Source organism: Mesoplodon mirus (genome assembly GCF_964341445.2).
Source record: "Mesoplodon mirus genome assembly, chromosome: 15".
NCBI classification, from domain to species: Eukaryota; Metazoa; Chordata; class Mammalia; order Artiodactyla; family Ziphiidae; genus Mesoplodon; species Mesoplodon mirus.
Window position 1 is genome coordinate 36,829,661 of NC_138991.1, and position 69,302 is coordinate 36,898,962.

The 69,302-nt window shown below is 55.3% G+C and overlaps 2 protein-coding genes across 3 annotated transcripts in view; both read left to right on the forward strand.

Moving 5' to 3' along the window:
* Positions 1 to 24,455: 24,455 nt before the first annotated feature.
* ELN (elastin) lies at positions 24,456 to 57,000 on the forward strand. Of its 2 annotated transcripts, XM_082644040.1 has the most exons (36): positions 24,456 to 24,846; positions 30,869 to 30,919; positions 31,907 to 31,936; positions 32,776 to 32,808; positions 34,943 to 34,972; positions 36,778 to 36,873; positions 37,119 to 37,172; positions 37,263 to 37,325; positions 38,235 to 38,282; positions 39,276 to 39,347; positions 39,627 to 39,656; positions 40,149 to 40,220; positions 40,882 to 40,923; positions 41,336 to 41,395; positions 41,956 to 42,012; positions 43,322 to 43,414; positions 43,500 to 43,547; positions 44,116 to 44,328; positions 45,524 to 45,577; positions 46,162 to 46,272; positions 46,486 to 46,524; positions 46,925 to 46,996; positions 47,843 to 47,899; positions 48,875 to 48,952; positions 49,036 to 49,095; positions 49,649 to 49,753; positions 50,435 to 50,473; positions 51,852 to 51,923; positions 52,009 to 52,068; positions 52,348 to 52,431; positions 52,964 to 53,002; positions 53,215 to 53,268; positions 53,663 to 53,707; positions 54,093 to 54,122; positions 54,774 to 54,824; positions 55,975 to 57,000. In XM_082644040.1, the coding sequence occupies exons 1-36, from the start codon at positions 24,765 to 24,767 to the stop codon at positions 56,016 to 56,018; spliced, it is 2,268 nt and encodes a 755-aa protein (XP_082500166.1). In that variant the 5' UTR covers positions 24,456 to 24,764; the 3' UTR covers positions 56,019 to 57,000. The 2 variants fall into 2 exon arrangements, with proteins under 2 accessions (XP_082500166.1, XP_082500167.1); XM_082644041.1 differs by lacking the exon at positions 34,943 to 34,972.
* A 10,954-nt stretch (positions 57,001 to 67,954) lies between these two features.
* LIMK1 (LIM domain kinase 1) overlaps positions 67,955 to 69,302 on the forward strand; it is a 25,183-nt gene continuing 23,835 nt past the window's right edge. The window contains exon 1 of the mRNA XM_082643790.1: positions 67,955 to 68,181. Coding sequence (XP_082499916.1) covers positions 68,127 to 68,181 — 55 coding nt within the window. The 5' untranslated portion in view covers positions 67,955 to 68,126. The remainder of the gene's footprint in view (positions 68,182 to 69,302) is intronic.

The following is a 69,302-nucleotide window of genomic DNA, read 5'->3' on the forward strand; positions in this document are numbered from 1 at the left end:
CACTTGCCTGCCCGATATTAGCACATACAACAAAGCCTTTGGGAGGAAAACAATATGGTGTGGGTGCAAGGACAAACACATGGGGGATGGAACAGATCAGCAAACTCAAGGACAGAGGTTAACCCACCACAGGTCCACTGGGAAAGGATGGAGCGCTTAATAGGGTTGAAATGGGCTCATTTTACAGAGAAAAATTACAACCGGATCCCTACTTGGTATCTTGTAAAAAGGTGACTCCAGATGGTTTAAAGACCTCAATGTAAAAAACAAGGCTGAATTTGCTAGAATGAACTGTTGGAGAATAGCTTTGTAACAGAGGAGTGGGGAAGGACTTAAAACAAAACCCCCAAAGCACAAACCAGAAGGCAAAAACGGCGGGCCTGCCGCCTTATCCAGAGGAAGTGGCATTTCCTCCCGGATGCCAGCCTCGGCCCTGCCCACCTAGTGAGTCACGGGCGCTCTCGAGGCTGGCAGCCTGGCCCGCCCTTCCCGTCGGTCCCCAGGAGGGAGCAGTGTGCAATGCCCGTCTTATCTCGCCCTCGCCCAGGCCCTGCAGACATGAGGTCAGGGCCAGGGATGTGATGGGGGGGTGGTGTGGTGGGCAGGGGACAGCGGGGGGACAGGCAGAGGTCAGGGGTCGCTGGCAAAGCTGCCACTGCCCTTTCAAGGTGGGAGTGGAAAACAAAGCAGGCCTGAGGGATCCCGACAGCCTCTGGGGCTAGGGACAGTGCAAGGCTCATGTCATCAGGGGGTGGCAGGGGTGAGGGGAACAGGGACACATGTGGCAGCCTAGTGGAGCAGAGGGCCCTAGATTCGGATCCCCAGTCTGGGGATCTCTCTGCACCACCACCCTCACCTCCTAGCATCTCCTCCGGTTTCTCCAACGGCTCTTTGGGACCAGCTCTTCCAGCCAAGACTCAGCCAGACTGAGAACAAGCAAGGGTGTGTCTCCCTCCTTCCATGTGTGTCTGTGCTCCACCTGGGCATCTTCCTGGGGCACTTTGTGTATCTGTGTCTCACCCTCTGGTCTTCCAGCACCAGCACCAGCCCTGTCCCCAAGGCACTCTGAGGCCAGGGTGGGCTGAGTCCCCTCTCAGCAGCAGGATAAACATACATCTGGGTGCCCATGTCCAAGCCTGTGCATGCGGGTCCATGTGTGTCTGTGACCATGTGTGTGCAAATGTCCAGCCATCTCTCCCCCTTCCTTTGTCCGTGAGTCTATGCCGGCTGTGTCGACCACTCTTTATCCCAGCAGGTCCCTGATAAGTGAGACAAGATGGTGTGTCATCCACCTGCCTCTGGGCATCCTGACCGTTACTGCGCAGCAGTCTGCAAGCTGGGCAGTCAGTGGATCAACAAATATTTATTCAGGGGTGTATAGGTAAGACATGAGGGGCTTACAGCTTGGTCTGCCTCCGTCTGCCAGCTTACAGGGACTGGAAGGGGGATGTAGTTGTCTGCTCTGGCCAGCACTGCTGTTTGTCTCTGCAGCTCGAGGGCCCCCTGGGACCCCTTCCCCTTCTGGGGGAGGGATGCCAGATCTGGAGTCTCTGTCCAGGGTGAGCAGGGGAGGGGAGACCTGGTCCACAGTCCTTACCTCCCTCCACCCACCTCCCTGCAGGGAACCCAATGTGCATAGAGAAAAAGTATTATCCAAGTTTTCCCAAATACACATAGCTAAACAATGATAGATAGATAGATAGATAAATAGATGATAAATAGTAGATAGATAAACAGACATTAGATTTGTATGTACACACACATATATACATACATGTATATTAAAATACTGTGATTAATTTTTGAACTCTTTAATCACAGTATTATTTATATAGAAAAGCACAAAAATCATATGTGAACTCTCATCAAACCAAATGTGAATTTTCACAAACTGAACACCTTTGTGTTGACAGCAGATTGACCAGATCAATATATAGACCTTTGCTGGGTCCCCCAAAAGCCGCCTTACACCCACTTCCAGTCACGACTCACCTCCCCAGGATAACCGCTCTACTGGCCTCTCTCACCATAGATGAGTATTGCCTGTTTCTGAACTTGATGTAACTGGAATCCTGGAATATGTCCTCTTTTACGTCTGAGGTCCGTCAAAGCTGTCACGTGTAGCTGCCAGTGTATTTTTTGCGTGTTTGTTTGATGCGGGCAATGGTCTGTGCCCCCCTGCATTCTGCCCTCACCCCCACCTGAGCTCTCAGGAGCCCATACCTGTGAGGAAGATCCCAGAAGGAGCCTTTTCAAGAGAACAAACAACACCTCAGGACCCCTGAAACTGTTGTCCTCCCAGAGATGGGGGTGGCCTTGGGGGCGTCCACCCAGCTGCCCAGACCAGTGCCCCTGATGCTGGGCAGTAGGGACTGAGAGACCAGATGAATGGCCCCAAGCCGTTCCTGGCCCTTTCCAGAAACGTGCAGTGGGAAAGCAAGCCGGGGTGGATAGAGGCACATCCTAGGCACAGCAGGAGACCCCAGCCATTCGCTGCCTCTCTCCAAGAAAGGATGTGCTTGTGGGCCATTCAACCAACAGTGTTCCCTCCCAGAGCCCTGTGTCTGTCCCAGGCACAGGGTCACAAGTGTGGGTCAGATGCACTCTCCAGATGCCCCTCCTCTCCTTCTCCTCGAGGCCCAGACTGAGTGACACCTCCTCTCTGAAGCTACCTTGACCCACTGTTGGGGCCCCTGCTGGACCCCACACCGCTTTCCTTGGTACCAATGGGTGGTGTTCTGCACATAGGATGCGATGCCCTGAGGGTCATTCTAGGAAGCAAATCTGGTCATGTGACCCTTCTGCTTTGAGCATCCTATGGCTCCCACTTACCTCTATAAAAGCGTTCAAACTCCTCCATCAGGCATTTCATGCCTGGAGAGATCCAGTCCCACTGACCTCCCCACCTTTTTCTTTCCACTGTCCACTCTCAAAACCCAGCCTTGGATTTCTGGCTTGTGTGCTTTCTGAATTGTGGTTATCCTAATTGCAATGCCCCTGTCTCCCTTTAAACTAGCAAACTTCTCCTTGTCCTGGAAGACTTGGCTGAAATATCCCCTCCTCCAGGAAGCCGTCTCTGACTGCTGAGGCAGGGTTAGTGTCTCCTCTGGGCTCCCACAGCCTCATGCTCCCCTCAGAGTACCCCATTCCTCTGATGCAATATTATCAGTCCACATGACTTGGTGCATCTGGCAGTGGGAAGATGTCAGGGGGTCTTGGCCAGGCAGCCCAAGTGAGAAACACCTCCCCAGGGATGAGCTGGCCTCTCCTCCAAGGTGGCTCGGCAGCAGAGAAGGCGGTGTGACCCTTTGGTCACAGAAGCCAGTCTTGGACAGCACCTCTGATTTAGGCCTCTTGTGACTCCCCCAGTTGCCCCCCAGGATCCCACAGTCCCCTAACAGGACTCTCCACCTGCCCCAGCTAGTTCTCCACAAGGCAGCCAAAGGGCACCTGCCCACATCCAGATCTGACCATGATGCTCCATGTCTCAAACCCTCCATGGCTCTCCAGTGCCTTAGTGGAAAGTCTTGGCCTGATTCCCATGGTCTGTCACCCACACCTCATCCCCAGCACTTCAGTCCATCAGCTAGGCCATGGGCAGGTCCCCAAGCTCTTCCCCCAAGCCTTTGCCCACCACGCTGCCTCTGCCCAGAGCACTCTTTCCACACCCCATCCTGGTCCCAGGTATTCTATAAATGGATCCTGTTATTTCCAGAGAGGACTGACCGCTCTGCCTTTTTCTCCCTGCGCTCCCCATACCATCTGCTCTAGATCTTGAGGCGCTTTGGGGAACTCCTCTGTATTTGTCTATCATCCCCTCTAGACTGTAGCCTTGAGGCCAAGGCACTGCTTGGTGTATCTCCATGCCTGGGGCCTGGCATGCAGTAAATGTTTGTTGAATGAAGGAGTGAATGCACCCATTTTATAGACAAGGGGCTTGAAGCCCGGTAGAGCAGTGACAGGGGCTCTGATGCATTGTGGCATGCAGACATAGGCCTCTGAGTTTCTTTTCTTTTTTTTTTTTTAAATTAATTTATTATTTATTTAGGCTGCGCTGGGTCTTAGTTGTGGCACGCAGGATCTTCGTTGAGGCATGTGGGATATTTTAGTTGTGGCATGCGGGAGCTAGTTCCCCAACCAGGGATCGAACCCAGGCCCCCTGCATTGGGAGTGCAGAGTCTTACCCACTGGACCACCAGGGAAGTCCTGGCCTCTGAGTTTCTAAGAAGGTGTGGGCCGGTTTCCAGCCTCTAGGATCTGTCTGCTCCCCGTCCCACCCCAGATCAGTCCCCTGCAGAGAACAGCAGGCTTGACCAGCCCTCCAGGCGCCAGGAAAACGGGGGTCCCCTGAAGCAGTCTTTGGAGAATTTTGGGGATGCGTACTGAGAACCAGATCACCAGGACATCTGTTCCGCAGAGCTGGGAGCTCTGGGCAGGTCCTAGGCTCACCTCTGGGCCCTCCTCTGCCTCCCCTGCTGGGTGGGACTCAGGGCAGGGCAGGCAGCAGGGGAGGGTGTGGCAGGGGCAGGGAGGTGTTGGGGAGAAGCAGACCTGATTTATGAGACAAGCAGCGATGGGACCACTTGGTGAGGTGGGCATGCACGAGAGACCCTTGGAGATAAGAGCCCAGAAGTATGTGAGCAAGGTAGACAGCGGGGTGCAGGCACCCCAGCTCCCCCGTACCAGCTGGAGACACCGAGACTGGGGCAGGTCAAGGTCATCTTGGATGGAAGGAGGCGTCAGGACCTTCCAGGGCTGGACCCACCTTTCCCCATGAGCCCGCCTGGACCTCTCGTTCTTCGGGGCTCCACACATCACTTTATTCTCTCTCAAAGCAAACCTGCTCCAGAATTTTCCCTGATTTCTCCAAGCTTTCTTTCATCATTGTCCCCTGGTCAGGTCAGTCTCTCCTCCTTCACGGCTCATCATGGCCCTTTTCAAACTCAGCCTTCCCGACTTCCTACACTTCCTGGGTGTGCCTCACACTTCTTGCCACCTCGGCACCTTTGCACACATGATGCCTTGACTATAAAGTCCTCCATGCTGATCTGCTGGCAAACTCCTACTCAACCTTCAAAACCAGTCCCATAGGTCCCCTTCTTCAGAGTCATTCTTGCCTCCCTAAGGTAGGATAGGGGCTACCCTCAGCTTCCACAACCCCCAACCCCTTCCCAGTCCTCTTGGTCACAGTACTCAGTACTCTTGCCAATCTGCTCTTCCTTTGATGGGGCTCTTTAAGGCAGAGGCCTCATGCATGACTTCTCTGGGTCCCTGACCTCCTTCTTGGGCTGTTGAGGACTCAGAATCTCCAAGGTCAAGGCTAGAGGCTCCCTCCTTTTATAAAGAGGCCAAAAGGATGAGGCCCCAGCATAATGCCCCCTCATACCCACCCACACTCTCTCTGTTGTTCCCCCCAACCTAGTCCTGGGCCAGAGACCAAGAGTGTTCTGGCCATTGCCTCTTATCCTGACCACAGTGGTCATGTGAAGGGAATGATGAGATCCCTTTAAAGAGGAGGAAACTGAGGCTAGGGGCTGGGGGCACATCCTTATCCAAGCTGCACTTGAACCAGCCCAAGCAGATTGACTGAAATGGCCATTTGTCCAGAGCAGGTTGAAGACACACCTACTCCAGGTACAGGGCAGGGGACGCACAGCTGGTACTCGGGCAGGACCCCACAGATGGGGCAAAGCCAGTGGGTGCAAGGGCAGAGGCTGCCCCGGCTGCCGGCTCAGGGCTGAGGACTCACGTGGGCAGGGTCATATGGGTGACCCACGTGGGGCAGGGAGATGTACCAGCTGAGTGCCGGGGGCAGGACACAGAACAGGGAGTGAGCTGCGTGACACGGCTGGTGTCTTCTGGCTGCCTGCACGAGCAGGGCCACAGCTGCCTGCCCACGGCTCAGCCACCCGGCGGCAGACACCCTTGGCTGTGGGCACGGCCCTGGGACCCACGTCTGCAGACAGGACTGCGTGCCTCAGCAGAGGCCCCACTCTTGCCGCCAGCCGAGACCCCTCCTCACAGCCCTCCCACAGGAATGCGTGACTTTGAATGGAGACTATGTCATCCAAGAAACATTCCATGTTTTCCTTGGTGTGTGCTCTGGGAACGTGGCAAGAACGGCTGTCCACACTGCCGTCCACATACTTGGGCAGCTGCCGGAAAGCTGGGCTGCCCGGGGCCAGCTCTGTCTTCAGCCCCAAGAGGATGGGCCCCTGAGAGGCCACCCCTACCCCGCACCTGCCTGGAGACCAGGTGGGAATATCCCTGGGGCTGGGATCTGGGTCGGGGGGAGGAAGGGGAGGTGGCAGGGAACGGAGGTCCACTGCCCCCCACCCAGGCCCTGGGCTCTGCTGGCCAAGCACTCTCTTTGAGTCTGGGAGACAGAAACGTGGATGCCAGTTCCCTTACTGCCACAACCATGTGACTTTGGGCAAGCCACACCCCTCTCTGAGCCTCAGTCTTACCCTCCAGACAGTGGGCTCCCTCAAGGCCCTCTCAACTCTGAGGGGTCTGAAGTTAGAACCTGGGTCTTGGCCTGGACCACTCACACCAAGAAGATAGAAAGGGGCTCACTAGAATCCCCACACCCCACGACAGCAGGGACATACCAGCCTTTGGTCCTGCGGACATCCTACCTGCAAAAGCATCCCTCCCTCTTCCTACTTTGAGCACAGAGGCCAGCCAGCCACAGGGTCCTCTAGTCTCACACTGGTCCCTGCCCTTGTGCTGCGAGTAACAAAGCAAAGCGGGGGTGACGGGGGGCGTGCTGTCTGCCTTCCTCCCCTCTCGAATGGAGAACCCAGGCCCAGCCCTCAGGTGGCTCTGAAACATCTCTGGGGTAGGTACACTACCCTGGGGAACCCAAGGTGGCAGGAGAAAGTGTCAGGGACCCAGAAGTCCTCCCTCACCCCCACCTTCCCTCAGAAAGGCCTCCCACTGAGGCAGTGGGTCCAGCGGGTCACTGGGCCCAGAGCGTGAGGTTGGATGGCATGGAGCGGCCACCTGCCAGCTAGTCCTGAATGTGCCAGCGATGGAGCCTGCAGCAGAGATGTGCACCTGGACCCCAGCCCACAGCCCCAGGCCTGTCACCGGCTCTGCTGGAGTTAACAGCAGCGCTCCAGCCCCTTCTGCTTTCAATTCGGATGTGGTGGACAGAGCTTAAGGATTTGCACGTTTCCTTAAACATTTCTGAGCTGGGGCCCAGGGCAGGGACTGAGGACAGAGACTTCAGGGAGAAGCAGTAGGCACAACCTGCCCCTCCCGAAGGCCACATCAGCACAGCAGACCTGATGTTGTCCTGGCCCACTGGCTCACAGGGCACTGGGGTCCCATGGGTGATGGACGAGGCAGCTGAGGCCCGCAGGGCACAGGCACGGAGCCCGAGGCCTCTGCCTCCTCAGCCTTGGGCTGAGCAGCCTCTGAGGTGTGTCTGCTGGGACCCAGAGACCCAGGTTGGAAGGGTCTCTCCATCTGAACTGGGCCTCGGGCCCTCACATGGGGGGTACAGGTATATGTCCACGTGAGGGGTGTCAAGGCTATGCCCTAGGAGGCCTGGCCCTCTCTGACTGGCGGTCTGATTTGGGGGATTCTGGGTGTGTAAAATGACCTTTCCAGGCCGAGTGACCAACCCTGCAGCTCAGGGCCTCAGCTGGGACCCCTGGAACTGAGAACCAGGCGTAGGTCAACCTTTGGATCCCTTTACCTGCCAGGCCTTTCCTCCCTGCCTGCCCCCTGCCCATCTGGCGTTTGCCTTGGCATGCCTCTCACCAGCCCCAGGGAGGCCCAAGCGCCTGGAGTTCGGTCACATCCGGCCCAGCCGTCTAAACAGGTCTGAGGCCCCAGAGCCCGCCGGGCCCAAGGGGAGCCCAAAATAACATCTGAGTCAGCATCCCTGCAGACGCCCCCACCCACCTGGGCCCACAGGGAGGCGGCCCAGACAGGGGACTGGGCCAGGTCAAGCGGCCACCTGCTGCAGTGGGGACCCAGGCAGTGACAGGCACAGCCCAGAGGGCAGCAAGACCATTAGGGTCAAGAGGGAGAGGCTGGGGAGTAGAAGGGAGAGGGGGCCCTGCACTGGGGCTCCTGTCTGAGGGAGACAGTATCTGCAGAGGAAGGCAGTCCAGTGTGGTCATGGTCCCAGAAGAGGGAGAAGTAGGGGGCTGAGGAAACAGAAGGGAGCCCTCAACCCAGCCCAGGGTCAGAGAAGGCTCCCAGAGGCAAGCAAGCCCTGAGGGATGAGTTGGATCTGGACAGGACAGGAAGCGGGGAAACACACTGAAGACAGGGGGGTAAGATGAGCAGAAGCCCCGGGCACTGGGGGACTCATCCCAGAGCAAGTGGGGTACCTCCACCCCTCAGCAGGCAGACGCAGGCACCCCAAGACAGCTCCTGCCCCGGCCCTCTAACCAGGATCTGCCCCTCACACCATGACCCAGCAGGCACGGCAGGGCCATCGATCCCACACTATCCCAGCTGAGCACAAAGGCGGCCCCAGCAGAAGGGACTGTCTGCCCTGAGCTGCCCACATCCTCCTACACCTTCCTCCAGCTGGGCCCGAACCCCAGGAGACTTAGAAGAGGTGAGATCCCAAGTCCGGGGTAGGGTTCAGCCTGGGATCGGGGACAGGAGCTAGGCCGCTGTCATCCAGGGTCCAGCCTGGCGTGGGGTGAGGCCTCAGCCTGGGCTGGAGGAGAGGGGCTCCAGGCTGTGAGACCCGGGCCTGTTGGGGGAAGAGGGGCAGGAGACATCTGGCCTTGGCGCCTCTTTGAAGGTGGTTCCTGAGCAAGCCAGTCTAGGGGGAATTCTGTCCCCATGTCCCTGGGAGGGGGGCAGCTGTGAGGTCATCCTGCCCCTCATCTCCAAGCTGGGACAAGAGGCGGGTACCTGAGTCCCCGCTGGCCTGCAGCTTAATCCCCCAGCTTTCCTGAGAACAGCTCTGCTGTTCTTGGCCAAGTGCCTCTGCTGAGCCTGGCACGGCCCCGGCTTGGCCCTCACCAGCGAGTGAGGGCTTGGCGGGGGCCCAGCCAGGGCGGTGGACATGATGAAAGCACAGAACATGGGGCCTGGGCGGGCGGCAGGGGCCCAGCTGGGCTCTGGTCAGCAGCTCCGCCGCAGGGTTGGGTCTCACCTCCTGGGACCCCTCTTGTCCGGTGGAGGCTGCAGTGGTCATTTCCCAGCTTACCTGGTACAGAAGACAGACAGACTCTGTTCCTTCTTGCCTCTGAAACAAATTAGAGCTTCCCTAGAGGGAAAGAACCAGAAGATGGAGAGCAAATCCCTGATCTTCCCTTCCTCCCTCCCTCCTGTAACTGGCCTTGATTGAATCTCTACCATGTTCCCAGCTCACTGCCAAACTCTGCGTGGGGGGCACAGGGATGAATTTGCTACAGAGCCCCGAGGGCCGGGCCACGCCCCTCCTCACTGCCCCAGTTTCTCGGAATAGCCCTGAGCCAGGGATCTGAGCGGGGCTTGGGGCAGCGCTCCAGCGAACATTTGTTGAACAGCTACCCAATGCCTGACATGTGCAATGAGCTCCTTGACATCTCACCACCACCCTCTCTAATAGATGGGGACACTGAGGCCCTGGAGGCTAACCTGCCCAAGGTCAAATAGTTCAAAGTGGGATAATGGGAACTTGAACCTGAGATATGGGAGCCCAGAACCTTGTGGGGCAGAGAATGTGTGTCTATGCATACATTTATATATATGTCCCCGTGTGTGTCTGTGTGTCCCTCTGTGTGTGTGTGTCCTTGTGTTGTGTGTGTGTCTGCGTATATGTCTAGGCGTGTGTGTGTACATCTGGGGAAGAGTGGAGAGCCCTGAGGCTGGCTCAGAGGGAGAAAGGTGGTCCAGCAGGGCAGGACTAGGGGATTTGTCATAGAATGCTGCCCAGGCAGTCCCTGAGGACCGTTTTAGAATCCCCAAAGTCCCTCTGGTCCATTTTGTTAGCAATTTCACATCCTTTTGTTACAGGTCTCGTCTGTAGATCACTTTCCTGAAAGCTATCTGGAGAGAAGCACTTCAACTGTGGAACCCCAAGTATCCACCAAGTTCCATTTTAAAAAAAATTGTACTGTGATCCCACCCTGGGGACTGGGGGGCTGGAGGGTGAAAGAGTGAGCAGTTGTGGGCTCGCTGGATGGCAGATGACCATCACATGAGACCCCTGATTCATTAATTCTGTATGTTGAATATTGGCATCAAGGAAATCATGGAACTAAGGATATATCAGACTAGGGCTTATTCATCATTTTATCCTCAATGCCCAGTACAGGACCTGAAATATAGTAGGTGCTCAGTCAATATTTGCTAAATAAATGAGAAAAGGCCTCTTTGCTGAATGGGTAATACCTGAGCTTCCAAACCATCTTTATTAGTTAAGAGTTCAGTGCCCCTGAATGAGTCGTTTAAACTCTACTTTTGACTAACCCTAGTTAGAGCCTTAGACTAGATCAGAGGCATTAAAGACACAACGTGTAGGGCACAGCACCCTTCTCTCACTCCCAGGCAGACGTTACCAAGCAAATGTATGATTCTCACCTGCTGAAACTGGATATCCTCAGAATCCTTTTTAACACCATTTCAGGCAGCCATTGCCTGTCAAATGCGGTTGGCGATGGAACTTATTTGCTGTCCTGGGACAGGACAAGCTCCTCCAGCCCATAAATCTATGAACAAGTGGAGAGAAGCTTCTGGGAAAGCCCAGGCTGTGGGGTGGGTTTAGGGAAGAATAAGGAAGGATCAGGTAAGGAGGCTCCTCCCTGGAGATTCCTTATCCCAGTCTGGGGACTTCCAGAGTTGTAGAAACTGGTGAGCTTATCACACACCAGGTAGAAATAGACATGCACATGGAGAGGGGATGGGGGACCCCACTTGCTGCCTGAATCCTGACAGAGGTTGGAAGCAGTCTTCAGCCTAAAAACCGCAGGCAGCTCAGAGCTTTTATTAAATCCAGGGCCTGGGGGAAGGTTAGGGGTTAGTGAAAAAGGCAGTGCAGCCGGCAACTGAGGAGGGAAGGAGTTCTCCCAAATGCTGGGGCCACCAAGCCTGGGGAGGGATTGGGTAGGCAGGCTGAGGCCTGGCCCTGCTGAGACTTAAAATGCTCTGTGTCAAAGTAGATCAGAGACCTAAAAGTGAAAGGTAAAAGTATAAAGTTTCTAAAAGAAAACATAGGAGAATATCTTTAAGACTTTTGAGTAGACAAAGATTTCTTAAACAGGAGAGCAAAAGCACTGACCACTAGAGAAAAGATTGATAAATGTGCTTTCACTAAAATCAAGGACTTCTGTTCATCAAAAGACAACATTAAAAGAAAGGCAAGCCACAGAGTGGGAGAAGATGTTTCTAACACGTATAACTAATACTAATACGTATTCTAATACGTATCTTTCTAATACATATAACTAACCACAGAACTGTATCAGCATATATAAAGAATTCCTACAAATCAATAGGAAAATATCAAACAACTCAATTTTAAAAAGTGAACAGAAGTCTTAAATAGGCACTTCACAAACAAGGATATTCAAAGGCCCAAAAGTCATATGATAAAGTGCTCACCATCATTACTCATCACGGAGATGAAAGTTAAAACCATAATGAGATACCCCGATACACCCACCAGAATGGCTAAAATTTAAAGACTGACAATTCTAAGTTTTGACAGGATGAGGAGCAACTGGAATTCTCCTAGACTGCTGGTAGGAATGTAAAATGGTACTACTTTAAAAAATGGTCCAGAAATTCTTCAAATAATTAAACATATACTTACCAGAGAAGCCAGCAATTCCACTCCTGGCTCTACACCTATGAGAAATGGGCACATATTTCTACAAAAGATGGGGATGTTCCTAGCAGCATTATTCATAATACCAAAAAAATGGAAGCAACCCAAAAGTACATTAACATAACCATAGGTGAACACACTGTGGTATATTTCTCAAATGGAATACTACATAGCAATGAAAAAGAATGAGCCCTAGCTATACACAACAACAAGGATAAATCTCCTAGTCACAATATGAGCAAAAGAAACCAAATGCAAAAAAGTACACACTGTGGGATTCCATTTATATGAAGTTTGTATTAGCTTCCTGAGACTGCCATAATAAATTACCACACACTTGGTATGAAAACAACAGAAATTTATTCTCTCACAATTCTGGAGGCTAGAAGTCCAAACTCAAGGTGTTGAAAGGGCCATGCTCCTTCTGAAGGCTCTAGGGAAGAATGCTTCTATGCCTCTTTCTAGTTTCTGATGGTTGACAGCCATCCTTGGAGTTCCTTGGCTTGTAGGTGATTCATTCCGATCTCTGCCTCCATCTTCACATGGCCATCTTCTCCCTGTGGGTCTCTGTGTCCCTGCATCGTCACATGACCTTCTTATGAAGACACTAGTCACTGGATGTAGGACCCATCCTAACCCAATAGGACTTCATCTTAATTTGATTACATCTGCAAAGACTCTATTACCAAATACAGTCATGCTCACAGGTACCATGGATTAGGTCTTGAACATGTCTTTGGGGGGACACACTTCAGCCCACTGCAAAGTTCAAGAACAGGCAAAACTAATCTGTGGTGAGAGACATCAGCCAAATGGTTATCTCTAGTGGGTACTGACTGGGAAGGGACACAGAGGAAGCTGCTGGGCTGGAAGTGCTCTACATGTTGATGTGGGTGGTGGTGACATGGGTATGTACCCAAGCTACCCACCTACCCTCTGTGCACTTGACTCTGTATGTGTTATTCTCACTTTAAAATGCCTTTGTGGAGCTGAATTAACTGTTAGGTGAGTGAGCAGATGTCATTATGTAGGTTAGTATGACAACACACACACACACACGCACGCACAACGCTACACAACCACAGACAGGCAGACACAGAGACACACATACAGACCCACTCATCCTCACTGATACCTACCCCAAGGCCTCAGTCTCCTCGTCTGTCATCAGCAGGGGTTGGCAGGAGTGTGGAGCTCAAGGTGGAGAAGGATGCTTCTCCCCCAGAGCTGAAAGCCAAAACCCATTCTGGGGGTCACAGTGACCACCCCACCAGGCATCATTCTGGGGCCTGGAAGGTGAGTTCAGGCGGCCAGGTCTGCTCAGGATAAACAACTTAATGCAAACCCAGGGACCTGAGAGCCTCAGGTCCAGTAAGAGTAAACCCCTGAGAAGCAGAGAAAGATGCAGGCAGGAACATGTAGAAACCAGGAGAAAGAGAGAGACACACGGAGAAAGAGGCGGAGACACACAGAGAGAGTGAGACAGAGACACAGAAGGAGCGGGATGGAGAGAAGGGGGCATTCATCCAGTCACTTCTTTCCCACCCAGCCACCCCCAGCATGTGTTCTGGGCCAGGCCATAATGGGTGCTGGGGACACAGAGGGCAAGACATAGCACTACCCACAAGGAGCTCCTGGCTGTGAAATAGAGACTCCAGCTGATCAAAGGGAGTGGGGAAGGCTTTAGGGCAGGTCTGCCTCCTTCTTTTCCCAAGGGAGTTTGTGTCCCATCCTCCTCCCTCCACCCCTTGTTCAAGAGTCCAGAGAGGGGACGGAGCCCAGAGAGCAGTGGAAGTGATGGGCCAGCCTGGATAGGGCCACAGGCTCAGCAGGGACAGAACCCCACTGCAAAGGGCCAGCTCCAGGAGATGTGTCTCAGCCCCCTCTGCATCCACACTCTTCTTCCTCCCCACTTCCTCCCAGGCCTGCTCTGTCTAAGGACAGGGGCCAGGGACAGATGCTGGGCTTGAAATAAGATTCAAAGCCCAACTGCTATTATTGGCTTTGGGACCTTGGGTGAGTCATTTAATTTCTCTGGGCTTCAGTTTAGTCATTTGAAAAATGGGAAGAGAATGTTTTAAAATATAAGTTCTGTTATTATTCAGATATGGTGAGGCCAACAGATCAGGAGACCACTGTCATTGAAGAGGTAGTTTGAAATGGATGGCTAATGGGAAGCTGCTGCATAGCACCGGGAGATCAGCTCGATGCTTTGTGATGACTTAGAGCGGTGGGAAAGGGAGGGTGGGAGGGAGGCTCAAGAGGGAGGGGATTTGGGGATATTGTATGCATATGGCTGATTCACTTTGTTGTACAGCAGACATTAACACAACACTGTAAAACAATTATACTCCAATAAAGATATTTTAAAAAAAGAAAGAAAACGTAGTTTGTAATACTCAGAGATCCCAAGAGAAGAAGACATGCCATTCAGGGCCACACAGGGAAGCACCAGGGCCGGTCAGAGGGCAGAGGGAGGGGGACCCATGAGCAATAGCCTTTGTTGTGGTTTTTGTGGGAAGGAAGAGGGGAGGCAGGGTGAGCAGGGTTAGGGTTGGCTACTTTGAATAATTTCAGCAGGCTCTGGGGCATAGGGCTGTCCCTGGTTGTCTGATACCTCGCGTGAGGTGATGAGGGTCGGTGGGTAGTAGCCCTGAGTGTGAAAGCTCCATAAGGGAGGTGGTCGAGGTGTGAACTCTGGATTGGTTGGTTTATATATGAAAGGCCCTCTCCCAGGCAACTTGTTTATTACCTCTAGAAATTGGCTAACCCTGGGAGGGGTGGTCCCTCCAGAGTCAGCAAGGTCCCAAGATGGCAAAGCATCAAAAATACAGAATAAGGGCTTCCCTGGTGGTGCAGTTGTTGAGAGTCCGCCTGCCGATGCAGGGGACGTGGGCTCGTGCCCCGGTCCGGGGATACCACATGCCGCGGAGCGGCTGGGCCCGTGAGCCATGGCCGCTGAGCCTGCGCGTCCGGAGCCTGTGCTCCGCAACGGGAGAGGCCACAACAGTGAGAGGCCCACGTACCGAAAAAAAAAAAAAGAAGAACACAGTACAGGCTGGAATCCAAAGCCACATCTCTCCTCCCCTGAGAAGCCTTCCCGAGCCGACCACACCTGGTATCTCTTCTGCTTCATGGCCCCCAGTTCCCCATTAGTGTCATCAGATTTTTTTTTCTATACCAGTGAATTCTACACACACATGGTTCTGGGGGACCAGGGTTCTCACCAGTCTGGGTTGATGGGGAAAGAGTGGGCAGCTCAGCCTGAATCCAAGGATATCTTAAAAGAAATGGATGAGAAGAATCATACAACCGCCTGGATACTCGACTATCTGGTAACACAGTGTGACCAGGAAAGACCCTTTGGAGAAGTCAGTACAGGAGAGGGGACTTCCCTCCTATATGGGACATTTTGAATGTTGTGTCAGGAGGTACACACACTTCCTCAAACCCAGGCAAGAATCAGAACCAGAAGTTCTGCTCTCAGGAGAGGGTGCAATGAACATGTTGATGCAGTGAGCATCTGGAGGTCTTAGCTCCAGAATGTTCCTTCACTTTACGTGGGACCTGGGAGGAAGAAGGTGGCCCCCTCACCGGCTCCCACAAGTCCTTTGTTATGGACTGATTTGTGTCCCCAACCCCAAAGTCTTATGATGAAGCTCTGATCCCCAGGACCTCAGAAGGTGACTGTATTTGGAGACAGGGTCTTTAAAGAGGTAATTAAGTTAAAATGAGGTCATTAGGGTGGGCCCTAATCCAGTATGACTGGTGTCCTTATGTGAAAAGATTAGGACACAGACACACAGAGGAAAGACCACGCGAGGACACGGGGAGAAGACGGCCTACAAACCAAGGAAAGAGGAAAAACCAACTCTGCCCACACCTTGATCATGGACTTCCAGCCTCCAGAAATGTGAGAAAATAAATCCCTTTTGTTGAAGTCATCTGGTCTGTGGTACTTTGTCAGGGTAGCCTGAGAAAACCCATAGAAACCTCTGGTGGCTCTGCCTTCTTTCCAGAAGCAGAAGCTGTGGTTGGGAGACAGGTGACCCTTTTTGCAGAGGACTCTGATGGTCAAGATTAGGCCAGTGGTTCTCACAATTGAATGTGCATCAGCATCACCTTGTGGGCTTGGTAAAGCTCAGATCACTGGTCCCACCCACAGAGTTTCTGAGTCGGTAGATCTGGGGCGGGGCCTGAGAATCTGCATTTCCAACAAGTTTGTTCTCATGTGGTGCTGCTGGTTCAGGGACCACATTTTGTTCTTGTTTTTGTTTTTTAATTTATCTATCTATCTATCCGGCCATGTCTTATTTGCAGCATGCGAACTCCTAGTTGCGGCATGTGGGATCTAGTTGCCTCACCAGCGATTGAACCCAGGCCCCTGCCTTGGGAGTGTAGAGTTTTATCCACTGGACCACCAGGGAAGTCCCAGGGACCACACTTTGAGAACCAATGATTATGATGCTCATTAAACTCTGAGAACCACTGGCCTGACAGCCGGAGTCCCCCGTGGGAAGGTCACTTTTAGAGATGGGCCACTTAGCCCAGTGTTTCTCGAAGTCTGCTGTGCATTGGAAACACCTGAGAGGTTTTAAAAATACCAACACCTGCACACTTCCCCCAGAGATTCCAGTCTGGGGTATACAGCCTGGGCAGTGGAATTTAGAAACTCCCAGGATTCTAATGCGCAGCCAGGGTTGAGAGGCGCTGCTCCAGTCTACACGCCCACTGTTCTGCACCCCTGCACCCTCAGGCCCAGAGCAGGGAGAAGTCACCCAGGATAGCACAGCGATTGGGGCAGGTCAGAGAGTGAAACGCCAGTCTCCTGGGGACCCTGCCTTCCCACCAGAGTGGTGGCTTTCATGATTTTTCAAGCCCCAGAAGCCTTTCTTCAAGTGAAATGTTACTCAGAACCTTAGTATATAAACCAAACACAACTAGGTCTGCCTTGGTTGGAACCAGCTGGGTGGGCCTGAAGCCCTGCCACCCCCACCCCCCAGCAGCCCCACCTCTGTCCTCAGGTTCTGAAGAACACACCCTAAGATCGCTGAGCTCTCCAAGGTGTCCTCTTGGGGACCTCTGGGGAGTCTGGAGGGCTTTGGAGCCAGAAGCAAGCATAGCACCCCCCTGAGAACAATGGTGACCCAAGCTTGGGGGCCAAGACCTCAGCTCTTTTTTTAAAAATTAATTAATTAATTAATTAATTTTTGGCTGCATTGGGTCTTCGTTGCGGTGCGCGGGCTTCTTCATTGCGGTGGCTTCTTTTGTTGCAGAGCACGGGGCTCTAGAGCGCAGGCTCAGTAGCTGTGGCGCACGGGCTTAGTTGCTCCGCAGCATGTGGGATCTTCCCAGACCAGGGATCGAACCCATGTCCCCTGCACTGGCAGGCGGATTCTTAACCACTGTGCCACCAGGGAAATCCCAAGACCTCCGTTCTTATCAGCTTAGCAGGAGCCTAACCTGTGGCCAGACAAGGGGGTCAGGGAGGTGTGTAGGAATGGAGGTCTTACTCCCCACCGTTCACTTGTCCACCCGGACATCACTCAGCCACATCGTGGGTGCCTCCTTCCCACGAGCAGGAGGACGGCCCCCAGCACAGAGTGTGAGGACGATTTGTAAACACTCATGGTAACAGTGTCTCTCAGACTTTCTGACTGTGACATGCAAGAAAAAAGTTCATCTTCATCTAGTACTCCCATGCAAACACGTGAAACTCAGACAAAAGATTTAGGACACAAGGTTGATTTGGTCACATGTATTACACTTGCATCTCTTCTATTCTCTCATTTTTAAATTCTGTTCCTGACCCACTAAATCAATTTCATGCCCCACCAACAGGTCACAGCCTGCAATTTGAAAAGTGCTGGTAGAGTGTGAAAGGCTGAGCAGGAAGGGCCAGCGTCCTCGCGGAGTCAGTTACTGGTGGCTTGAAGCAGGGCAGGGCAAGCTGGGATCTGTGCTTTCGGAAGCTCTCCTCCCCGTGCCCCCACTGCAGGCAGGTAGGCAGGCAGGCAGGCAGGCAGGCGTCCTGTGGGTGTGCTGAAAGTTACAGGCCTTGGTCAGGGCTTTCAGCCTTCCTGCTTTTGCAGGTGCCACCCAGAGCGCATCTCCCTTTGAGAGAAGGGTACAGGATGCAGCTCTGGCGTCATCTCCTCCAGGAAGTCTTTCATGGACTTGCAGCCTCCAGATCGCTCCTCTTTCCCAGGATTGCTGGTGCTAGTGTCCTGTGTGTCCCCCACTCCCGAGGCTTGATGCTCAGCCAGAGCAGGCAGCTCGGGAATGTGGAGGACAGAGTGAACGAGGGAGTAATAACCCAGGCCCAGCAGGAGCCCCTGGCCTGCTCACGCCTGCCTCCTACCCTGCGTCCTGGCAGCTGCCCTGGCCGCCCCGTGGGACCCTCCCGGAGCCACAGGGATCAGCCCAGCTGAGGGCTCCGGGCATGGGTGGAGGGGTCTGCCTAGGGCAGGGAGTGGCCACTGGCAGAGCCCAGGAGGAAGAGAACTCCCTGCCTGGCAGTGTTCCTGGGTCAGGCTCTTGGAAGGACTTCTGGGCATGGAGGGCTGGGGGAGGTGAGGCAATGAGGGCGCGTGCAGGAGCGAGCACTGCTGTGAGCCAGGCAGAGGCAGCACGGAGGAGGGCGGGGGCGGGGGGGCTGGACAGCTCTGCGCACCAGCTCCCGGAGCCCTGTGGGAACCCCTGGGGGCAGGCAGCTCGGCCCCAGGCCCTACTCTGTGCCCAGCCCAGGGAAGAGAAGGCCCTGCTCTCCAGTTGCTGAGTGTACCCCAAAGCTGCGGCCATCACCCCATCAGAGAATGGTGTGGCTGGTGGAGTGAAATACCCTGAAGGCCTCAGCCCCAGGCCACAATGTTTTGGGGTGACCTTGGGCCAGGGGTGTGCTTCCTCAAGACTCAGTTTCCCCACCTGGGGAGCAGGATAGTTTATTCGGTCGTGGATACCTGGTGTGTCAGTCCTGTATCCCTCCCTTCCTGCAGCTCACCATGCTGCCAGCCAAAGCAGACTGAAGTCATCTTCTCTCTGAGTCAGAATCCCATAGGAGCAGGAGACCCAGAGGAAAGGTGTCCTGCTCTGGGATTGGGACAGTCCCCTGTGAGTCCCATGAGTGGATCACCCCTTGCAGGTATCCCCAGAGGCGGCCCAGGCCCCAGGCTCCCCAGCTTCAGCACAGTGTCAGGGTGCACAAAGGCACAGAGGCTCCCACAAGGGAGTTATTGAGGCCAGGACTTAGAGGAGACTCCTGGATTTTGGCTGGGGACGGACTGTGGAGGCCGAGAGACCCAGTAACTGGGATGGAATTTACTGCCCCCGCCCATGTGACAGGGGCTCTGAGTTAAAATTAAATAGATCTAAAGGAGATAGGAGTGCTCTTTCTGGTGGCCCGAGTTCGTAGACAGGGCTCCTAACCCCTGTGTTTATAAGCTTGGCTAATAATATCTCCGATTGAAAATGGAGATGTGCTTTGTAAACTGTCAAGTGTCAAAGCAATGAGAGGCGTGTTCTGCACTCCTCTGTCCTGGGTCCCCTGGGGAGGGGTGCACAAAACACCTGGCTCACAATGCTCTCCCCAGACCGCAGCAGACAGCCCGTGAGGCAATGTGGGAACAGCACGGGGCAGAACGGCCCGTCTGGGACACCCACCCTCCCAGCTTGCACGGGCCAAGGACCCAGACTGACAAATGACTCAGACACACAAACACCCAGGCCTGGTCAGAGGTGGCTGGATCAGAGATGCGTGCCTCGGGAGCTGGGACACCCTGGGCCAGCGGTGGAGCTGGCGCTCGTGGGGAGGGGACTTCCCCCTGGGCCTCCCGCTCCCCCCAGCTTCAAACGTCTGCTTCAGTTGCCTGAAATGGTGTCACGGACCCCGTCCCACTTTTGAGCACTTGCTGTATACCAGACTCGTACGGACACGAGTCATTCATCTTAAAGGATTGTGAAGACCCCTGTCTCCATGAGAGAAAGTGAGGGCTGCTGAGGGTTAATTACTATTAATGTCACCATTATCAGGTATTAATCACTAGGTGATCCATCCAAGCTCACACACTAATCAGCGTTAATCCATGTCACAATGATGACCACTGGCCCCTTTGCACCCCCAGCCTGCTCCCGACACCCCAGCCTGGGGGTTGCAGAAATTCTAGCCCGCCTCCCCAACTTCCAAACCCCACGCTGAGCACAGCCTGTACCTCCCTTGGGCTGATCCCGTGTGATGAAATGAGATTCCATGAGTCGCCCAGATCTGCAGCGTCCGATCTCTTTCAGCTACAGACACTTTACCTCCAGTGAGGTCCGCTGAGGAGGGCCCAGTCGCCTCTGGGGAGGCCGAGATGCAGAAGGCCTTTCTCCTCTCCTGTCTGAAATGTTGGCTCTGGGCCGAGGCTGCCTGGTACCCCTCAGTAGGAGGCCGCCCCCTCTGGCTCGGTCATCAGCACGATGGCCTCTCCCCTGTGGTGTGTGCGCCTCAGGCCTCCCCCTGCGGGCCCTCAAGGACTTCCCTTCGTCCCTCTGTCCCTCACCCTCATGCCCCGTCCCACCTGTAACCTTTCAGTAGCAGGAACCACCCTCGATATTCCCTCCTCGCTTGTCCCAAGTCGGGCTCATCCCCACCAGACCCCTCGTGGTCTCGCCCTGCACCGTCCACCCTGCAGCCACTGGCCACATGTGCTTACTGAGCGCTTGAAATGTGACTAATCCAAATCGAGATGTGCTCTGAGTGTAACCTATGCTCCAGTTTTAAGACTTAATACAGGGCTTTCCTGGTGGCGCAGTGGTTGAGAGTCCGCCTGCCGATGCAGGGGACATGGGTTCGTGCCCCAGTCCGGGAAGATCCCACATGCCGCGGAGTGGCTGGGCCCGTGAGCCATGGCCGCTGAGCCTGTGCGTCTGGAGCCTGTGCTCCGCAATGGGAGAGGCCACAACAGTGAGAGGCCCGCGTACAGCGAAAAAAAAAAAAAAGACTTAATACAAGAAAGAATGCAAAATACATCATGAATAATTTTTATATCTGTTCAAGTGATAATCTTTTAGATATATTGGGTTAAACATAGCTTATTATTCACATTAGTTTTACTTAAGTTTTCTTTCATTTTCTGTGGCTACTAGAAAGTTTAAAATCAAAGGGGAAACCTCGGACTTAATGTCCGCAGCTGTGTCTCATGGATGAGACGGGATGGGCCAGAGTCCCTCACTCTGCCTTCCTGCTAATTCTCTCTTGGAGCGTCTACACTGGAACCTACGCTACCCAACCAGCATGCATTTCCTTCCCAAATCTCACTTGGGTCCATATGAGAAATTCATGTCTCCCCTATTGGTATAACCTGGACCTTATTTCCTGTGGGACCACCTGGAGGGACACTCACCCACACAGAGGCGTAAATGACTGACAACAGTGGCCCCCTCACTGGGAGGGACCCCAGTAGGGGTCCCAGGTCTGGATGACACCCAGCTCTTCCCAGCCTAGCCCAGCAGTGCACGCTTACTCTCTCTGGTCCAAGGTCCCATGCAGACAGCGCATCCTGCATTCAACGGATAAAAGGACCATATGAAGACAAGGAAGAAAACAGAAACCACACCTCCCAGGATTCTGGAGCTCTGTCCATACCACCAGAACTCTGCTCACATCTCCTGGCGTGCACGTCTGTGTTTGTCATCCCATACTCTTGGACAACGAGGGAGATAGAAATGGGTCTGTCCTCAAACTGCCTTCAGTGATGGCCAGGCTGGTCAGTGGGGGATAAGATGAAACACCAAGTTCAACCCAAGAAGCATCAGAGAGGTTCCAGGGGCAGGGATGCTGAGGGGCACAGACCTGGAGGAAGCTGAGACCAGGGAACCTCAGCAACAAAGGTCTAACACCTAGCCCTCCAGGACAAGTCCAGGCTGCTGGGGAGCAGCTCCACCAGCCAGAAGGAAGGAGGGCAGCAGAGCAGTGGAGTTGGGTCAGGCAAGGCCTTGAAGGCCGTACTCAGAAGTCTGGACTTTATCTGAGAGGCAACTGAGGGTTTCTGAGCAAAGCAATGACATGCTGAGAGCCAAGTGGAGGCTGGGGCTCTTTTTTTTCTAAACGGCTACACCTGGAGCTGCTGGTGGACAGGGACAGCCTGTCAGTGACTCACCGGGCTGCCCAGGAGCAAGTGGGTGGGTAATGCTTGTCAGTGACAACAGTAAAGCCAAGCTCCTCCAGCACTTGGTGCACCAGGCAGTTCAACGTTTATGACCTTATTTAATCTGTACAGCTATGCAGGAAGGTGAGCACTGAGCAGTTGAGGACTGTTGCGTTTCTTGAATGAATGAATGTTGGTCTAAATTCTAACCCCCAGTCCTTACATTATGCATTGAATGCATTGGGCTAAACTGCACTGAATAATCAGTCTACTGCGTTTGATTCTGAATTGAGGCCCCCTCTTGAGGTGTACAGAAGCCTTGTCAGATATGAGTTCATGGATCTCCCGTAATACAGGATGCTACGAAGAAGGGGGGATGCAGCTGGGGGACAGGACACGGGGCCCTGGCCCTGTGGGGAGCGGCCTGGCCCAGCAGCCTCAAGTCTATCCCTGCAAGCGCCCCTCCACACCTCTCCTGGATCCCCACAGCAAGCCCTCTCCCGCTGGCACCAGCCTCTCTCCCAGTCCTGGAATTAATAAAGACTGAGCAGACTGCGGTTTGAAAGTCTGAAAGCCGGTTCCTGCCCACGTCACTGCTCCGAGAGAAATGGGGCCCAGCTTCTCCCCAGCACCCCCTTCCTCCCCCCTCCCCAGGAGGGGGCAGGCACGCAGATGCACCCCACCCCTCCGCCTCCCCTCCCTTCCCCCAGCAGGCACAAGTCAGGCCCTGAGCCTCAGACCCTAACCCTGAGCACCGCTCCCCACACCAGCAAGGGCTGGCTTGGACTCATAATCTCCATGAGCTACCCCCAGATCACCACCAAATAACACACATAGGAAGTAAGAGCTGTACACTTGCTATGCACGCACAGCTTCAAGACAGTTCTGCTAGCAGGCATGCCCTTCCAAACTCTTGAAGCAGCTGCCGCCTGAGACCAGGGAGAGAAAGGAGTGGCCCAGGGTCCCAAAGTGACCCAGCATAGAGCCAAGCCTAATACCTACACAGGAGTGGTTCTTGCAGAACTAATGTAGTCACGGTAGCACTATAGGACTAGGACTAGCGTACAGAGCATCTTGGATCTGCAGACACAGTACAGAAATATATGGCCACATCTTATCCATCTTTGCAATAACCTCCTAGGCGGGAATATTTATCACCATTTGACAGATGAGGAAGCTGAAGTTCTCTGGAGAGGTTAACCTGCTAGAAAGTGCTAGAACCAGAATTTAGTCCTAGGTCCTACCGAGTCCAGTGCCTGGCCTTTGACATCTGCACTCCTGGCTGCCCCTGCAGGCCCTGCAGGCCCTGCAGACTGCTTCAATGATCCTGCCTGGAGGAGTCCTTTAACCCCTTTCCTCTGACTTGTGGCTGTGTCCTCCTCTCATTCTCCATCTGGGTGCAGGGAAAAGCTCTCAGAACTCGTGGCCTTGACTTTTCCCCCTCACAGGCTGTGATGAGGGCAGGTACCAGTTTCCCTCTCCTATCCTCTGGCTCCCAAATTTCTTCCCCACTTGGGTGAGGCGGCATGACCCCCTCGTTTCCCACCCCACCCCATCCCCCAAATCCCCAGGGTCCCCATACCGCACAGTCAGGCGGGAACAGCCCGAGTCCTTCTGGAAACGCTGGTCCCTGTTGTTTTAGCGCAGGGCCGCCCCCTCCTGGCCACCAAAGGAATGTCAGCCAGGGGAGTTCTGGGGCAGGGAGAGAACCGGCAGTCTGGGGGCTCCTGAGTCTGGTCTGGGTGCTAAGGATGCTCAGCATTGGGACAGGTGGGGGCCAAGTGATAAAGGGGGGCTGGGCCACCTATCAGTCTGGATGGGCTCCCCAGCCCCCTGGTTCTCTGCAGGGCACCTGGGGATCCAGCCTGACCTTCACCACACACTGTGGCCCCCACAGGCCTGCATGGGGCTGCACCTCAATCCATGACAGATGGAGCCCCTGTGATGTACCCAGATGCCCCGGGGAATGACACCAACAGAGTCTTAACTCCCAGGCTATTCTGCCCGCAGCCCCTTGGCCTCTGCAGACATGGATCCCAGACTGACCCATCACACCCTCCCCAGCTTCAGGCAGGAGGCTGTGACCTTAGCCCACAAAGAATGGAGCCCTGCAGTGCCTCAGGGTCCCCCTTCCTTTCCCCAGTTGCCCCACGGGGCAGCGCCAACATGATCTCACCTTCCCGGCCATTCTGCCCACAGGCCCTCGACCTCTATGGATACTGGCCTGGGCCCTGGACCCCAGATCCACCAACACCCCTGTCCCCAGCTTTGGGCAGGGCTGTCTCTTGCCAGGTCTGGGAGTGCTGAGGGAGTCTGGAAGGCTGGGGTGAGGGCAGAGGCACGGGACAGCTGGCCTGTCTCCCCACACTGGGCCTGGGGCCCAGCCGCAGGGGCGGGGGCCTGGCCACTCAGTCCTTGGCTGGGGCCGGATCTTTGGCCGGGCTGCAGGGCCCTCCCTCCCGCTTCCTCTCCCGAGGGCTGTCCTGGCAGGGGCCCCCCTCGCACTTTCTGGCGGGGAACGGGGCCAGCAGTGAAAGAACAGCCACAGAGGGAAAGCAGGAGAGAGATGGGGGAAACTCTGTGTGTGTGTGTGTGTGTGTGTGTGTGCACGCACGTGTGTTTTAAGGAAAAAAGCCCACAGTCCAGTCCAGTCAGACCCAGCCTGGGAGGCTGTGAGCCGGCCTTTCGTAATTGCCCCCTCCCCGCGGCCCCCTCCCCGAGGCCTCCCCCTTCTCCCGCCCTCCCGCCCGCCCTCTCTCCCTCCCTCTTTCCCTCGCAGACCGACAAGGCAGCAATTACGCTTTGGGGATAAAACGAGGCGCAGAGAGCGGGCTAGGGCATTTCTCCCCGAGATGGCGGGTCTGACAGCTGCAGCCCTGCGGCCCGGAGCCCTCCTGCTTCTGCTGTGTATTCTCCACCCCTCGCAGCCCGGAGGTAGGCCTCACCCTGTTCCCTGACGTGCCCGCAGCCCTCGGGCCTCCCGCTCAGGTGGCTGGACCGACGGACGGACGAGAGGAATCTCTTCACCCCCAGCATCCTCCAGGGGGTCCCAGGCAGGAGCCCCTCAGCCACTGGATCCTTGGAACTGCCCCTCCCGGGAGCCAGCCGTGCTGAGCAGAAACCTGTCACACGATTGCCCCACGACTCAGGGTGACCCCAAATCAGCACCGGCTTCTGCTGCCCCAAGAGGGCTGATGGGCCCTGCTCTGTCCTGGGGGATCTCCCGGTATGGGGGTCGCAAGCATGCTGGGGAAGGGCCGATGAGGTCCCGTCGGGTCTGTGGGCACCGGCAGTTTGCACACCTGTGGACCTGTTGGGTGTGCGCGTGTGCTCTGGGGGCAGGGGACCTGGGCTGGAGGCCAGCTCAGCGGCAGTGAGCTCTCTGACCTCCACAGGTTCCTTGTCCCCTGGGAAGTCAGGACCCGCTCGGATCAAAGTCAGGGTTAAGTTGATTATAGGGTTGCGAGTTGGAAAGCTGCCGCTGTGGTCTGTCCCTGGTGAGGAGGGCTGGGAGCATGCGTGTATGCATGTGAGTGTGTGTGTGTGAGTGTGTTACATGCTATTGCACAGGTGTGCATGTTGTGTATATGCCCAGACGTGTCACCAAATAGAGGAGGAGATTTCTGCGAGGGGATGAATGTTCACAGGTTCATCCTTGGACAGGTGTGTGTGTGTGTGTGTGTGTGTGTGTGTGTGTTTGTGTGTGTGTTTTGGGGAGGACGGGTGTTGTAGGTACATGAAGGTGCCTGTTAGCATGTGTAAAAGTCTGCCACCCAACAGGCATGCATACGTGGGAGATCTGGTGTCCAGGTGTGTCATTGGGTGTGGTTTGTCACTGTGCATGTGAGTGTGTGTGTATATGTGTGGTATGGAACACAAGCGAGCACAAGGAAGCTGGAGAAGGTATCCGTCTCCTGGCAGAGGGAGAGTGGTGAGTGGCAGGAGCTTGAGTGGACCTCGGGGCACTCCTTGACCACCTGGCATGTTCTCTGCCTTGGGTCCCGAGGGTGCCCCCCCTGGGGGCTGCTAGCACCTTGGGGGACCCTGGGAGTGGCCTACCACGGGTCCCTGAAGGTGCTCCTGGCCACGGGAAAAGAGAGGTGCAGGCAGCCTCACGAGCCTTTGGTGGGGTAGCCTGGGTGGGGTCTGGTTTCCGGGAGAGTCTTCCTCGCCATGAGAACCAGCCCTTCAGTGGCGGCCAGCGTGGGGAGGTGCACCGGTTGCAGCAGGGCCAGGCCGGAGGGCTGGAGCAGGGGACTTGGCAGGAGCAACAGCTCTTTCCGTGAGATTGACCAGCTGGGCAGGACCACTGGGAGCAGGGACTTCCTGCAGAGGTCAACTCCTGGGTCTGGACGAGGCCAAGAGATGGCGTGCACCCTCAGATGGGGCCCGTGGGGGGCAGTGAGACAATCCCAGAGGAGCAGCCACCCCCCATGCCTGAGAGTAGCAGCTCTGGTCCTGTCTGATCCTCCTCCCCGGAGTTTGGCCCCCGAACATCTGCCTCCCCAGAGAGAGCTCCCACCTGGAGCATGATGGTTAGTCCCCACAGGAACCCTGGGAGTAGAGGATGTTTATTTACGCTTTTCACATGGAGAGACTGAGGCTCAGACAGGCTAAGGCAGCCCCAGGGGGATTAGTACCAGCCAGCTCTCTGCCCTGGGCCAAAGATGAGGTGGCCAAAGATCCAGGTTCTGAGCAGCATTTGGGGAGGGGCAGGCTGGGGACCAAGTACTCTGGGGTGGGCCTGCCCTAAGAAGAATGCATCCTCAATGACCGGGCTAAATGCTCCATTGGTCCTGTTCTTTCTTTGCAAACATAAATCTCAGCTCTGTCCCAGGTCGTAGAGTAGCTGGGTCAAAATAAGGGGTGTGTGAATTGATGAGGTCTTCTGGGGTTTGTGCCCAGAGCCTCCCAAAGGAAGTCTAGAGAGATGGGAGGTGGGAGGGGCCCCCAACCCAAACGCATATACGCATACACCTGCCTGGCTGTCCTGAGGGAACCCAGCTTCCCCCCATCCCAAGAAGATATTACCCTCATGTGTTCCCCAGTTCCAAAGAACTGTGTTGCCAGGGGAGACAAGGAAGGGGCATCCCGGGAAGACTCTGTGATGGTAAAAGTTGTTTAGACCCATTTAAGATGGGTCAAAAGTAGCTTTGAAGATCAGCTGCCACAAGAGAGAGAGAAATTAAATCAGTTATAATTGGGGCCAGCTGCCCCAAACCCCCAGAAATTTTATCATTTTGGTTTTGGGTGGTTTTTTGTTTGTTTGTTTGTTTGTTTTCTTATTTCGGAACTGAAGACGGTTTGCAGCAGGGATTTCCAGCCCTGGCTGCATAATTGGAGTTACCCGGGAATTTGAAACAATTCTGATGTGGGGTCTCACCCAAGAATTCTTGCTTTATTTGGTCTGGGGAGGGACCCAGACCTGTAGGTCTTGTGAAAAGCTGCCCAGGTGACTGAGGCACCTCCGGGACCGTGGACCTTGGGGTTAGGGGTTGATCCTGCTCCAAGTCTGCTGGGGCCAAGGCAGGAGGGCAGACATGTCCAGGGGAGGGAGGGGACAGAGTCAGTCACTGGAGGATTGTTTTTGAAAAATCCTTGGCGGCCTTTCTCCATGCAAACGACAAACAGCTTCGTGTGGTCTTATCTGCGCCCCAGGCTGGCCCCCTGGACTTGGAACTGGCAAAGCCCCCTGCCAAGGCCTGCTGGACTGCTGCTCACTCCCAAACAGCCATCTCCCAGATCTTTGAACCTAGATCAAAGAATCTGGAATGCAGAATGCCCTGCGTGTGATTGGGGTCAGATGTGGTTCCTGGGCCAGGCACTTCATTTCTCTGACTCTTGGTTTCCCTGGCTGTAAAATGGGGAGAAACATCCCTGCCCTACTTACTGCCTAGGGCCGGTGGGAGGCTCCAGCAGTGTAACATTGCAAAAAAAAAAAAAAAAAAGCATCAAGTAAGAGGACTGTGGGAATGCAACTTTTAAAAACTGTATATTCTCTTATTCAGAATTTGCTATCTTGGACTGATCAACCCTTGTAAATTCGTGGACGTTTATGAGGTTTAATTTTCCCTCTTGCTACTCATGCCACGTTTTGTCCAGTGGGGAGGCAGCCCGTGTGTAAACAGAGATGCAGTAATGGAGGAAGCTGACAAGACTGGGAGAGGGGGTGGCCTAGAGGAGTCCCAGGAAATCCAGAAAGGCTTCACGGAAGAAGTGACATTTGAGTTAGACCTTGAAAAAAGGTAAATGTTCGAGGAGCTTCTGTGGATGAGAGGTGGGCCTCAGTCTTTGGGGCTCTGGGAGGCAGAACGAGAGAGACAGAGGGGCAGATTCTATCTCAGTAGGAGGAAGATCTCTCTGCAGGTAGAGCAGACAGCATCGGGAGGTGGGAATTTGCCTGTCACTGGAGGCGTGCAAGCAGGAACACAATAGGATGTTTGCAGAAGGAATTTCAGCCCAGGCCAGAAGACAGTTATGATCCCTGAGAGTATAGGATCATGATTCCAAGATGCAAGAGACAAGTTCCACCCTGGGCTAGCCGGTGAAACAAGCCAAACCCACATAAAACAAGACAAGTATGCTCCAGGCCAACTGCTTTGGGCCAGATGAGCAGTGAGAACCACAGGCTCAGAGACGGCGGGGGGGAGAAGCTGAGCCCAGTCTTGGTGGAAGGGTAGGACTTGGATAGAGGAGAGGGCATTCCTGGCAGGAGGAACTTCTCAGGCCAAGGAGGGGAGGTGGGAAGGAGGATGCCCCTTCCCATGATGGGGCAGGAGAGGAGGCTGCTGTCTTTCGAAGGCCTTTAATCAACTGCTGTCTTATTCTATTCTCACCTCTCCTGCACTTGAAGAGAGGCCGGGCGCGGATCCTTTACACCCACTAAGACTTCCCTATTTCCTCAGTGCAAAATAGGGATCAAAACCTCTGGCTCCCCAGGCCGTCATGGTTCAGGCACGGAGTCTGGCAAACATTGTTGGGATCTGAATCATGGGGGTGGAGAGTAGGGAGAAGAAAGAGCTGGGGACAGAAGGAACAGAGAAGGAGCTGGCAGGCCCAGGAGGGGCCTGGCCACTGGTCAGGGAACAGAACCCCAGGAGAGGAAGTGGGGCTTCAGCCAGGCCAGCCCAAGGTGGGGAGACCCCGAGGCGGGGAGACCTTAGGCTGGTTGGGGATGGAACAGGTCAGACCACACCCACAGGCAACCTCCTTGCCTCCCCTCCAACTAACTCACCCATCCTTTATTGAACACCTACTGTATACCTGGCCTCAGGCCACGTACTGTATAGTGAAGTAGAAACAAAGTGTCACCTTTTTTTTAAGCGTTACCCAGTGCCAGGCCCAGGGTAGGACAGGTCTCTTGAACTCTTTGACAACTCGCAACAACCTGGCAAGGCAGCAGTTATCAGCCCCACGTTGCTACAAAGGAAACTGAGGTTCAGAGAGGTTAAGTGACTTGCCTGAGGTCACACAGATGGTAAGAAGTGACACAGCCGAGATTAGAGGCCAGATGGGTCTATCCTGAGCCCCTTGCTCCCTCCACCCACCATGTCGTTCCTGCAGTCTGCCCTGGAGCAGAGGCTTAGAGAGAGAGGAAAGGGAGGAGGGAGAGAGGCCGAGGCAGAGAAAGGCCTGGAGCACAACAGGGAAAGGCACATAAGAGACAGAGCTCAGAGCTCGGAGCCGGAGACCAGAGCCAGAGAAGGCATCAAAGGCCTGGGACGGACCATGTGTGCACTTGGCAGCCGATGACAGGACCCAGGCGCTCATTCCCAGCAGGCCCAGCCTCCTGGGGCCACTGCCCTGAGCCCCTGAGGCTCTGAGCAGATTGCTTAGACACTCCAGGCCTGGATTGCAGTGCCTGGGGGGCCTCAGGCCCAGGGGGGAGGTAGGCGGGTGGCGCCGGGGCTTTGGCACGGGGTGGCCATGACAGCTTGGCATCCTCCACCCTGCTGGGCCGTGGCTTAGGCTGACAGGGCCCTGGGGCCAGCAGGCCAGATGTCTGCTGGTCACACTGCAGAGCTGCCCAACACTGTCCCCCAACCCAGTCCACGCCCCATTCAGCAGGGTGGTGCCGGGGCCCGGGCTGGGGCACCAGCAAGGCGGCTTGTCAAGGCTGGGGCTGTTCTGTGGCAGTGGAGTCGGGGCCTGGTCTGCACCAGGACTGTCTGTTGCCATGACTACGTGCAGGCTGGGTCTGGAGTCCTGCATCACAGTACTCCCCAGTGAGAGCTTCACTGGTCCGTGGGGACTGAACTCGTGATCTGGGCTGGGCAGACAGCCCCTGGACTGGCCAGTGAATTAGCTTTTCCTTAGGAAACTATTCACTTTGCTCATTCATGGTGTCCCCCTCTGGGCCCCGGCGCCTCTTTAGGCAGCTCTGTGTCAGACAGCCAGAGCACCACCCAACCACTGCTTCCCGGTGGCTGAGGACGCGGCCGTCCTCTCAGCGTGGGAATGGCTGCACTTTTGTCGGCAGCAGCCACAATTCCTTACCGCTCACTGTCACAGTCCGGCCTGCCCTCACACAACTCTGGCCCCCTCCCGTGCCGCTCAGGGCTGGAGAGGCTTGGCTGCCCAGCAAAAGGTGCTCAGACCCGGCCCCATGCCAGGCTCTCTCCAGGTAACGCAGTGCAAACCGTTATGCTCAGAGGAGTGGCCTGGCTTTGAATCCAGGCTCCATCTCTTTCCACCTGTGTGACCCCCCCTGCACATCCCTTAACCTCTCTGAGCCTGACTTCACGTCTGTTAACATGAAGATAATAATCCCTGCCCTTCCAACCTCACCAGGCCAATTTGAGGAGCATTAATGAGAAAATGCTTTGTAAACATTATTTGCTTAGTCAACCTAAATTGCTTTGCAGACACGCAGTATTATTATCATCATCATAATCTTTATCGTGAGCGTGCTTTTATTCATTCTGGTTAATGGGGGACTCTACCTACTTCATTCCAGGGGTCCCAGGGGCTGTTCCTGGTGGAGTGCCTGGAGGTGTCTTCTTTCCAGGTAACGTACATGAAATTGTCACACTCCCAGGTAAGACAGATGGTGATTACATTTGCAAGAGATGCACATTGTGACACTGCAGAAGGGAAGAACATTGGCACGCCTACCCCAGAGGACCCATAAGTTACTCCTATTTTAAAAAGCAGTTACATGATGCTATTTTACAACTATTAAGAGCACAAATTTTCTGAAAGATGAAACGCAATGCTTGTGAGACTGTCAGAAAGTGGCCGCCTCACCAATCCCTGCTGTTTAGGCTTCAAACCATTCACCTCACTCTTGGAAACCCATTCAAAGGAAATAATTGAAAAGAAGGGAAAAAGAACCATCTGCCCCAAGGTTCGTAGGAATGTTCTTTGCAAAAATGCAAACAAGAAACCCACCTGACTGGAGGGTGTGATTAAATAAACTCATATGATGCAACTACTAAAAATTATGAATATGCTATCTGTCCGGTAACGTGGTAAAGTGATTTTCAAGTAAAAACAATATAAAAGCAAGGACTAGGTACAGATGGACATTGGGCCCCCCTCCAAAAAAAGAAAATGGGCAGAATATTAACTCAATGGCATGGGGGGCGGTGGGGGGCATATTTTCTTTTTTTTTTAACATCTTTATTGGACTATAATTGCTTTACAATTTTTCTTTTAATTTAGAAAAAAGCATAATGTTTTAAAGTAGGTTGAAACATCAAAACTAATATATTCGATACTTACAAAGTGTCTGAGTGTTCAGAACCAACGTGGAAGTGAGGGCAGCTACCAGCACACTCCCAGGTACACACAGGCACACAGCTGTTTCCCCAATGAGATGGATGAGGAAACGGAGGCTCACAGAGGTCAAGGCTTGCCCGAGGTCATATGCCTAGGCAGCGGTGGATTTGACCAGGGTCAATGGATGGCTTCCTGGCAGGGGCCCTGATGGTCCTCTCTCTCTCTCTCTCTCTCTCTCTCTCTCTCTCTCTCTCTCTCTCTCCCCTCAACACAGGGGCTGGTCTCGGAGGCCTGGGAGGAGGAGGTAAGCTCAGACACCAAACTTGGTTCCTCAGCGATGGGGTCTGGGTCTCACTCTAGTCCACATACGTGCGCAGACCTCAGAACCTCAGAAGGCCCAGACATTAAGGGACCCCTCATTTCACAGACCGAGCGTCCAGTGGGGAGGGATTTGTCTAAGAACTAGAACTCACGAGTCCCCTAAGCCCCTCCCCCTGGCCTCTTTCCCTGGAAGCCCTGCCTTCTTTCATATTTCTTTCTTTTTTTTTCAAATTAATTAATTTACTTATTTTTGGCTGTGTTGGGTCTTTGTTACTGTGTACGGGCTTTCTCTAGTTGCTGCAGGCGGGGGCTACTCTTCATTGAGGTGCGTGGGCTTCTCACTGCGGTGGCTTCTCTTGTGTAGCACGGGCTCTAGGTGCACGGGCTCAGTAGTTGTGGCTCGCGGGCTGTAGAGCGCAGGCTCAGTAGTTGTGGCGCACTGGCTTAGTTGCTCTGCGGCACGTGGGATCTTCCCGGACCAGGGCTCCAACCCATGTCCCCTGCACTGGCAGGCAGATTCCCACCAGGGAAGTCCCTCTTTCATATTTCTTTTGATCCTCAGTAATATCCCTGCAAAGCCAACTGTGCGGGAAGCATCATCTCCTTCAGAGGCTGGAAAACAGTGTGAGAGAGGGTAACCCCAAATCAGGGCCAGAGCTGGGCTTCCCACCCAGGCATGTGGACACTGGGCTCCCAGCAGCTCCCTGTGCAGAGGGGAGGACCATTCCTCACCCCACAGTGAGACCCCGCAGTGCCCTGGGGGATCGTGGTAGGTCAGGTGGGCTGGGACTCCCCATTTACCACCATCTCTTCCCTCTGCAGCACTGGGCCCTGGAGGCAAACCACCCAAGCCAGGTAAGACCCATGGCCTCAGAGCACTGAGTGAGTGCCAGTGGGGCAGGGGAGGGAAGGGTCCGCAGAGCTGTGAACCTAGCCTATGGACGGAGAAGGGAGGGAAGTGGTGGGCGGCAACAGCCTCTCTGCCCCCTAGTCAACCCCACCTATGACCTGGCTAGGGCCAAGCTCCGGGGCATCCAGGGTCAGGAGGCTGGAGGCAGCTTGCTGTCCTCCATGTGTGAGGGCTGTCTGGCACCTACCCTGCCAGTGCCTATGTGCCCAGCTGCCCTGACTGTCCCCTGTGCACAGGGTCCCAGAAACAACCCTGGTGCTGGAGTCAAAGGTAGGAATTGATGTTCCAGTGGCCACAAAGCCTGTGGGCTCAGACACAGATGGTGGGCCCCATACTCTGCCTGAATGGCCCCTGACCACAAACCAAGCCCTCTCTTACTCCAGGCCAGGATCCTAGATGTCCCTGTCCTTAATGACAATCTGAGCCCTTATCCTGACCCCGGGCTGAATCTTGACCCCAGACCAAGCCCTGAACCTAACCCTAGGCTGCACCCTGATCCTGGCCCCAGATGAGCTTCCTTCCCAGGCCCCTTCCAGCGTCCAGACCAAGGAGTTTTCCAGTATGAAGATGTGGCCAGATCTATCCCGGCCTTGCCCATGGGGCTTGGATCTGCCACTAGGGTCCACCATCAGCTCCAGAGAACACAACCCCAGGAAAGAGGGAGGGCGGGTTCCTCCTCCAGGAGGCCCTGATGGATAAGGATCAGGTGGAGGAAAGGGCATCTCTGTCCGGATTTATGGCCCTAATAGCATGAGATGCTTCACATGCAGCCCTGGCACCCCCCACCCTGATCCGTGTCTCCCTGGCTCTGAAGCCTGGGACTGCAGGACAGTTTGCATGTCCAACAGCTCTTACAAAATCCAGATGTTCGATGATTCAAGTGCAAGTGAACCTACAAGACCCAGCTTCCCCTTCCCTGCAAGCCCATCTGGGTTATGAAACTACAGGGCTGGGGCCAGGCGAGAGAGATGCAGGAGGGCAGGAGGCCTGGGCAAGGGGTTTGCTGGGGTCTGTTGGGGTCTGCAAGGCTGGAGCCCTCGGGATTCACTGCTTATCCCACCTGAACCTGTTTCCTATCTTCTCCGAGGGGTGAGTGATCTTAGCAGGGTCTTTGACGGTAGAGAGAGAACAGGGAAAGGCTAGATGAACAAAGGTGTGGAATTAGGATCGTGCTTAGCTGCGAAGACCCAAATGGTAGCGGTCGTGACTGCAGAGCTGGAACAGGAATTGATTGATTCCACTGGCAGCAGGGGACACATGGCAGGTTGTGATGAAACACCGAAGAGAAGATTGTGAAAAATGCATTCAGTTGCAGTTGATAAAGTGAAGCTTTTATTGATGAAATGTTTAGTTTAGACTTCCAAAAGAACTTCTGGCTCGGGGTAAAGGCATAGACCAAGAGGAAAGTCAGAGCATCTGCTGATGAAAAGGGGCTGGACTCCATGACCTCCCTGAGGTCATCTTTCAGCCTTAGGACTCTGAGCTACAAAGGCCTGGACAGGGCCACAGTGTCCCCCCCCCCCAAAGGGCAGCTTCCCACATCCGGGCAGCAGGGACACCTGGGCCTGCCCAGATGGGATGGAACCGGGCACAGACAATGCATGTCATGCTTGGGAACAACTAATCCATTGGCGAGTGGAGGGTGGGTGGCCTGGCAGCTGCTCCACGTGGGCCTCGGCCGGTGGCCCTGCCTGGGCTCTCAGTGGGGGACCAGGCAGCTGGGAGCCAGCCCCACCTACACCCCCAGCACCGGCTGGAGGCCAGTCACCCACGCAAGAGGACAGGGGGGAGCAGGGGGGCCACCCACCGGTCACCCCGGCAGGCTGCAGACGCTCTGCGCCCTCTGCCCACGAGCCCTCTGGTCCCAGGAAGGTCGGGAACACGCTGGCCATTTTGTAAGTGGGGAAACCTGAGTCTCAGAGAGGTGAAGTGACTTGCTCTTTCATGCAAGGAGGAGCTTGGGACAGCGGGATTTGAATCCAGGGCTCTCTGACTCCAGGGGATAGAGACGGTTGGGTAAGCCAGGCCCCTGGGCAACCAACCATGGTCAACTCCTCGCCCCTCTCTCATCCTTTCTAGGGGCTGGACTCCTTGGGGCATTTGGGCCAGGTGAGTCCACAGGAAGGAGGGCATGTATCTGGTCATGCTACAGGGTGGCCCTGGGATCAGACAACTCTGGGGGAGCACGGAACGAGGGCAAATGGCTGCACAGGGGCTGCATGCCCCACCCCACGCACCCAGCCTCTTCTCACTTCCTGTTCGGTCCCCATCCTCTCCTCCCAGCCCCTCTGTGGTCAGGAAAGGCCCGAGCGTGTCCGCTGCCCTGTCAGAGCTCAGGACACAGGCCTGGCTAGAGAGAAACCCCTGCCAGAGCTGGGGAGGGGCAGGGCCTGCAGTCCTGGGAAGTGGACCCAGGCACACCCCACGCCCAGCTAGACCACACCACACCTGCCTGGAAGGGAGACTGGCCAGAGTCAGAGGTCCATCTACAGAGGGGCTGGCTGGGTTTCAGATGGGCCAGCTGACAGAAGTAGGAAATGGGGTCGGGGGACCACACCCAGTGAAAGCCAGGTGGACTCTCCAGGGCTCGGCAGTCCTGCATGTCTGAGGTCGGTCCCCAGAGAGGCCGCCCCTGAGCTTGGAACCCTGGTGGCCAGGACTGGTGCTTGTGGGAGAGATTCTCACATAATTGGAAACAAACCCGGCACGGTTGTGAACTCCAACCTGATTGCCCATCGGTCCTGGCCAAAGCCGTGGAATGTCTCCTGGAGGGGGAAAAGCAGAGATTGAGCCCAGATGTGGGAAGGAGAGAGCCAGAGGGACCCATTTGGCTTTTCATAAACATTTTAGCATCTGTCTGCAGGGAGGCTCCCGGACTGCAGGGCAGGCTAGACGGATGGACAAAGGGGCTCCAGATACAGGGGAGAGGGCGTGGCCTGAGGCAGGGGACCCCTGCGAGGAAGCCAATGAGAGGCCTGGGGCGGGGCAGCTAACGTGGGAGCAGAGCAGGGCCTGGCCTGGGTGAGGAGGTCTTGCAGGCAGCTCCTGCTCAGCCCCAGCCCTCGCAGGAAGCCCCTCTGGGTCCCTCGTTAGGTGGCGGGCCTTCTAAGGGAAGTGAGGTCTGGTCAGGGAGTGTTGTACGGAGTCAACACAGTCAGTCCACATGGCACATGGCAGTTGCTTGCTAAACAGCAGCTGCTATTTTATCAGATTGGCCCCTGAGTACCAAAGGTTTGAGTCCAGCTTAGGGCCCTGATCGGCCACACGCCGACCACAGCATCACCAGGGTCCTGCCCCTACTCCACGAGACCCTTTCCACCCTGGGCCTAGGAACGATGCCCCACACCAGCCCCTCACCTGGCTCTGTCTTCTTCTCCCTGCTGGTGCCAGAGGGCTCGTAGGTGCTGGCCTTGGGGCAGGTTAGTGTTGACACGAGGCAAGATGCCCCTCTGGGGGCCAGAGCATCTGCCCAGTATGGAGGGCAGTTGGGGGTACAAGGATGCAGACCGGGCCTGTCCTGGGCACTGGTGTAAGGGGTGGTGCTGAGACCACCTGCCCCGAGCAGCTGTCCAGGGCACAAGGGAATCACAGCTGGGTCCTGGGTGCTGTTATAACCTAGTAACAAGAGCTGGAGGAAAACAGCCCCAGGAACCCAAAGGAGTCTCCCACCTCGGCGGGGCTTCAGGAAGGCTTTTTGGAGGAGGGAGTTGTGAAAGTTAGACCCCGAAAGATCCCTGCGGTTTGTCAGGCTGAGTGGAGCAGCCTGCCCCATACTGCCCGCTGACACCGCATCCTGTCCTGGGAGCAGCAGTCACAGCTTTGCTTGGAGCCGAAGAGCCTCAAATGTACCTCGTGGGCAGCGCAGGCCAGGGAAGGGCTGCGGGCAGGACCTCACCCCATCCTCCTCTCCACAGGGCTCGGGGCCTTTCCTGCAGGGGCCTTCCCAGGAGCTCTGGTGCCCGGCGGCCCAGCTGGCGCTGCTGCAGCTTATAAAGCCGCTGCCAAGGCCGGTGAGTGTTACCCTTTGGGACGTGCCATAAGCCCTCTGGCCTCCACAGGCTCTCCACTTGGCAAAGAACCTTTCCTGAGGGGCAGGCAGACGGGAGCCTCAGCTCCATCTCCCGGGGGTGTGGGGAGGTAGCCAGCTGTGCCCGAGTCTCAGAGGTGGTGACAGGCCCAGACCTCAGCCCCGGGCCCTCCTGCCTTTGACGGTTCCTGGTGTGACCTCTCTCCTCTCCCACTCCTGGCTCTGTAGGTGCTGCGGGGCTTGGTGGGGTTGGCGGCGTTGGTGGCTTAGGAGTGCCTACAGGTATGGAGGCGAGACCTGGGTGGCCCCGGCGAAGGCCACGGTGTGTGTGGGGGTGTGGAGTCCACTCTGACGTGATCCCTTCCCTACCAGGTGCAGTGGTACCTCAGCTTGGAGCAGGAGTTGGAGCTGGAGTGAAGCCCGGGAAGGTGCCAGGTCAGTGTGGATGGGGTCCCTGGGGGTGGAGGGCAGAGGTCAGGGAGGAGCGAGAGCTTCTAAGGCCCACGGGGCAGGAAGGACAGGGCCCGGCTGCAGCAGGGCAGGGGGCATAGCCAGGCCCAGAACATGGTGCCGTGTCCCAGATAGGGGCGAGGGGCCCTGGTCTACCTTCCGGGCCCTTCTTCCAGGACCTTGGAGCAGACCTCAGAGACAGACTCTGTGGCACCCACATTCAAGCGACAGATGGGGACACTGAGGCTCAAAACAGGGAGTCGGGGCTTCCCTGGTGGCGTAGTGGTTGAGTGTCCTCCTGCTGATACAGGGGACGTGGGTTCGTGCCCTGGTCCGGGAAGATCCCACATGCTGCAGAGCGGCTGGGCCCGTGAGCCATGGCTGCTGAGCCTGAGCGTCCGGAGCCTGTGCTCCGTAAAGGGAGAGGCCACAACAGTGAGAGGCCTGCGTACCGTAAAAAAAAAAAAAAGGGAGTCGTGGCACAGAAGGGCCCACCGGTCCCTGCACAGCAGGGGTGAGCCCGGGGTGGGCCGACTCCCCATCCGGTGCTTGTTCATCTTCACCAAGCCCTTGAGGAAGTGACTTCAGGTTAAACAAAAGGCTGCCTGAGTCCACACAGCAGGGAGGGAACATCTGGAAGCTGTTAACCCAGAGGTGGGCTGGGCCGGCCATGTAAACAGGCTCCAGGAGATGGGACAAATCCACGCACAGGAGGGTTTGCAGATGACTTCCGGAACTTACGGGAAGAGGGCTGCAGCCACCGCACGTGTCCCTCGCCGCTCCCACCGGGCATCCAGGTGGCTGGCTCGGGAGCCCCGGAGCTGCCACGGCAGGAAGGGCCGGGAGGGGCCCCTGGAGGCCAGGCTGCCACTCACTCTCCTTCTTTGGCCACAGGTGTGGGGCTCCCAGGTGTATACCCAGGTGGAGTGCTCCCAGGCGCAGGTGAGAGCAAGGAGGAAAAGGGGACCCTGTAGCAAGGAGAGCAGACCCTGGCAGCCTCCCGGTGGCCCCCCGCCTCCCCCGAAGCCGAGGCCACCAGAGACCTTGGGTCCTGACCGGCATTTTCTCCCTAAGCATCAAAGCTCAGGCTACAGACATAAGATCTCTGGTTGTCTTTTCCCTACGAAGATCAACAAGCTTCCCCTGGCCCCACCGAGCCCTGAGCCCCGGCCCAGACCCAGACATCATCACAGCCTGCAGTGGGCCCCCAAGGACAGACCAAGTCCCCAGTGTGGCCAGCAGTTTCCCAAAAGCCATAAGTCACCAGGGGCCCCACCCAGTGCATCCGCCCTGCAGGAGACCCTCGGAGCTGCCCTCTCAACCTCCTTTCCCCACCAGGGCCCGGCCACCCCACCCAACATATGACCTCTTGAATTCCCCCAAAAGCCCAGACTCGGGCTGCTCTGCGGGATTTACTGGCAGAGTGTCCCTCCCTCGGCCCCTCCCTGCCACGGCGGCCCAGCCGCAGGGGAGACAGGAGAGGTGGCAGCACTGGACACTGGCAAATGGAGTGTCACCCAGCCAGAGCAGATGACTGCTTTGTGTTTGCTTGTGAATCACATCCAGTGAGAGCCCCCCAAGGTCACAGGCCTCCCCGACCTGCAGGCTCTTCCCACTTCTGGCAGGCTTCTACCGTCTGCCTTCTCTGATGAGGGTGAGCAGGGCGGCGGGAAATTAACTCCAGTTTAGAGACAGGCCAACAGAAACACAGAAGCACATGGCTAGGAAATAGGATTAAAACTTCTGACCTTGGGTCAGATGGGGAAGAAAAGTCACCACCAAAGAGGCCCTCCCCCAACCCTGTGAGCCATGCCAGTAGCTGACAGTCAGTGCAGAAGGAGGCCAGCTGTGTCACTGACGGGGGTGTGGTGCGGGGCTGGACCTTCCAGGCCGGCCTTCCCACGCCCACTGCGAGCCCCCTCTTTGCCCCTTCAGGAGCTCGGTTCCCAGGTGTAGGGGTGCTCCCTGGGGTTCCCACTGGAGCAGGAGTCAAGGCCAAGGCCCCAGGTATGTTGCCAGCTGGGCTGGGGACCCGTGGTGGGAATCTCCATTCACCCTCAGTCCCCTCCGTACTGGGGTGAGGGGCGGGGACCCTGGGCTCAGCTGGCTGAGATGGACGGCACATCTCTCAGAAACCCCCGAGTGTGTGCGAGGCAGCATGAGCTGGGAGGTCTGGGCAGAAGTGGCCACAGCTCGGGTCAGCCCGCCCCTCAGCACTGCCATTGGTGCGTGGGTGCCCTGTGCCCGTGGTGGCAGGGCTGCAGTGATGGCTCCTTGTCACTGCAGGTGGAGGCGGAGCTTTTGCTGGAATTCCAGGTAAGGCAAGGCTGGGTCCCCCAAGCCAATGAGGGTGGGCAGGCCAACGGGTCGGCCAGCCGGGCAGGAGATCCTCTCTTGGGAGGGGCTGGGCGTGCCTACTGCTCCAGACCTGGCTTCCGCACAAAGTGGCATCAATCACAGGCCTGCTTCCCCTGTCCCAACCCTCTGTCTGGGAGTCCACATGAGCCCAGAAAACCCAGCAGTCTGTGCCAAATGCCACAAGGGCTACAGGCCCTGAGTGTGGCCCAAGCCCCAGGAGGGAGAGTGTCTGGTAGCTTCCAGAAGGAAGTGGCCCATCACTGGAGGTTGCTCTGCTGGCCGATGAGAAAGAGGCAGGAAGGCCCTCTAGGCACTAGGATGGTTTCCGGATTCCGGATGCCATGGGAGCTCATTCTGTCTGAGCAGAAAGTGGAGCATGAGGCTGGGGGCTTCGCAGGGGCTGCTGGCCCGAGTGACTGGGACCTGATTTTTCTCTCCTTGTTCCCACAGGAGTTGGACCCTTTGGAGGTCCGCAGCCTGGAGTCCCTCTGGGGTACCCCATCAAGGCACCCAAGGTGCCAGGTAAGGCAGAAGGAGGATTTGAGAGACACCATTCACTGGGCCTCCCTACTGGGAAGCCAGCTCGAGAGGGGACTTGTTTGGCCACCCGTGTCTTGGGGTGGATGGGGATAGTCAGGAAACCTGGTATTAAAGCCCATTTCTGGTCGCCAGCAAAGGGAAGCAGGGGGAAGCCATCCTGCAGGTGTTGGTCTCACTCCCATGCACACACATGCACAAGTGTGCACACACATGCACACACATGCACAGAGACCCATAGCCCTGATGGGAAACCGCTTGTGTGGATGGTAAGAAACACCATTCACTGGAAAGACCCCTCTGATGTCAACCCACCTCCACCCCAGCAATCAGCTCACATGATGAGCTGTTTCCTGATGGGGAGGAGAGTAAGGAAGATACTTAGACTCTACGGCCATGGCAGGGTCTGGGTTGGTAGAAGAACGGGTGTCCCATCATGCCCTGGGGCAGGGGTGTCCTCTCCCTTCTCCACCAAGGCCTCTGCTCTCCCGAGAGCCTCTGAGAGCAGCTCACAGCCCTGGTGGAGGCTGTGCGGTCTCGGGCTTCAGTACCTGTGGGAATAGGTCTGTCTACCCAGGTAGTGGGGGCCTAGTGAGGCATGGGGCCGCCATGGGGCAGCCCCTGATCCCACACTCCGTCTCCTCAGGTGGCTACGGACTGCCCTACACCACTGGGAAACTGCCCTTTGGTAAGGCCCTCTTAAACTGGCGGGCTTCTGGCTTTCTCCAGCTGCAGGGTTCTGGCAAGGGAGCTGTGGCCCCAGCTCAGGGCTAAGAGAGCACCAGCTGGAGGAGGGGGGGTGTGGAGTCTCGGAATGGGAGTCCCCGAAGGAGGGGACATGGAACTTGGACTCAGACAGCCTCGTTCTCAATCCTGGCCCTCGCACTTATCACCAGGTCTTGGGAGAACCAGTTTCTTCTCTGAGCCTCAGTGTCTTTGTCTGTAAAATGGGAATAACCATCCCATACACATTTGTATTTAACTCTGGCTCGGGGGTGGGGAGACAGGTGGAGACTCTGGGTGGCCTGGCCCTTGAAGGGCAGGGGAGGGGGCAGCCACAGTGAGGTCCACGTGGATGCCCAGAGCCTCTCGTTTCGCAGGCTATGGGCCTGGAGGAGTAGCTGGTGCCGCGGGCAAGGCCGGATACCCGACGGGTACAGGTAAGGAGAGCCTCACCCCACTGCTAGCCAAAGGGGGCACTGATTACCAAGGCTCTATAAAGCAGGCCTGCCCACCCTACATCCAGACCCCGGTCTGAGCCTGGAGAAGGATCCTCAACCTCTGCATGCTATGAAACCCCACATCCACACCCAGATGTGTGAACCAGTTGGTTTTCTTTTTTTTTTTAATAAATTTATTTATTTATGGCTGCGTTGGGTCTCTGTTGCTGTGCGCGGCTTTCTCTAATTGCGGCGAGCGGGGGCTACTCTTCACTGCGGTGGCTTCTCTTGTTGTGGAGCACAGGCTCTAGGTGTGCGGGCTTCAGTAGTTGTGGCACGTAGGCTCAGCAGTTGTGGTACACAGGCTTAGCTGCTCTGCGGCATGTGGGATCCTCCCGGACCAGGGCTTGAACCCGTGTCTCCTGCATTGGCAGGCGGATTCTTAACCACTGCACCACCAGGGAAGTCCCGAACCAGTTGGTTTTCTTGGAGCTGGAATAGGTGGGCTCTGGAGATGCAGGGGCACACTTTCCAGAGTCTCTCTCCTTCCTCTCCCCCAGGGGTCGGCACACAGGCTGCAGCAGCAGCAGCAGCAGCTAAAGCAGCAGCAAAGCTCGGTGAGTATATGCCTGGAGTCCCTGCCTGCTAGCTGCCAGCCCCCCAGCCTCTCCATCCCTATTACCACTGAGAGCCTTCCTCAGAGATAACTAACTAAGGTGGCCCCTCCCCACTCCACCCCCATTTATCCAACTTTTGCAGTGCCACCCGTTCCTCTCTTCTTCCATCCATCCATCCATTCATTCTTTTTTCCATCCATCCATTCACTCCACCCTCCAATCCTCCATTCCTCCATCCCTCCATCCATCTCTCCATCCATCCACCCATCCCTCCCTCCATCCATCCATCCATCCATCCATCCATCCATCCATTCATCCATCCCTCCCTCCCTCCCTCCATCCATTTCAGAGACCGGGGACAGATAAGAGCTCTGCTGGAGAATGTTGGCACTGCTGTGGGAGTCAAGAGGGAGACGTTGTTTCTACCTGGGGATAATCAGGAAGCGTTCTCAGAGAAAATATTTGATTCAGGCCTTAAAATATAGGTGGAGTTTGCCATGTGGTTAAAAAAGGAGGGAATGGATAAAAGGGTGGTTAGAATGATAATTTTAGGTGGTACCTATATGAGCATTTAAACAATTTAATAGTTTAGTATCAATTTAATATGTACTATAAAACTTTTAACTAGCTCCTCGAGCGCATGATCCCTTGGCTAGTAGATGTGGCATGGCCTTCTCTATGCCCAGACAAATGGGGAGCAAAGTGGGCATGTGTCCCACTGTCCTGGGTGATTCCCCAGTTCAGAGTCAGATCATGGGTGGTGAAGTCTTCACCTCTACCCCAGTCCCAGGGGAGCCCTTCCTGTAGCCTGTAGCACTGAGCTGGAGGCCTGCCCCACGGAGGCCCCACAAGCCCTCCCTCCAAGCCCCCAAGGCTGGAGGGGATGGCTGGAATGTGGGAGCAGGAGAGTGGGACGGCAAGGGGCTGCCAGAGCCAGGCAGCCAGGCGCTTGGATTACAAACTTGGCCGCGTCTTCGGAACACAGGGAGAGGAAGTCTTGAACATTCTTGCAGGGGCCCCTCTGGCCCGGGGAGCGGCCGCTTGTGGTTTCTCAGTATGTGGCAGTGATTAGAATGGGATTTGTCTGAAAACATACAAGTCCCTTAATGAGGGTGTTGAAATGGACACTTTGGGGGTGAGTCAAGGAACAGTGGGGTGGGGGCCTTCCCAAGCCGGCCCAGCTGGAGATGCCTGGGCCTCATTCCCAGAGGAGATTGCACTGTGAAAAACACCAGCATCCAAGTAGCCTCCTGCCTGGCTTCAGGAGGGGCCCCTGGGAGCCACATTTGCACTATCCCCCTCCTAACAGGTGCTGGAGCGGGAGTTCTCCCTGGCATTGGTGTTGGAGGTGGTGGCATTCCTGGCGGGCCCGGCGTGATTCCTGGCATCGGAGGCATCGCAGGTCGTGTCCATTCCAGCAGGGGGTGGAAGGTGTCCTTGAGAATGCTGTAGGGGAAGGGCCTCACCTTCTGTGACTCTCTCTCCAGGGGCTCCAGATGCTGCTGCTGCTGCTGCCGCTAAGGCAGCCAAATATGGTGAGTGTCCCCACAGGGGGCAGGACCAGGGCTCTGGCCAGCCCTGGCCTCTGCATGGGCCTTGGAGACCCTAGTCCTATAAGGCTGGATGGACTTTGCCTTTGTCCATCTGGGGCACCGTCCCTCACCAAGCGTCCCTGTCATGTCTCCTTGCTTGTGCCCATTCTGGCCACTCTGCCTGGGAGACTCTCTCCAGTGCTCTCCACTGACTGACTCAGCAGGGGGCAGGGACACTGTGGAGCATCTGTCTCCTCCCACTTTACCCCCAGGGCCACCCAGAGCTGCTGCACCAACTGCCTGGGTGTTCAGTGGAGCGTTCTGACTCTGCTTTAGAGCTAGATCGTGCTCTTCCCAAACATAGATCCAAACCCTTAGAGCTCTGTCGGGGTTCCCTCACTTCCCTCCCCTTCTCTCGGATGACTTGGATCCATGCAGATGCAATGCCCGCTCACCTGGGATCCTGCACTCAGGACCTGCCACTCCCATAGTTCCCCAGAGTCATGCCCCTGGAGGTCCTCTGAGGTTCCCACAGGGTCCAGGCCAGGGGAACAATCCTTTCCTTCCACAGGAGCTCCTGGAGGCTTAGTGCCTGGTGGGCCAGGCTTTGTCCCAGGAGCAGTCGGCATCCCAGGAGTTGGAGTCCCAGGTGTTGGGGTCCCAGGTGTTGGAGTCCCTGGTGTTGGAGTCCCAGGTGTTGGAGTCCCTGGTGTTGGAGTCCCAGGTGTTGGAGTCCCTGGTGTTGGAGTCCCAGGTGTTGGGGTCCCAGGTGTTGGAGTCCCAGGTATTGGGGGTCCGGGCATCATGGGTGGACCAGGTGAGCTTGGCTCTGTGTGTGTGTGTGTGTGTGTGTGTGTGTGTGTGTGTGTGTGTGTGTAAGAGAGAGATGTTGAAATTATTGCCAAGACTTTTGTATTCTCCCTGACACCTCCCCACTCTATCCTCTTCTCTCCACACCCTTGGTCATCTTCTCTCCCTTGGGATATAACCACCTCCTAATTAACTATGGCCAGCATCATCTTGAATTCCCCTTTTGGCTGTCAGTGTGCTCCTGGGGACAGGAACCATGTCTTTTTCATCTCTGTGTTCCCAGCCCTTAGCTGAATATGTGCTCAGTAAATGGTGCATAGATGGGTGGGTAGGTAGATGGGTGGATAGATGGATGGGGGGGGTGGATGGGCAGAGGGACAGCTAGGGAGGTAGGTGAATGGCTATGTGGATGAGTAGGCAAATTGATGGATGAGAGAGTGGGTGGTGGGTGGATGAAGGGACAGATACAAGGATGGGTGCTTACATGGATGGATAGATAGATATAGGTAAAATGGTGGATGGTGAGATAAATGGGTAAATGGAAAGAGAGATGAACAGGCAGGTGGGGGACAAGATAAGTGGTTAGAAGGATGGATGGATGGATGGATGGATGGATGGATGGATGGATGGATGGATGGATAAGCACGTGGGTAGATGAGCAGATGAATGGGTGGGTAGAAGGCAAACACAAAATGGATGGGGAACTTCCCTGGCGGTCCAGTAGTTAAGACTCTGTGCTCCCAATGTGGGGGGTGAGGGTTTGATCCCTGGTCGGGGAACAAAGATCCCACGTGCCGTGGGGCGCTGCGAAAAAAAGAAAATCAAAATGGTTGGTATTTAGATGAATGGATAGATAGACAGATGGATGGATAAATTCGTGTGTGGGTGGACAGAGAGATAAGTGGTTGAGTGGGTAGACTGAGGTCCAAAGATAGACAAATGGACAGCCATACAGGAAGGTCAGCAGATGGATGAATGGGTGGCTGGATAGACAGATGGACAGATGGGTTGATGGAGATACGTATGGGTAAATGGATGGACAACTCTGTGTTGGCTCAACAGATAGAAAGAAGATGGACTGAAAGACAGATGGGTGGACAGAGGGATATATATAACGCATCTCTGCTCCATTCTCTCCTGAGCATTTGTGTTTCCCTTGGTCTCTCCAGGGGCTGTGTCACCAGCTGCAGCTGCTAAAGCAGCAGCCAAAGCAGCCAAATACGGTGAGTCCTGTGCTGATAGCTCCACCCCACCTTATTATGGCCTTTACTTGCCAGAACTAAAGGACCGTCATCTTCTAGTCCCCGTTGTACAGCCCAGAGAAGGGGAGTGACTTGCCCAGGGTCACACAGCAAGTCACTGGCAGAGCTGGGACTTAGCCCTGTTGGGCCCCAGGACTATGTCTCCCCCAGTTGTCTCCCACCATGAGGCCAAGGGACTGGGTGATAGGAGAGTCCCAGTACAGCATTCCCAGTGGAGACAGTGTCCCTGACCCTCCCTGCTCTGGCCAGGACCCTCTCAGAGGAGCCCAAGCCTGGCTGGGGATAGGGGACCTGTACGCAGTCTTTCCATCTTCAACAAAGAGGCCCTTCACCAAGCGCTCAGAGAAGAGAGGGGCTGGAGACACACTGCGGGGTGTCAGTAGGGAGGAAGTTGGTGGGGGACCCAGGTATCCCATGGTTTCCTGTCCTTCATGGACCAGACTTGGGGGAAGCTCGCATCCTCTTCTCCAGTCCAGCATCCCCCAGAGCTCTTCCCAGTCTCTCTCACTGAGATCGTTTTCCACTTGCTTCTCTTCTCTCTGCAGGGGCCAGAGGCGGAGTGGGAGTTGGAGGTATTCCCACTTTCGGCGTTGGTGCTGGGGGCTTTCCTGGTTACGGTGTCGGAGTCGGAGGTGTTCCTGGGGCTGGCATTTCCCGTGAGCCTTAGTTCCATGCAGGGGAAACAGGGAAGGGGCGGGGGCTTGGGGGATGGGGGTGGGAGAGGGTAGACTGGGCTTCACCGAGCTCAGGGAGGAGTTGGGGGACAGCGCAGGGAGGGTCTCCAGTGCCTTTAGGGCAGGAGCGCTGTCAGCACAGCCTGGCTGAGAGCCAGCAAGGTTTCTGAGTCTTTCTTTCTCGGCTCCTCATAGCTGCAGCCCAGGCAGCCGCCGCCAAGGCAGCCAAGATCGGTAAGTGCCCCAGCCCTGCCTGTCCTCACGCCCAGGGCCACGCCCTCCCCTCCTCCCCACCGCAGCCCTGCTCTCCTGCAGGGCCCAGGCTCAAAGCTCAGAGCAATTCTCCAACACGAGGGCAGAGCAACCTCACACTAGGGCCTCCAGGGCTGAAATATCCTGGGTCAAGGTCGGAAGCCCCTGGGCCCATCTTCCAAAGCCACAATGAAGTTTTCTGCGCTTTTCAATTGCGCACCATTAGGATCATTGGTGCCTGCCTTATCACCCCCAGACCAGCGAGTTAAAGGTGCCAGTCCATACACAACCATTATGCCATTATGCAAGCCCTACCTCCACCCTCTGCTCCCCCAAGAAGGGGCACTTCAAGGGCAGAGCTGGATGCTCTTCACCCCTCCAGGTGCTGCAGGAGCAGGAGCCCTGGGAGGGCTGGTGCCAGGTGTCGGTGTGCCAGGCGCTGAAGTGGTACCAGGTGAGCTGTGTCCCCAACCCAGACATGGGTTTGGCTTATCTCATAGAAGGGGCCCTGGAGGTGGCCTATGTCAAGTGTACCATTTTACAGATGACAAGACTGAGCCCAGAGACAAGGGTAGAGACAAAGCAATTTCCCTTAGTTTGGAGGGAAGAGCCCGCATGGGATTCCAGATTGCTGAGTGAACCCGGCAAGTCCCCTACCTGCCCCAGGGACGCTCAGGATGTCAGCCCAGTAGGCAGTGGAACCCTGCTCTACCAGGGTTGGGGGCCCTCATTCACCCGTCACGGGGCCTTTCTGGTTTCTGATCAGGTGGGAGGGCCTGTGTCAGCCTTTGTTTTCCAGGCACTCTTTCTCCAAGGGGAGGAGATTAAGAATTACAATGAGATTAATTTACAGCCTTCCTTGATTGTTTTTTTCCCACCAGATTTCTCTTCTGCATTTCTTCTTTCTGGGAGGAAATTCCCCTTTTGAGCTTCCCTCCAAGAAATGTGGCGCTTCCTCTAATAGTTTTGGATACAGGCGTGATTAGGATTTTTAAAAACTAACATCACCTTCAGCAGAAAGCTCCAGAAATCTTTTAGACTGAGGTTTAGGAGAGACAGCTTCGGGCTGCCCTCCACCATGGGCAGAGCTAGAAGGCCACAGTCTCAGAGCTGCTTCTCAGGGAAGGGACGTGCCCAGGACGGCTGGTGGACCATCTGAGAGTGGGCCTCCCTCACGCTGGGTTTCCTGGGTGAGGGGACAGTTCCCTAGAGGTGGTCTCTGAGAAGCCTTTCCACCGTGGAGGGTGGGTAAGAGGGGGAAGGGGTGCTGCGAACCACTCCTCACTCTTCACATCTCCAGGGGCAGGGATCCAGGCAGCTGCAGCTGCCAAAGCAGCCGCCAAAGCAGCCCAGTTTGGTAAGTGAGCCCCCTGCCAGTCCTGTCTTCGATCCTCAGCCTAGAGCACTGCTCTCTTGTGTCCCTGCCTTGGGGTCTGGCAGACGCCCCTCCTTAGGCTGTCATGTTCTGGGCGTGGGCCTTCCTCACAGCTTTTGGCCCAACTGACCACTTTGAGGGGTGTGGATGAAGTTTCTGATTAGGAAGGCAAAGTGAGAACAGGTTCTGGCGAGCCCTCCAGGACACACCTCCTACCCTTCCCAAAGCCACTGCTGCCTTCCAGTCCAGCTGGGGCCTTGCCCTGCTTCTGGAACAAATGCTGGGTTCTTCTGGGCTCCCACCTACCCCAAGGGACAGCCATGTTCTTGCTCCCTGACAAGATTCTCCATGTCCTGCTTCATCTGAGGGCCACCCTGGCAACCCCAGGTTCCCATACTTTCCTGAATATGGCATAGCGAAACAGCTCACTTTAGAGCCAGAGAAATCTTAACTTCAGGTCTGCTGACCCCCAAACTCACATATGACAAACAACTCTTTTTTGTAAAACTATCATTTGCTGAGGTAATCATTACACCAGCCTTATGAAATTGGTACTCTTATGCCCATTTCACAGATGTGGAAACTGAGGCTCCAAGAGCCTAAGAAACTTGCCCATAGTCACACAGCTAAATGGTGGCCGAGCTGAGCTTGGAAGCCAGTCCTGCCTGTCTTGCAGAGCTCCCTTTACTACATAAGTCTGCCTCCATCACCCTCAGGAGTCTCAAAGGGGCCCTTGTAATTCCAAAGTTTAAGAACTCCTGATCCTGCCCAGACCTCATATTAGGGATGAAGAAGCTGAGGCCCATCAAGGGAAAGTAACTTGTCCAAGGTCACACAGCAAGTCTGTGCCCGGCTAAGGACCCAGGGCTCCTGACCTCCAGCCCGCTGCTCTTTCCATTAGCTTCTGCCCTCCTTGATCAGGACTTGGTTAAGGATGAGCTCTTCTCTGTCTTGCAGGGTTAGGCCCGGGTGTCGGTCTGGGTCCTGGAGTCGGCGTGGGTCCCGGTGTTGGCATTGGCCCCGGTGGTATCATAGGTAAGCAGTGTGAGCAAGTGGGCCTGAGGGGCCTCTGAATGCTCCATGGGTGCCGTCCTTGAACGCCCTCTCTCTCCTCCCAGGAGCAGGGGCCCCAGCTGCAGCCAAAGCCGCTGCTAAGGCGGCCGCCAAAGCCCAGTTCCGTGAGTGCCCTGCCTGCCTTCTCTCCTCACCCCACAAGCTCAGGCCTGGCCCAGCGTGACCCAAGCCTAAACTGGACCCCAGGACATGCCATATCTCAGGCCCACCCTGCAGCCTCGTGAGGCCCCCAAGGCGGCAGACAGAGGGATTGGAAGTGCAGATTTGGCCTGAGGGAGACCCGGGTTCGAGTCCTGAGCCACACACTAGCTGAGTGACCTCTGAGTTTCCTGTCCTCCCGTGTGGGTACACCGATGGCACCTGTCACAGAGGCTTGTTAGGAGAATCAAATGAGTTCATCCAAAAGGGAGGAACAGGAGGTTAGGCTGAAAAGGGCAGTGGTGTCCAGAGTGTGTCTCCCTGAATGCCAGCCTGGGGAAGGGCTGGACTTGGTGGTCAATGAGAGTTTTAGGAAGACCATTCTGGTGGCAGCGCAGAGGGCAAATTAAGGGGGTCTGGGCCCCTTCCTTGGGGCCTGACTCAGCTCCCTGAGCCGGACACCCCCAAAAGGGCCTGTTCCCTGCCTGCTGCCGCCACCCCACTCCCCATCTCCCCCAGGGGCTGCCGCTGGGCTTCCTGCCGGCGTTCCCGGATTTGGAGCCGGTGTTGGAGTTCCTGGACTTGGAGTTGGTGTTGGTGTTCCTGGATTTGGGGCAGGTGCAGGTGAGGGGCCTTCTAGGTGCTGAACAGAAACGCCCCTGACCTCAGAGGAGGGAGACCTCTCCTCCCAGCACGTCCCCTCCACTCAGAGGTGTGCAATAAATTCCCCATTAGGTTCTCCTGAGCAGTTAGAGACAACTGGGGTAACAGATGCGGGCAGGCCAGGCGAAGGGTCCTCTTCTGCCAGATTTCAGAGTTTCTGTCTCCTCAGTGGAAAGGTGCCAGGGCTCCAAACTGAGAAGAAGCCCACCATCCAAGGAAGGAGGCTGGAGGTCCCTGGGGTCAGTGGTGTGGGTGGGCTAGCCCGGCTCCCCTTCAGCAGTGTGCTGTGGCAAGGGGGCCACTAGGAACTCTAGCTCTTCATCTACTAGTTACTGAGCCTGCTCTATGTCCAGCCTCAGGCAGACCATGCCGGGCCTAGAGGAGACGGGAGGGGACAGATGGAAGGAGGAGGCACAGTTGAGCCCTCAAGCGCCCCCAGATCAGACTGGTAGAGGCACAGTTAGACACTGAAGCTCTGTACTTGGCTGGGTGAGCTCCTGGCTGCAGAGCCACAGCTTCAGGGCTTTGAGAGAAGCAAAGAAGGCTGAGGAAGTCAAGGAGGGCTCCCTGGAGGAAGCAGAATCCCCAGGCACAGAGCTCAGCTGCTGACCACCCCACTTTTCCTTTTGCCCTTTTCCGCAGTACCTGGAGCCCTGGCCGCAGCTAAAGCTGCCAAGTATGGTGAGTGCACCCCACACACCATCCCTGATAGCACCTGGTCACCCAGCTCCCCTCTCCCTGGGCCAGGGCCCAATGCCTGGAGCCTACAGCGCAGGGCTGGGATGGTCAGGATGGAAAAAGGCAGTTTCTAGGAAGCATTAATGATGGTTCAGCAGACTCTGGTTCCTGCCCACTAAATGCCTAGCATGCCTCCAGCCCCAGGACAACCAAAACCGCCCTTCACATTTCCAGCCCCCCTGGGGGCAGTTTCACTTTGGTGAGGACCATGGTCCCTAAGACCCCTCAGGCCCTGACAGTTTCATGGGGCCCAAGGCCAGGGAGGGGCCAGGGCTGCTGTCCCAGCAAAGCCAGGACTCCTCATCTGGGCCCCCGCCTCCCCATCAGCATGACTGTGCCCGCCACGAGCCACAAGGACGTGGCAGACCTGCCCTCCCCCTACACTTGGCACTCGGGCAGCCCCGCCTGGCCAGATCCACACTGTCTATGTCCCCCTGCATTCCAGGCCTCCTGGGATCTGGGCTGGGGCCTCCGCCAGGGAACTGCCAACCAGGCCTGGCCGGTCCACGTGGGGCCAGTTTCCACCTCGGAAAATCCCAGCTTCCTCAGCCCCCACCCACGGCGGGCCTGATGACCCACCGGCTCTGCTGGCCTGAGTTCGGCAGCCATTGCCAGGGAAACAGAGCAGTTAAGGGCTCTGGCTCTGAAGTCATTTCCTGCCCATGAAACCTTGAACACATTGCTTAACCACTGCCGTGCCTCAGTTTTCTCATCTGCAAAATGGGGCTAATAGTACCTACATTTCCTGCTGCTCGGAGCAGTCTGATAAGTGTGACACACGGACCATGAGTGTCCCCCTGAAGCGCTAGCTATAACTCCTGCTGCTGCTGCTCCTGGCAGCTCTGTACTGGACAGTGGTTCACACTCAGAGGTCCTTTCACTCTTCAAATACCTATAGGTGAGCAGGAGTAAGGATCATCATCTCTTTTATAGAGATGCAACTCTGCGGCTCAGAGAGGTGACAGCTATGATGAGTGGAGAAACCAGATTCAAACCCAGGGCTGTCAGAACCTGAGACTAGTCCTCCACCCTTGGCAGCCTGTGGCCACAGCCACCACTGTGACCACCTGCAGGTCCCAGCACCAGCCCGGGAGGAAGGAGAGGAGACAGGCAGGCTGAGGCTCAAGGAGTGTGCCCTTGCCCAATGGGTCAGGGCAGAACCGGACCTCAGACCCAGGTGTCTGGTTATGGACTTCTGTCCAATACTCCTTCCACTAGGTCACATGGCCTCAGCCACCTGTCTACTTGCCTAGTAGCCCTGGGGCCGGGAGACCCCGTCCTTCAGAAAGGGGAGGATTGACTTTTTGTTCTCTCTCCACAGGAGCAGGAGGGGTCGGGGCCCTTGGAGAGGTTGGAGATCTTGGCGGAGCCGGTGTCCCAGGTGGTGTGGCAGGTGAGTTGAAACCCCAGGACAGGCTGGTAATTGAGGGAGACTGACCCATGGAGAGTCCCTCCCTGAGCCCCCTCTGTGTCCCCAGGAGTCGGACCTGATGCTGTGGCTGCTGCCGCCAAAGCTGCTGCCAAAGCCGCCCAATTTGGTGAGCACAGGCTTGAGGCGGGGGCTGCCGCCAGGTTTCTAGGATTTGACGGGAGGGGAGGGGTTCTGACCACGCACTGTGGAGCGCATATTCCCTGACCTGTCCCTGAGGCCCTCAGGGGCATCGTCTCCCAGGGCCCGGCCCACCTACTGGCCCCACTAGCCCTCCAAGGTCCTGGGGGCTCAGGCTCCACCTGGGTCCTGGGATGATCTCCGCACCCCACCGCGGACAGACCAGCTGCTCTCACTTGCGGGGATTAATGTACAGCTCTCTCCTCAGGGCTGGGGGGAGTCGGTGGGCTCGGAGTCGGAGGACTTGGAGTTGGAGGGCTTGGAGTTGTCCCAGGGGCTGGGGGCCTTGGAGGTAAGGGGTACTCTGGAATCAGTGAGTGCATGGCCGTCCCCTTCTCTGGGCTCCTGCAGCATTTGCAGGAGCATGAGCAGGCTTGGTGAAGGCTGCCCCTTGCAGTTGGGTGTCCCAGTCCTCTCCCTCTCTTTCAATTCACCCAACTACCTCAAGTGGGAGTTCACTAGGATAGTGATGGTTATGCCCACTTTCCAGAGAAGAAAAGCAAAGCTTGGAGGGAAATTACTTTCCCAACGTCTCTGCCATCATGGTGGACCTTATGTTAACATTTCTGTCTCTCTTGGGTCATCATTGTGTCTCCCTACCTGACCTGGCCTGAAGTCTCTTACCCCGTGTACTCCACAAGACTGGCCACACAGTAGGAGCTTAATAAAGACTTCTGGAAAGATGGACAGATGAAGGTGGGGTGGAGGGATGGTGGAAGGATGAGTCAGTAGGCTGATGGCAGATCGGTGAGCAGGTCAGGAGGAGGACATGACTTGGGGAGGGAGGAAATATTCCTGAGCCCTCATGCGCCCCATCTCCCCAGGTGTGTCCCCAGCTGCAGCTGCTAAAGCAGCCAAATATGGTGAGTTGCTCCCGATGCCTCCCCCTGCCCAGGCCTGCAGGCTGCTTATACCCCACCCCCACTGCCCTGTCCCCGCCCCGGTGCAGGCCTCAGTCCTGCTCACGATACCCCTGAAGGCCCATCCAGGAGATCCCTGATCCCAGACCCCAGAGGGGATGCTCAGGGTCCCTTAAACTGTGGCTCGTCCTCACCCCCATCTGCCCTCTTCTCAGGTGCCGCTGGCCTTGGAGGTTTCCTAGGCGCCGCCAGGCCATTCCCAATTGGAGGTAGGGACCACCTCTGCTGTGAAATCCCCAGCTCTGCCCAGCCCTGGAGGAGGCCTGGCTGCCTAGCAGCTGGGACTCTGAAGCTGCATCTGGCACAGGGACACAGAGAGAGGGTGGAGGGGACAGTCCAGAAAAGGAGGCATCCTGGGCAGAGGGGCAGGCCTCAGGGTCAGGTGGACACATGTGCCTCAGACACCAGGCGGATGAGCTGAGGCTATGGAGCTGCATCCCAGGATGCCAGGAGGGGACCAGCTGTGTTAAGAAAGCTGCTTTGGCAGTGGGGAGGGGGCAGTGGGGAGGGGGCAGTGGGAGGAGGTGGTCCTAGTCAGAGAGGCAATAGGTGGCAAGGCTGGGGTGGGCCCTGCCCCCCACCAACCCCAAACCCCTCCTGCAGGTGTCGCAGCAAGGCCTGGCTTCGGACTGTCTCCTATTTTCCCAGGTATGACCAGGCTCCCCTGCCCTGGGCCCCATCCTTCCTCCTTCCCTGGTTCATCTCCTGCTCAGAAGGGCTGAGCCAGGACCCAAAGGGTACCCCAGGCCCTCAGATTGCACAGAGTTGGGTTTCCCCTTCTCCTCTCCCTCCCGTGCCAGGCCAGGGAGCATCAGTTCTTCCAACACGCCACGTTCATATGAGGCAAACTGAGGTTCAGAGAGTGCCAGGGACACGTTCAAGGTCACACAGTCACTGGTAGAGGCAGAGCCAAGGGCTTCCAACAGCCAAGCCCAGAACTTGGCCCCTCTCAGACGAAGCCCAGGCTGCCCGGGAGGGCTTGGTGGGCACCCCAGAGGTGGGCACACTCACAACCCCTCTCCTTGCCTTGTAGGTGGCGGAGCCGGGGGCCTGGGAGTTGGTGGTGAGTCTATCATGAGAACAAGGGGCCCCATTTCAAGCAGGGCCCTAAGCTCCTTCGCAGGGCGGGGGTCGATCCTGCTGAGGGAGCGGCTAGTGCAGCCATGGCCCTGGGCTGGTCCTCTGGCGTGGGGACCCGAGGGAGCCCCACGGGGAATCACAGAAGCTGAAGTCAGCCCTGGGATGTGGGGATAGGGGGACCCCGATTCCTGGGGCTCCCAGCCAGGCACTCGACTGGGCACCAGGAGTGAGACAGGGACCTGGGTCAGCCCGGGTCTTAGGGTCTAACCCTAAGAGAGAGGTTGACAAGGTCCCATAGAAAAGGAAATAAACTGTAGGGGAAGAACAAGGCCTGTTCAAGCAGGTGGTCAGGGAGGCTGAGCCTGGAGCCTGTCAGTGGGGGTAAGGTTGCCCCTGGGAAGCGTGGCCAGGGTCTGACTGTGGTGAGAGAAGGCGCCGCAGAGCTGCTCAGTCCTCCACAGGCAGCAGGCCATCTGCAAGGAGCAAGGTTGGACAGGAGGGTCGGGCCGGAGTCAGAGAGGCCTTTGGAACCCGCTGCTACAAGATGGAGGCGCGTGGAGGGGCGGGGGGAGGCGGTGTCTGGGAGAGGAGGGAAGGCCTGGCCTCCTCCCCAATCCCCGCGTTCCCTCCACAGGCAAACCTCCCAAACTCTACGGAGGGGCCCTGGGAGCCCTGGGATACCCAGGTGAGTAGAGACTCAGCCCCTGGAAGTGGGCGGGGGGTGAGGGGGTGGGTGTCGGGCAGAGGCGGAGTGATGGGGCCCATCAGCCTGGGAGAGAGGGCAGCACGTCAGATGAGGCCTGGCAGGGAGTGGGGAGGCTGGGGCAGAGCTGGACACCTTACCCACACCTTCTTCTACCTGCGACACGGACACGCAGAGCTGAGAGTGGGCCCAGGACCCTCCAGGCTCATCCAGGCCAGGCCTGGCCGCCCCTCCCTCCCTGGTACCCACACCCGTCCCTGCGGGAGGAGCGAGGGGATGGGAGGGGCAGAGAAGGAGAGAGAGGATGGAGGCGACAACAAAGGGAGCCCCGGAGTCAGGGGATCGGAGGGGTGGACCCGGCAGGGTGGGCAGAGGCGGCCCAGAGCCACACCCTTGCTCCAAGATGCAGATGTGTCTCTGGCACTGTGTGGGGTGGGGTCTGATCACCACCCCCCAGGCATCTCCCAAAGATGCCCAAAAGAGACCCAGAGAAGCCCCAGCTCTGCTCCTGTGCCCAGCTCAGGCTGCGGATCCCCTTCCCCCCACCCCCCCACCCCCGCCACCTGCTTCCCACTGAGCAGATGAGACAGCCCAGGCCAGGGCAGGGAGAGGCAGAGGCAAGAGCAGCCTGACCTCGTCCAGGACGCCCAGCTCTCAGTCAGGCACCAGCTGGTGCCTATGGCCCTGTCACACAAGCTTTCTTTTTGTTGGCTTTCTTTCCCAACAAACACCCTCGGTAAGCTTCACAGAGAGAGAGAGAGAGAGAAAGATGGTGCTCGCTGCCACCAGGTGGCAGTAAGGAGCCACATCCAGCTCCCCCAGGGGTAGGCGCTACCCCAGGTCCTACTACCAGACTTTGGCGCCTTGATGATTTGAAATAAGGTTAACCAATCAGACCCTCCGCCCGAGAGGGCAGGGGTCCTGCGACCACCCACCTGCCCAGTGGGAGTTTGTACAGCCGAAGAGCTCAGAGAGTGGCCTGGGGTCGTGTCCAGGCTTCCCGTGGCTTCTTGGAGCCTCTGTTCCCCGCTGTGATGATGTGGGTGTTAAGAGCAGCTTGGAGTTGGGGGCGGTGGGCAAGGGCTTGAGAAGCAACCAAGACTGACGCTTGCGTGTGCCGCCCCGCACCCAGGTGGGGCCTGCCTGGGGAAATCCTGTGGCCGGAAGAGAAAGTGAGCTTCCCAGGACCCCTGACTCACGACCTCATCAACGTTGGTGCTACTGCTTGGTGGAGAATGTAAACCCTTTGTGACCCCCCCCCATCCCATGCCCCCTCCTAAGTTCCCACCCCAGGAGGGAACAGGGCAGGCAGGGTGGCCTTGGAAATCCACAGGGCAAGGAAACAAGAGAGTGGTGGCCAAGTGGGCTCCTGGAAGCCCCCTCCTTCAGACGCAAGGGGTGGGTGGGCTTGGCCCCTGCCCCCACCCCCTTCCCACCCAGGAGCTCTCCCTCCACACACTCCATCTCCAGGGGAACTTGGTGCTACGTACTGGTGCTCTCATTCTCCCGGCGGGGAGGGAGGAGGGAAGGGCAGCCCCTCAGGGAACCCCTTCCCTGGGGCTCCTCTGAAGATGGTGCAGACACTTCCTGGGCAGTCTCACCTCCCCCTGCCCACCAGGACCCACCTCTGGCTGCAGTCCAGTTGGTACCCAAGCATCGAAACCCTCAAGCTGGATTCGGTCACACATCTCTTGGCCCCCTTGGCCCCCTCTCCCCTACCAATCGCTATTCCCCATGTCTGGGGCACCTTCAGGTCGGAAGATTCCCCCCATTGGGAATAGCCCTCTTGCTCTTGTAGAATTCATCCGCCCATATGCCCATCCGTCCATCCGTCCTGGTCCCCATTTGGCTGCCCGGCACCGCTAGCTGGCTGGGCGCCCCTACCATCAACTCGATGAACCTGTCATGGCAGCCTGTGCCCTGCCTCTGCCCCACCACACACACCCCTACGTAGGGGCCCCGAGCCCAGGTTGTGAGGAGCTGTCCCGACTGGGGCAGCAGGAATCTCCCCCCCAAACTGGGTCTCCCCCCACGCAGTACTGTATCCCCGGTCCCCCCCCTGGAGCCACTGTACTTCAAAGCATTTCCCCCCCTGGCCCGCCCATCTCTTTGTGTCTCGCTGTGATAGATCAATAAATATTTTATTTTTTGTCCTGGATGTTTGGGGATTATTTTTGATTGTTGCTGTTCTCCTTTGGTTTTATTTTTGTGGTTTATGGGAAAAAAAAAAACAACTTTTTTTTTTTTTTTTCTGATCTGGGGAGCTACATCCCCAGTAGAAGATTCATTTTAATCACTTTGGTATAACTCTGAGTGAAACACACATTTTTTTTTTAAATAAGAAAAGAGAATTAACTGCTTCAGAAAAGACTAATAAATGAAAACCTTTTAAAGGAAACTATGTCTTGGCCTCCTTTGTAATCCCTCATCTGCCTTCAGCTCCTGGTCCGGGTAGGGAACAGGGCTCGGCCTTGGGGAAGCTGTTCAAAATGTATTTAGGGGGCTGCCAATCGCCTGCCATTGGCTTCTGGTGAATTAATCCTTCTCCTAGTTCAGCCTGTCCTTTAATAATGATAATCCCTTTGTAGGGGAAGCAGAGCGGCCAGCCCTACACATGTCCACCCACAGTGGGTCTCATTCCTCTGAGGATGTGGGTTCACCCACCCAGACACTCCTTCCCCAGCCCTCACCCCTTAGGCCCAAACCCTTGGCCTCTAGATACTGAGAGTACAGCTGGACAGATGGAGGGAACAAAAATGACCCTTCTGTCCAGACCAAACCCTTGGCCTTGGTGAACAGCCTTGCAGAGAGAAAAGAAATGGCCCGACCTAAGAAAAACAGATGGATGTTTCCCTCCTAAACATCCCCTTTAAGGAGGACTCACTGTCACACATGGCCACTAGGGCACCACTTTACTTCTTTACAAAACAAAGCAAATGACACTCTGCAGGTGGCCACAGGAGACTCAGTACTACCCTTGGATGCACCAATTCCCCAGGGTCGTCCCCCTCCCCTCAGGGCTACAAATCCACAGAGCATGGGGATGTGCCCCCCTGGAGCCCACAACTCCCTTCTAGAGCACACTCTTGGGTACCAGATTCTGGAATTTCCTCCTCAGACCACCAAGTCCACTTCCAGGGCCCACATGGCCTCATGTGTGCATCCGTCCTCCTGAGAGTGAACCCCATGGCCAGTGGGCACTCGTGGAGGCCAGAAGGATGGCGAGGGAGCTGTTTGTTGGGAGTACGGCTGGAGTCTGCCGTGCAGACGGCAGCAGACAGGCAGTATGGGTATCCGTGCACCTGCGCACAAGGACCCTGTGGAAAGAGCAAGGGGGTGGGGCGATGCTCAGGGACAGCTTCCCAGAGGACGGCAGAGCACACGAAGCAATCTACCAGGCAGAGAATAGAGCAGAGAGTAGCGAGGGTCAGGCCTTTCAAGCAGGAAGGGCAGCCTTGTGAAGGTTCCAGGCGCCTGGTGGGAGGGAGCAGGGCTGAGGAAAGGCGAAGGATGGGTCAGAAGCGGGTAGGGGGCAGGTCAAAGGAGACCACGGGGTGGGGGGCTGCCGGGACAGTCAGTGAGGAGCGACAGCCTGCCCAAGAGTGGTGGCAAACCAGATTCATTCATTCGTTCACTTGTTCAGCAAAAAGATCCCTTGCTCATCCTGGGAAACCCCTCAGCCCCAGGCAAATTGGGATAGTTGGTCACCCTCCCTTCCAGAGACATCTATTCATCATACACAAACATATACACATATTAGTTGCATTACTCAGCATCTTGGTGTTATTTTAATCAAAACTATGTTTCAAAGATCATTCCTTGGGCTTCCCTGGTGGCGCAGTGGTTGCTAGTCCGCCTGCCGATGCGGGGGACGTGGGTTCGTGCCCCGGTCCGGGGGGATCCCACGTGCCGCGGAGCGGCTGGGCCCGTGAGCCATGGCCGCTGGGCCTGCGCGTCCGGAGCCTGTGCTCCGCGGCGGGAGAGGCCACAGCAGTGAGAGGCCCGCGTAGTGCGGGAAAAAAAAAAAAAAAAAAAAAAAAAGATCATTCCTTATCAGCTGTATATTCATTTAACAAATACTTATGGAGCTACCTACCATGCACTAGGTACTGTTTTAGAAGTTGAATATATAGTAGTAAACAAAATGGGCAAAAATCCCTTTCCTCATGGAGTTAACATACCAGTAACTATATCTGTTGTATTTATTTAATCACTTTGCTGTTATGACCAATGCTGTCCTGGACATTTGTGTATCTTTCCTACATGTCAGTGTGAGTTGGTCTACAGCAGCACCGTCCACAGAACTTTCTGTGATGACGGAAATGTTCTCTCTCTGCTGTGTCTAGTGTGTAACCACTAGCTACGTGGGCTCTTGAGCTCTAAAAATATGACTAGTGAGACTGAGGAATTGAATTTTTAATTTTGTTTTTTAATTTAAATTTTTAAATGTAAATAGCCACAGTATTGGATGATGCAGGTCTATGGGAGAAAGTCCTGAAAATAGAAAAGATAAATCAAAAAACAAAACAAAACGGAAGATCCCTTGCTCATCCCTCTGCAGCTCTCCAGCCTCCGAAAGTTGGCCAGCCCCAGGATTCAGCCCTGGCGCCTCCCTGCTTCTATTTCTCATAATTCATGGCTTTAAATACCACGTATGCATTGGCAGTTCCCAAACTGACACCTTCAGCGCAGACCTCTCCCCTGAACTCTGGACTTGCACGTTCAAGGCCAGTTCTTAACATCTCCACCTGGAAGTCTCATAATTCTGCGTAGCATGGGTCCGTCCACCCCCACCAAAACCTGCTCTCTTCCCCACCTTCCCCGTCTCAGTAAACACCAGCTCCAGTGTTTCAGGCCAGCAGATTTGGAGCCCTCTTCTCTTCCCACTGCCCACACCAGATTCACCAGCAAATCCTGGGACACTGCCTTCAGAAGATAACCAGAGTTCAACCACGCCTCCCAACCCCAGGCGCTGGTCCACCAAGCAGCTCTTGCCCGGGTGACTGACACAGCTTCCAGACTCGGCTCCCTGATTCTGCCCTGGCTCCCCTTCAGCCTTCTCTCCACACAGCAGCCAAAGCAATCCTTTTAAAACATAAGTCAGCTCAGGTCACACATCTGCTCAAACTCCTGCTGTGGCTCCCGTCTCATTCGGGGCCTAAGCCAGAGGCCTTTCAATGGCCGAGGAGCCCCTACCTGAGTTGGCCCAGCTGTTCTGACCAGCTGTTTGACCAGCATCCTGCTACTCGGCCCCCTGCCAGGCCGTGTGGTTACACTGCCCTCTTCCCTTCCCTGCAGGCAGCAGGCCACCCCTCTGCAGCCTCCACATCTGCTGTCTCTCCTGCCCAGAAAGCTCTTCCCTCCGTTATCAACGTGCTTGGCATCCTTACCTCTTTCAGGTCTTGATTCAAATGTCACCTTCTTAGAAAGTCCTTCTCTGACCCCCTTTCTAAAACTGCAAACTATAGGGGGTTCCCTGGCGGTCCAGTGGTTAGGATTCCGAGCTTTCACTGCAAAGGACGTGGGTTCAGTCCCTGGTCAGGGAATGAGGATCTTGCAAGCCGTGCGGTGCGGCCAAAAATAATAATGATAATTAAATAAAATTGCAAACTATACCTTCCTCCCCCACTTGGGAGACCAATGACTTGGCCCTGCCTTCTTTTTCTCCAGAGCATCCATCACCAGTACCCATCATGTCACCACATAGCACAGTATACTTTGCGTCTTTGTTTATTGTCTGGCTCTCCCCACCAGAATGCAACTCCCTAAGGATGGACATTGTTTTGAGACCAAAATAGTTTAAACTCCCTGCTTTCATTAGTTATACACTCTGGTAGAAAGATGGTAATGGCAAGCAAATGTGCTAGGCTGATAATAGCTTCAAAGATATCCAGGTCCTAATCCCTGAAACTTTGTAAATATTACTGTTATTAGTCTTCTCAGGCTGTCATAGCAAATTGCCACAGGCTGGGTGGCAGAAATTTATTTTCTCACAGTTCTGGAAGCTGGAAGTCCAAGATCAAGGTGTCCACAGGGTTGGTTTCTCCTGAGGGCTCTCTCCTTGGCATGTAGGTGGCTGTCTTCTCCCTGTGTCTTCACATGGTCTTTTCTCTGTGCATATAAGTCTCTTACTCTCCTCTTCTTATAAGGACGCCAGTCATAGTGGATTAGGGCCCATTCTGATGACCTCGTTTTAACCTAATTGCCTCTTTAAAGATTCTATCTCCAAATACAGTGACATTAACCTAATTGCCTCTTTAAAGATTCTATCTCCAAATACAGTGACATTCTGAAGTGTTGGGGGTTGGGACTTCGACATACGAATTTTAGGGGGTGATGCAATTTAGCCCCTAACAGTTACCTTATATGGAGAAAGAGTCTTTGCAGATGTGATTAAGTTAAGGATCTTGAGATGGGGAGATTATCCTGCTGGGCCCTAAATGCTATCACAAGTATCCTTAAAAGAAGCTGGAAGAATTGTATGCCAACAAATTGAATAACCTAAAGAAATGAATAAATTCCTAAAAACACACAACCTGCCAAGACTGAATTGTGAAAAAATGGAAAATCTGAAGAGACCAATGACAAGAAAGGAGAATGAATCAGTAATCAATCCTCCCAACAAAGAAAAGTCAGGACCAGATGGTTTCCACTGGTGAATTCTACCAAATATTTAAAGAAGAATTTATACCAATTCTCCTGAAACTCTTCCAAAAGATTGAGGAGGAGAAACAGTTCCAAGTTCATTCCAAGAGGCCAGCATTACCCTGATACCAAAGCCAGATAAAGACACTACAAGAAGAGGGCTTCCCTGGTGGTGCAGTGGTTAAGAATCCGCCTGCCAATGCAGGGGACACGGGTTCAAGATCCCACATGCTGCGGAGCACTAAGCCTGTGCACCACAACTACTGAGCCTGCGCTCTAGAGCCCACGGGCCACAACTACTGAAGCCTGCGCGCCTAGAGCCTGTGCTCCATAACAAGAGAAGCCACCACAACGAGAAGCCTGTGCACTGCAACGAAGGTAGCCCCTGCTCGCCACAACTAGAGAAAGCCCGTGCGCAGCAACGAAGACCCAACGCAGCCAAAAATAAAATTAATTAATTAAAGAAAAAAAATCAATACACTACAAAAAGAGAAAACTACAGAGAAATGACATTAGTAAGATGGCAGAATAGGAGGTCTTCAGTCCATATCTTCCCACAAACAATCCTCAAATTCATGTAGAACCACAAAAGACCCCAAATAACAAAAACAGGAGGAATAAAGCTGGAGGCATCACACTTCCTGATTTCAAAATATATTACAAAGCTACAGTAATAGAGAGAAAGGGAGAGAGACCAATGAACAGAATAAAGAGTCCAGAAGTAAATCCATGCATTTACGATCAACTGATTTTCAACAAGTGTACCAAAAACACACAATGGGGTAAGGATAGTCTCTTCAATAAATGGTGCTGGAAAAACTGAATATCCAGATGCAGAAGAAGGAAACTGAACCCTTATCTGACACCATAACACAAAAATCGACTCAAAATGGATTAAAGACAAACGTAAGACCTGAAACTGTAAAACTACTAGAAGAAAGCATAGGGAAAAAGCTTCTTGACATTGGTCTGGGCAATGATGTTTTGCTTATGACTCCAGGAGCACAGATGACAGAAGTGAAGATGGACAAGTGGGACAGCATCAAACTAAAAATTTTCCACAGAGCAAAGGAAACCATCAACAGAGTGAAGAGACCACCTATGAAACGGGAGAAGATCTTTTCAGACCATACATTTGATACAGGTTAATATCCAAAACATATCTAGAACTCAAGAAACTCAACATTTAAAAAAGAAAAAGAACTGGGCTTCCCTGGTGGCGCAGTGGATGAGAGGCCGCCTGCCGATGTAGGGGACACGAGTTCGTGCCCTGGTCCAGGAAGATCCCACGTGCTGTGGAGCGGCTGGGCCCGTGAGCCATGGCCACTGAGCCTGCACGTCCGGAGTCTGTGCTCCGCAACGGGAGAGGCCGCAACAGTGAGAGGCCCGCGTACCGCAAAAAAAAAAAAAAAAAGAAAAAGAAAAAGAACTAATTTTAAAATAAGCAAAGAACTTGAGCAGACATTTCTCAGGAGGACACCTATAAAGAGCCAATAGGTATAAGAAAAGGTGCTCAGCATCACCAATCACCAGGTCATGCAAATACAAATCAAAACCACAATGAGATATCACCCTCTACCTGTTTAAATGGCTATTATCAAAAAAAAAAAAGATAAGCATTGGAGAGGATGTGGAGAAAAGGGCACCCTTGTATACTGCTAGTAGGAATGTAAGGTGGAACAACCGTCATGGAAAACAGTGTGGAGGTTCCTCAAAAGAATTAAAATAGGGGTATCATATGATCCAGCAATTCCACTTCTGGTATATAACCGAAGGAAATGAAATCACCATCTTTTTTTTTTTTTTTTTTTTTTTTTGCGGTATGTGGGCCTCTCACTGCTGTGGCCTCTCCCATTGCAGAGCACAGGCTTCAGACGCGCAGGCTCAGCAGCCATGGCTCACAGGCCCAGCCGGTCCACGGCATGTGGGATCTTCCCGGACCGGGGCACGAACCCGTGTCCCCTGCATCGGCAGGCGGACTCTCAACCACTGCGCCACCAGGGAAGCCCAAAATCACTATCTTGAAGAGATATTTGCACTCTTGTGTTTATTGCAGCATTATCCACAATAGCCAAGCTGTGGAAACAACCTACGTATCCAACAACAGATGAATGAATAAAGAAAATGTGTTGTATATCTACAGTGGAATATTATTCAACCTTATAAAGGAAGGAAATCCTAAATAAATAAAGAAATACAGGAAGGAAGGAGGAAGGAAACCCTGCCACATGCTACAACATGGATGAACCTAGGGGACGTTATGCTAAGTAAAATAAGCCAGTCACAGACAAATACTGTGTAATCCCACTTATATGAAGCATCTAAAGTAGTCAAATTCATGGAAACAGAAAGTAGAATGGTGGTCACCAGGGCCTGGGGGAGGGGAAGAAGGGAGTTTGTTTAATGGGTACAGAGCTTCAGATTTGCAAGATGAAAAATGTGGGGACTCTATAATGACCGATATGGGAAAACAATCTTTAAAAAAAGTGGATAATGATTAGTATAACTGATTCACTGTGCTGTACGCCTGAAACTAACACAACACTGTAAGTCAACTATATTCCATATAAAGAAAGAACTAAAGAAAAGGTTAAAAAAAAGTTTTGGAGATCTGTTTCACAACAGTGTGAATATACAGTTTACCCTTGAACAACGCTGGTTTGAACCGGGAGAATTCACTTATATGCAGATTTTTTTTCAATAAATATAACACCTGTATCTTCATTTTACAGGTCTTTAAGTGTGGGAAAAAGTTTGTGTGTGATTAGAGATCACAATATGTAGAATCAAAAGAACAGGGGGTTGAGTCCTGATTCTCTCCAAACGGTTTCTGCTTCCTGGCCTTGGGTGAGTCATTTATCAATTCCTTTGTTTTTGAGGCAGAGATAGCAGCGTTCAGATTTTCCACTGTGTGTGTGTGTGTTGAGGGCAGCGGGGGGGGAGGAGAGTGTGTGTTGGTGCCCCTAACCCCTGAATCATTCAAAGGTCAACTGTACTTAACACTATTGAAACGTACACTTAAAAATGGTTAAGATGATAAATTTATATTATGGGTTTTGATGACACAGTTTTAAAAAGAAAAGAACCCGGAAGGGAGAAGGAACTGATTTCTCCTCTAGAGACTCTGGAATGAATGCAGCCCTTGTTTTTAGCCCAAAGCCACTGAGTTAGGACTTCTGGCCTCCAAAACTGTGAGCAAAATAATTTGTGATCACAGCGACAGGAAACGAATACAGTGAATAAATGATTAATTCTAGCATCAGGTGAATCAGTGTTATGAGGATTAAAAGCCAGGGAAGGAGACGGAGAGTGAGAAAGAATGTTAAGTTAGCTGGGATGGTTGGGGACACCTAATCTCAGGTCAAAGGCCCTGTGACGAACACATGCTTGGGAAGTTAGAAGAGCAGAGAGGTGCCCCGTAGTTAACTAGAAAGAGCAAAGGAGAGAAGAAATATGAGCAAATAAGTAGCCAGGGACTAGGTCCCATAAAGGTTGCAGTAAGGGCTTTGGGTTTGAAAGCAAGGAAATGTCACACTTTGACCCTTCAGAGGCTCTGGAGGGTCACAGGGGTGCATGACTCAGGGGCTGTCATACTGTACACCCAGTTAGACCAGGGAGGGGAGAGGAGTGGAGGGAGAAGTGGTAGAATTCTAGATCTGCTTTGTACAGGGAGCCAATAGGATCTGCCAGTAGGATCTGCTGATGGATCGATCAAGTGCAAGGAAAAGGAATAGGGAGAGAGGAGAGAAGTCGAGGATGCCTTCAAATTTTGGCTGAGCCACTGAAGGACGGGGATGTCATTTCCTGAGATGAGAAACACTGGGGGAGGAGCAGATCCAGGCACAAATTAAGAGCTCTGATCCGGATGCATTAAGTTTGAGGTGCCCGTTTGCCATCCAAGTGGAGATGCCCAGTAGATATTTGGGTTCTCGCATCCGCAGCTCAAGGAGAGGGCAGGGGAGTCAACGAGCCACGTGTCTGGGTGATGTCACGCAGAGTGGGCAAGGAGGAGGCAGGCTGCATCTGACAGCAGGGATCCCGTGATGCCAGCTCTCTTTTCCTCCCTAGGCTAGGACAGTTCAGGCTCTGGCCCCTGCCCTGGGTCACAGTCTTGGGCTAATCCAGTGAGTATCCCCACGGAGCCTCTTGTCGCCAACTTAACACATCCAAGCCAGAGCTCTTAATTTGCACCCAAATTAATATTTGTTCCCCAACACACACATAGACACATTCACTTATAAATTACATACATAATTGACTATATAAATAATAAAAAATGTTCATCACATAACAATGCAAGAGCAGAGTTTAAGAAGAATGTTCGAAAGATGAAATGAACCACAGTTGAATGCTTTTATTTATTAAAAGTACAAAATTGCTTTTTTTCTTTCATTTAAAAAAAGGCTTAATAACTTGGATGAGCAATGTGACCTAATATGTCAGATCTGATGAGTTGGTCCTTGGTTTCACCGGGAAACGGGAAACGGGGCTGACAAGGAGCTCCGACAAGAGAGGGAAGTGCCAGCTCTGTCTATTCGCTCGTCTTACAGCATCAGCATCATCTTCAACCTGCTTTCTTTTCAAGACTCTTTTGCAGCCACAAGTCTACTCTGTAAGGGTTAGTTATCTTATAAAAGTGGGTGAAAGGGGCTTTCCTGGTGGTGCAGTGGTTGGGACTGTGCCTGCCAATGCAGGGGACACGGGTTCGAGCCCTGGTCCGGGAAGATCCCGTGTGCCGCGGAGCAACGGAGCCCGTGCGCCACAGCTGCTGAGCCTGCGAGCCACAACTGCTGAGCCCACGTGCCACGGCTGCTGAGACCCGTGCACCTGGAGCCCGTGCTCCGCAGCGGGAGAGGCCGCCGCGGTGAGGGGCCCGCACGCCACGGCAAGGAGTGGCCCCCGCTCGCTGCAACTGGAGAGGGCCTGCACGCAGCAAATATATATATAAATGAATAAATTTAAAAAAATAAATACAAAAAAACAAAAAACAAACGGTGAGATCCTCTACTTAACCAGGCACAGGCCCACGGCCCCTCTAGGTCCACTCAGTATCACCCTACACCATGCACTGGGGCCCTCTCCCAAGCCCCTTCACCCAGGGGTGCTACCTGCTGCCACCTCCTGAGGCCATGAGCGTCTTCATGGGTTTCCCTTAATGCTGCCCAGTCCGTTGTAAAATCCCCTTTATTAAACTCTCCTCAATAATCCCTGCTGAGCGCTTCTCTGTTTCCTGCCAGGACCCTGCCTGATATATACCCTATAGGAAAGCAACAAACAAGCAAAACACGGTGCTGTCCAGCCTCCAAGGACCTCCACACCTCCTTGGGACACTTTACTATAACTGCTTTAGGGCCATCTGACCAGCAGACAGAATGAGGGCACCAGCATCAATCTAAATATTAAGAAAGGGGGGAGGGAGGGAGGAAAAGAAAGAAGGAGAGAGGGAGGGAGGAAGGAAGAAAGAAAAATTACATTTTGTTCTCTCCCCCAGGTAATTGTTTTGCACCCATGGGTGAATGCCCCACCTTGCAGGCCACTGGACCCAAGCCCTGACCAGAGAAAAATCTATACAAACTTGATGGCTGGAGCTGGAGTGTGGGCAGTTCTTGTTCACTGGGTGAACTTAAGCATGTGGCTCAACCTCTCCCCAATAGGCTCCCAGGCAGTAGGACGACGAAGTGGGCGGTGGGCCTCGCGGAGATAAGATTCTCCACTTGTTGGCAGGGTGCTCCACGCTTCCAGTGCTGGACTGAGCACCTGTGCGTTGGGGACCACCCAATTCCTCTGGCCACTTCCCTCAGCCAAAACCCCATTCAGCCGCGCCTCCTCCGCAACGCCGGGCAGGGCGGCGCCGGTCCAGGTCTCCAGCACTGGGAGCAGCAAATCCCTGAGCACGGTTGTGACAGTCTCCCCCAGAGGCTGCTCCTTTAGCGCCCTGCCTAGCTGGTGAGAGCCTGAGACGTGGGCCATCGCCTTCCCCCCCAAACCCTGCTGGGACCTGCCCTCCCTTCAGGCCTCAGAGAGGGAGAGGACCTGGCCGGCGCCCCTGCCCAAGGCAACCACTATGGTCCTCAGGGTCCGTCCACAACGTCTCCTCCGGGTCGGATCTCGGTTCTTGGACCCCATACAGCAGGCTTGGGTCTAGGGGCTCCCCGCAGGGAAACCGAGGCCCCTAATTGGCGCTTCTACACCCCCTAGGTTGCCGCGTCAGAACACCCATTCCACCTAAGCCGCAGCTTTGAGCTTATGCGTCTTGGCCAAGTGGCGCGGAGCAGAGTGTTGTCACTCCAGGAAGAATGAATGAAAGGAGCTGAGCGGGGCGGGGCGCCGCCGAGGGCACGGGGCGGGGCCGCGCAGGGCAGTTCGGCCGCTCGCCCGCGCCCCGCCCCGCCCCCGTGCCGCAGCAACCGAGGCCCCGCCCCGGCCCGCCTCTCCGCTTGCTCCCCAGGCCGCCGCGGCGCGGAGCCGGTGTCTGAGAGGCGGCGGCGGCGCCACGAGCCCCGAGCCCATCCCGGCCCGGCCCGCGCTCTCCGCCCCCGCCTCCCGGGCCGGCGGCGGCGGCGGCGACTGCGGGCGAGCGTGCGGGGCCCGGGCCGCCCCCAGCCCCAGCCCCGCCGGGCCCCGCCCCCCGCCGAGTGCATGAGGTTGACGCTACTTTGTTGCACCTGGAGGGAAGAACGTATGGGAGAGGAAGGTGCGCGGGGTGCGGGCCGGCGAGGCGCCGACCCAGGGGCCGGGCGGGCGGGGACGCCGCGCTGGGGGAGACGGGGAAGCGGGGGGCACGGGTGGGGGCCGGGCCTGGCCGCCGCGGAGGCTGGGTCTGCCGTGAGGCCGCGCCCCTGTGTCCTCAGGGATGAGCTCGTCCTTCCGAAGCCCGCAGGCCCCTCCCTGAAAAGCTCCCACCCTGTTTCCCCCTCCTCGGCCCCGGTGGGCTGCCCTCCCGCAGTCTGAGGGCCCCTCCTCCCTTTCATCCCCGCCTTCTCCCAACCCCCGACCGACGACCACCCGGGAGGAATCCCAGGCACAGCCCGCCCAGCCCTGGCCTCCATCCGCGTGCTGTGTCCACCCGGGGCTCGCCCTTATCCCGTCTCTAACCGCCCTTGGAAGAAAGAGTCTCTGGGAAAGCCTCAGCCCTGACTCGCAGCCCAGCGTTTGGCCGGCTCCGTGACCTTGAGCCAGGTGCTGCCTGCTGGGCCTCAGTTTCCTCGTTTGTACAGTTGAGGGCCGCATAGTTGGCCCGTGGTGCTGGTGGTTGGGAGCCTGGGGGCAGGATGGACAGAGCAGAGATGCGCCTCTGGGGAAGCTTTGGATGTATGCTGGGGCCCCCACCCCCTCTCCCTGCACCAAACCCAGTGCCTGCCATCAGTCTTGGCTGGGAGGATGACTCTCATCCTAGCCTCCTCTTCTGACCCTTCCCCCTACTGGGGCCCAAGGCTTGGGTTTGCAGGACAGTTAGGGTTATGAAGACCCCAAGATTCCTTCCCTGGGGGTCTCCTTTCCTGGGTTTCTTCATCTGACCCATCTCATAGGTCCACCAGGTTCAACAAAAGTCCTATTATGCCAGCTCCTCCAGCCCTGCCCTCCCCTGGGGCTACTGCCAACCCTCCCCCAGGTCCTTGAAGGCCCACTTGGAGCAGGGGCCCACCTTACGGTAGCTCCTAGGTCACTGGGTCCTCATGGAGGGGCAGACTGTGGCCTTGGAGCCTGGCTGGTGACCCAGCAAGCCTTACCTTCTCCAGGGCTCAGTCTCCCCATCTGTACAATGGAAAGGGGCAGGCTGGGAGATCTTCCAGGGCCCACCCAGCTCCAAGGGTG

Excerpts from the sequence above, each read along its gene's own strand:
- ELN (XM_082644040.1), top strand. The coding sequence starts at position 24,765 with ATGGCGGGTCTGACAGCTGCAGCCCTGCGGCCCGGAGCCCTCCTGCTT. Across the intron at positions 43,548-44,115 it reads CGCTAAGGCAGCCAAATATG|GAGCTCCTGGAGGCTTAGTG; the intron begins GTGAGTGTCCCC and ends TTCCTTCCACAG. Across the intron at positions 53,003-53,214 it reads TGCTAAAGCAGCCAAATATG|GTGCCGCTGGCCTTGGAGGT; the intron begins GTGAGTTGCTCC and ends CCCTCTTCTCAG.